The sequence below is a fragment of the Oncorhynchus mykiss genome, chromosome 5 (genome assembly GCF_013265735.2).
Source record: "Oncorhynchus mykiss isolate Arlee chromosome 5, USDA_OmykA_1.1, whole genome shotgun sequence".
NCBI lineage: Eukaryota > Metazoa > Chordata > Actinopteri > Salmoniformes > Salmonidae > Oncorhynchus > Oncorhynchus mykiss.
The window spans coordinates 47,751,095-47,820,455 of record NC_048569.1 but is presented as its reverse complement, the minus strand read 5'-3'; the positions used below and the strand labels follow the sequence as shown (position 1 = coordinate 47,820,455).

General features: G+C 41.9%; 1 protein-coding gene and 1 long non-coding RNA gene across 3 annotated transcripts in view; both read right to left on the bottom strand.

Moving 5' to 3' along the window:
* LOC118964526 overlaps positions 1-11,967 on the bottom strand; it is a 12,468-nt gene extending 501 nt beyond the window's left edge. The window contains exons 1-2 of the long non-coding RNA XR_005051582.1: positions 11,900-11,967; positions 3,643-3,711 (exon numbers count right to left, since the gene is read on the bottom strand). This is a non-coding gene — a long non-coding RNA (uncharacterized LOC118964526). The remainder of the gene's footprint in view (positions 1-3,642; positions 3,712-11,899) is intronic.
* A 9,828-nt stretch (positions 11,968-21,795) lies between these two features.
* LOC110523974 (zinc finger and BTB domain-containing protein 7C) lies at positions 21,796-48,039 on the bottom strand. 2 transcript variants are annotated; one of them, XM_021603178.2, is made up of 3 exons: positions 47,848-48,039; positions 25,264-26,647; positions 21,796-23,621 (listed from the first exon to the last, which is right to left on the bottom strand). In XM_021603178.2, exons 2-3 carry the CDS (start codon positions 26,625-26,627, stop codon positions 22,940-22,942), a joined length of 2,046 nt encoding a protein of 681 aa, XP_021458853.1. In that variant the 5' UTR covers positions 26,628-26,647; positions 47,848-48,039; the 3' UTR covers positions 21,796-22,939. The 2 variants fall into 2 exon arrangements, with proteins under 2 accessions (XP_021458853.1, XP_021458852.1); XM_021603177.2 differs by lacking the exon at positions 47,848-48,039 and adding an exon at positions 31,980-32,609.
* Between the last annotated feature and the right edge of the window lie 21,322 nt (positions 48,040-69,361).

Genomic DNA, 69,361 nt, shown 5'->3' with positions numbered 1-69,361 from the left:
CTCCTCCCTGTAGGCTAAGGGCTCTGGGAGTGTGGTGCCAGGAAAATGACCTCTCACTCAATGTCAACAAAACAAAGGAGATGATTGTGGACTTCAGGAAACAGCAGAGGGAGCACCCCCCTATCCACATTGAAGGGACAGCAGTGGAGAAGGTGGAAAGCTTCAAGTTGGTCCACACACACAGTCCACCCGCAACAGTGCCTCTTCAACCATAAGAGGCTGAAGAAATGTGGCTTGGCACCTAAAACCCTCAAACTTTTACAGATCCACAATTGGGAGCATCCTGTCGGGCTGTATCACCGCCTGGTACAACTGCAGCCTCCGCAACTGCAGGGCTTTCCAGAGGGTGGTGCGGTCTGCCCAACGCTTCACAGGGGGCAAACTACCTTCCCTCCAGGACACCTACAGCACCTGATGTCATAGGAAAGCCAAAAATGTAATCAAGGACAACAACCACCAAAGCCACTGCCTGTTCACCCCGCTATCATCCAGAAGGCGAGGTCAGTAGAGGTGTATCAAAGCTGGGGCCGAGCGACTGAAAAACATTAAGGCCATCAGACTGTTAAATAGTCATCACGAGCACATTAGAGGCTGCTGCCTATATACATAGACTGCCACTTTAATAAATGGATCACTAGTCACTTTAATAATGTTTACATATCTTGCATTACTCATCTCACATGTACATATATGCTGTATTCCATACTATTCTACTGTATCTTAGTCCATGCCCCTCTGACATTGCTCGTCCATATATTTATATATTCTTAATTCCATTCCATTACTTAGATTTCTGTGTATTCTGTATATGTTGTGAAATTGTTAGAAATTACTTGTTAGATATTACTGCGCTGTCGGAGCTAGACACACAAGCATTTCGCTACACCCGCAATAAAATCTGCTAAACACGTGTTTGTGACCAATAAGATTTGACTTAAAGACGAGATTAAGAATTGAGAAACGTCTGATGGGTGAACATATGATCACTTGATGAGAGAACAGTGTGTGCAACCTGAGACAAGGAACAGAGCGCAAGCTTTATTTGCAACTTTCCAAAATCATCAATAGCCGATAGATGCATCATGCAGCCCATATATCTTTTGATTTCTAAGGCATTCTATAGTTTGTATCATTCATGGCTAAAGTTGCGAAATAACTCTAAATCTAGCATATAGGACCTGTTTCAAATACTCAGTATAGCCAATTCATATGCGTACTCTTGCTCCGGAATGGGAAAAATATCCTCTCTATTTTATTCAGTTAAGTTCAGTTATATTCTTCTTACTTTAAAATCATATAATATAAAATGGCACGGGACTTAAGCATATCGTATTTGCTAAATGAATAAGTCTATGGCATGGCGCATAGCCAGATAACATGCAGTAGGCCAACTCATATTCTGTTCTTCTGAAATATTTTTTTTTCTTTAGACCTGCCTAAAATAAATAATGGTTTTATGGTGATGGTGTTTATTCAATTGATTTATTCAACTTTTTTTTAAAGTAGATGTTCCAAAGGCGTGCATCAGTGGCTTGTATGCTTGGAGGCCTAGAGAACGTGGTTATGTTAATTAACGGTCAATTCCTGTGAGACCAGAAGGCTTTTGCATGACAATAACAGGCTGACAAAATGGCATACCGCCACAGCCTTTTCAACCTTTGTTATCCTTAATAGAACCAACCTAGGAGTGTTGGGAGTGTTTAGCCCATTAACATGTGGCCAAGCGAGGAGTGATAGGGCTCTATTCAATCTGTATTGCTGAAGCGTTACAGATTGTGCAATAGAAATGTAAAGGTAATTTCTGACTGAGACTGCATATGCAACACTTAGTACCTTGAATGCGGTCTCCGCTAATGGGGCCTTTAAATTTCAATCGCGCTGCAAAGCTGAACTTCAGTACCAGTCAAAAGTTTGGACACCTTCTCATTCAAGGCTTTTTCTTACTTTTACTATTTTCTACATTGTAGAATAATAGTGAAGACATCTAAACTATGAAATAACACATATCCTGTAGTAACCAAAAAGGTGTTAAACAAATCTAAATATATTTTAGATTTGAGATTGTTCAAAGTAGCCACCCTTTCCCTTAATGACAGCTTTGCACACACTTGGCATTCTCTCAACCAAAGTTGAAGCACAAGCACTCTGCTACACCCGAAATAACATCTGCTAAACACGTGTATGTAACAAATAACATTTGATTTGATTTAGAAAGTGTGTCCCCTCAGGCCTGGAGCGAAGCAAAAGTCATTCCTCTACTTAAGAATAGTAAAGCTGTCATGCTGGTATAAAGGATTTTGGAGACAGGTGCAGGAATACACCCAAAACAAACATGTATACAAAAACACTGGGCTGTACCCAAACAAAAGAGCGAGGGTAAATCTTGTTGACCGACACGGGACGATACCCATAATACACAGTATATAAAGCACGTAGCATAACAGCTGCACCAACGCATAGGTACTCACACCACCAACAGACATGGAAACAATAATCGACCCCACCATGGTGAACAAAGGTCACATTTTTACAAATACAATCAGTGGGAATAGGGGCAAGGTGTGTGCAATGAAAGTTTCAGGGGGATCTGTGACAAAAGACCCCTTTACTGGCTCAAATATCTGACCAAGCAGCCTGTTATCAACCCTTAGTAAACTTTTTACTTTCAGCATGCCTATAGGGAAGGACATTTAACAAGCACAGCACATAGCACAAATGACCAATGGTTGACTGAGAGAAATTGATGATAAAAAGAATGTGTGTGTGTTCTGTGTTATTATGACTTAGAAGTGTCAACCTGATCAAATCCTTCTAGTAGGACATTCAGTGATTGGCTTTGGAAAAAATTACTATCAACAGTGTACAGTGTAAAGGATATCAAATACTCAGATCTGGATTGAAAAATAGGCTAAATCATGAGAAGTTACAAATCTAGGCTTTGTCTACACTCAAGTTAAATAAAGGATGCAGGACATGAGCTCTAGGACCATGCCTCAGGACTACCTGGCCTGACGACTCCTGGCTGTCCCTGTCCCCAGTCTACCCGGTCTTGCTGCTGATCCAGTCTCTGCTGTTTCTGTCTGCAGCTATTGGAACCCTGACCTGCTCAGGGCTCACCGGAGGTGCCACCTTGTCCCAGACCTGCTGTTTGATCCTGTCTCCTTCTACCGGACCTACACGTCTCAACCTCTAAATGCTCAGCTATGAAGAGCCAACTGGCATTTACTCCTAAGGTGCTGAACTATTGCACCCTCTATAACCACTGATTATTATTTAACACTGCTGGTCATCTATGAAAGTTCTTCACATCTTGAAGAACGATCTACCCTAAATGGCTGTACTCTTTGATAATCTCCATCAGCACAGCCAGAAGAGGATTGGACACCTCTCAGAGACTGGTTCCTCTAAGTTTCTTCCTAGGTTCCTGCCTTTCTTAGGGAGTTTTTCCTAGCCACTTTACTCCTACACATGCATTGCTTGCTCGTTGGGGTTTTAGGTTGGGTATCGGTAAAAGCACTTTGTGACAACTGCTGATGTAAAAGGGGCTTTATAAATACATTTGATAGAGTTCTTGTATATGCTTCTATTCATGTCAGTAACTCTAAATATGATATCTTACATTTCCTCAATAGGAAGTTGTACCTTAAGCCAACACTTTTTCCTGGTCTTTCCTGCTGGGGACAGGGGGCTTCAGGTTTGGCAATGGAGGGCCTAGAGAATTGGAATATTAACAATAATTAGTGCCCACATTTATGAATGAACAAAATTCAATTTGGGTTGGTGTGTATCTCATCTGATTGAGAATTGCTGATGATATACTGTATGTCTATTTTTAAAAAAAATGATATGCCACCGAACCACACAATTCTATCTAGTGACAGTGCACACAACCGTTCACTTATTTTACCAGGTCAAAAATAACATCAATAACATCAGACCTGGAAAAGAGGTCAGAGCTCTCAAGTAAAAGGCATATCCATTGCAGCAGCTATGGTATGGATAAATACAATGGGACACCACCACAGCTGCATGAATGTGTGATCTTTCTATAATATTAGCTAATTTAACAATTTCCAGACCCAACAAATAACAGAAGAGTAGGAAGGCTATTGTTGCTGTATTTTAGCCTACTGTACCCCACCCCATCAACCAACTACTAGCTAGTGACAAGGCTATGTTGTTATCATTTAATAATAATGTTGTACTGTAGCCTACTGCATCCCATATCAACCAACTTACCAACTAGTAGTGACAAGGCTATATAGTTGTCATTCAGTAATACTGTAATGATAATGTTCCTTACTGTACACCACATTAACCATCTAGCTAGCTAGTGATACAGGCTTTTTAACAAAATATATATCTAGCTAGCTAGCATGATTGCATATAAAACAACTTTACAGATGATTACAAAGTACAAAAGCTCTGTTGCTCTTGGGAACTAGATGGAGGCATCCAAATAGTAAGGGAACACCCCCCTGAAATGGACAAAAGTGAATGGGAAGTCATTGGCACTGGACAAACCATATACACGGTGTGCAATACCACTCAATTCGGCGTCGTTTCGTTCAAAGTTGATTGCAAATGCCATATGGCAAATGCCAGGTGTAACACTTTTAAAAAAACAGGTGGCGAGCGTGCTCCACCGTGGTTTTTCATATTGCAAATGCAACACAAGTCAACATACAAAAGCAAAATTTTGAAAAAGTGAAAAAAAAATTCAAAAACCTAGCAACACCTTAAAAAGGTGCTTTCTGGACCGTTTTTCGAAATACTTTCGATTTTTTTGTCAATTACATATGTGTAAGAACTGTATGAATATACTTTGTCCAATTTTATTGTCATATTTTTTTATTTTTTTACTTGTGCACAAGGCATATGTTTTGTCCATTTGCAATATGATTTCATAGGAAGTCAAAAGTCAAAAATAGCAGAAATTTTGGAAAAACTTCACACACCCTTAAAAAAGTGCTTTCTGGACCGTTTTTCAAAATTCTTTAGATTTTGTGTCAATTACACATGTATAAGAACTGTATCAACATACTTCTGTCTTCTTCTTTTTTTTTTACTTGTGCATAAGGCATATGTTTTCTCCATTTGCAATATGATTTCATAGGAAGTCAAAAGTCGAAAATGTAAGCTTTTTTTCAAAAACGTATCACCCCCTTAAAAAAGTGCTTTCTGGACCGTTTTTCGAAATTCTTTCAGTTTTTGTCAATTAATCATGTGTAAGAATTGTAGAATATACTTTTGTCAACTTTTATTATCATAATTTATTATTATTTTTTACTTGTGCATAAGGCACATGTTTTGTCCATTTGCAATAAGATTTCATAGGATGTCAAAAGTCAAAGTCAAAAGTCACTTTTTTGGGGCCAAATGCCATAAGAAATATCCAAATGCAATATGAAAGATTTGAAAATGCCAAATCAGGATGTTATGTCCATTTGCCATGTACCATCACGAATTTGACATGCTCAAAAATCCTGCAGAAATGCAAAATTGACTGGCCCGATGAACTCGGGATGGCTGGGCAGTGATTCTGGTTCCTCTCCATCGCTCGTTAGGGTTGATTTCAGAATGTCACTTTGGTGATGGTACCTCACTGTTTAAACATATTGCAAATGGACAATAGTCACCAGCAAGTCATCGTCCATCAGTCAATTAGATATCATTCTGACACCAAACTGATACAAACTGACACCAAACCCACTTTTTCCAACTCGTTTAGTAGCCAACTATCACATACTTCAGAGCTGGCCCAAAATTCACAACGCCTTTGTTCAAACCATAATAAAAACGTAAAACACGTACAGTGCCTTGCGAAAGTATTCGGCCCCCTTGAACTTTGTGACCTTTTGCCACATTTCAGGCTTCAAACATAAAGATATAAAACTGTATTTTTTTGTGAAGAATCAACAACAAGTGGGACACAATCATGAAGTGGAATGACATTTATTGGATATTTCAAACTTTTTTAACAAATCAAAAACTGAAAAATTGGGCGTGCAAAATTATTCAGCCCCTTTACTTTTAGTGCAGCAAACTCTCTCCAGAAGTTCAGTGAGGATCTCTGAATGATCCAATGTTGACCTAAATGACTAATGATGATAAATACAATCCACCTGTGTGTAATCAAGTCTCTGTATAAATGCACCTGCACTGTGATAGTCTCAGAGGTCCGTTAAAAGCGCAGAGAGCATCATGAAGAACAAGGAACACACCAGGCAGGTCCGAGATACTGTTGTGAAGAAGTTTAAAGCCGGATTTAAACATCCCAAGGAGCACTGTGCAAGCGATAATATTGAAATGGAAGGAGTATCAGGCCACTGCAAATCTACCAAGACCTGGCCGTCCCTCTAAACTTTCAGCTCATACAAGGAGAAGACTGATCAGAGATGCAGCCAAGAGGCCCATGATCACTCTGGATGAACTGCAGGGATCTACAGCTGAGGTGGGAAACTCTGTCCATAGGACAACAATCAGTTGTATATTGCACAAATCTGGCCTTTATGGAAGAGTGGCAAGAAGAAAGCCATTTCTTAAAGATATCCATAAAAAGTGTTGTTTAAAGTTTGCCACAAGCCACCTGGGAGACACACCAAACATGTGGAAGAAGGTTCTCTGGTCAGATGAAACCAAAATTGAACTGTTTGGCAACAATGCAAAACGTTATGTTTGGCGTAAAAGCAACACAGCTCATCACCCTGAACACACCATCCCCACTGTCAAACATGGTGGTGGCAGCATCATGGTTTGGGCCTGCTTTTCTTCAGCAGGGACAGGGAAGATGGTTAAAATTGATGGGAAGATGGATGGAGCCAAATACAGGACCATTCTGGAAGAAAACCTGATGGAGTCTGCAAAAGACCTGAGACTGGGATGGAGATTTGTCTTCCAACAAGACAATGATCCAAAACATAAAGCAAAATCTACAATGGAATGGTTCAAAAATAAACATATCCAGGTGTTAGAATGGCCAAGTCAAAGTCCAGACCAAGTCAAAATCCAATCGAGAATCTGTGGAAAGAACTGAAAACTGCTGTTCACAAATGCTCTCCATCCAACCTCACTGAGCTCGAGCTGTTTTGCAAGGAGGAATGGGAAAAAATGTCAGTCTCTCGATGTGCAAAACTGATAGAGACATACCCCAAGCGACTTACAGCTGTAATCGCAGCAAAAGGTGGCGCTACAAAGTATTAACTTAAGGGGGCTGAATAATTTTGCACGCCCAATTTTTCAGTTTTTGATTTGTTAAAAAAGTTTGAAATATCCAATAAATGTCGTTCCACTTCATGATTGTGTCCCACTTGTTGTTGATTCTTCACAAAAAAATACAGTTTTATATCTTTATGTTTGAAGCCTGAAATGTGGCAAAAGGTCGCAAAGTTCAAGGGGGCCGAATACTTTCGCAAGGCACTGTAGTTACGTTCTAGCTGCGGGTCCAGTCCTGACACTATGTGTAGGTCTATGTGAGGCGACCCCGAATCCCAAGTTTCGGCTCGATAGGTCATTTGGTGCCCGAGCAAGACCCTAATTGGTGCTGAAAACCACTTTTTTCCATGCCTTGCTACGGGGTCCTTGAATGAGCAATCGGACAGAAACGTTGGGGTCCGTCTATATGGGCCAAGGCGGTCGTAATGCACCTAGTCTTGCGACTCTGGGACATTTCTAAATGTCGTCATTTTCGTGATGCAAAAATGAATTTAAGTTATTGCAAATGTACGAGGCTGTTTCTCGGTCCGAGAACCTTCTAGAGCCACGTAACTCACCACACACTATCGACCTGAGGTCTAGAACAAGTTTCTAAAGTTTCGGATCTCTAGGTCTGACGGTTCTTTAAAAGTTCCAACAAGGTTAACTAATGCAGGCAGTGTATGTCTCTACGCACCCCAATGTGTCCCTCCTTCGAAGTTGTGTGTGTGTGTGATTTAGTTTTTCTTTGAAATTTTATGGGAAAAATGACTGATTTACAGTTCATGGGGGTTGCCTAATCACACATATGAAGTTTTGGACAGATCTGACTTTTTTAACCCTTCGAAACAGCCCCTGTGACACCAATTATGGCACTTCCGGTTGGCACAGGAAGCTATAATTAAACACATATCCTCATTGGGGTATGCTTCTTTACGTTAAGAACTGACTGATTTACACCTGACTATTTCTATCAAACTGCAGGTAGGGTATGGATATACACTTTTAGGGTGATTTTAACCACTTCCGATTGGTCCAGGAAGCGACACAGGTAGACCTCATAGTGGCCTGATGGACTGTCATCGAAGACAGGTTCATACGGCATTCATAACCCACATAGGCTTCAGGTTGACTTTAGAGGAGCAGGCAATATATTCCTATGGGGAGAGATGTCATTGTAATCTGTGAGATAAAAAAAAACTGATTTATTGTTAACCTGTTAGATCTCTAGGGGCGCTATTTCATTTTTGGATAAAAAACGTTCCCGTTTTAAGCGCGATATTTTGTCACGAAAAGATGCTCGACTATGCATAGTTTTGGAAAGAAAACACTCTGAAGTTTCAGAATCTTCAAAGATTTTGTCTGTAAGTGCCCCAGAACTCATTCTACAGGCGAAACCAAGATGATGCATCAACCAGGAATTAGCAGAATTTCTGAAGCTCTGTTTTCCATTGTCTCCTTATATGGCTGTGATTGCGCAAGGAATGAGCCTACACTTTCTGTCGTTCGCCCAAGGTCTTAGCAGCATTGTGACGTATTTGTAGGCATATCATTGGAAGATTGACCATAAGAGACTACATTTTCCAAGTGTCCGCCTGGTGTCCTGCGTGGAATTCGGTGCGCAATTGCCAGCTGCTTGTACTTTACCATTTGATTCAGGGGAGAAACCATGTGTCCAAGAACGATGTATCAATGAAGAGATATGTGAAAAACACCTTGATGATTGATTCTAAACAACGTTTGCCATGTTTTCAGTCGATATTATGGAGTTAATTTGGAAAAAAGTTCGCTTTTTGAGGACTGAATTTTCAGGTTTTTTTTGGTAGCCAAATGTGATGTATAAAACGGAGCTATTTCTAATACACAAAGAATCTTTTTGGAAAAACTGAGCATCTGCTATCTAACTGAGAGTATCCTCATTGAAAACATCAGAAGTTCTTCAAAGGTAAATGATTTTATTTGAAGGCTTTTATGTTTTTGTTGAAATGTTGCGTGCTGGATGCTAACGCTAATGCTAACGCTAAATGCTTTGCTAGCTAGCTACTTTTACACAAATTATTGTTTTCCTATGGTTGAGAAGCATATTTTGAAAATCTGAGATGACAGTGTTGTTTACAAAAGGCTAAGCTTGCGAGATGGCATATTTATTTCATTTCATTTGCGATTTTCATGAATAGTTAACGTTGCGTTATGGTAATGAGCTTGAGGCTGTAGTCACGATACCGGATCCGGGTTTGGGAGATCAGAGAGGTTAAGGGTTAATGCCACATGGTCAAGGTTAGGCTTGCACGGATCGGGAGGACCTCATGAACGTACCTGAGGTCGAATTGTGCTTCTCACCCTAACGGTTCTCTCACTGTCACTCAAAAGCAAATGACGTTGGGGGGGCAGGCTTCATTTTGGGCCTACTTTTCTCATGGTCGCTGCGCTTAGACCGAGCGAGCTACGGTCAAGCGGGATATCTCGTTGAACTCGGCACGGCCTAGAGATTATGGTAACGCCATTGCCTGCTCTCTGTGTCTTTAATCACCGCACTTTGTCACTCCATCCTTGCTGTGTGTGTGTGAGAGCTTTTCTTTGACATCTGTTGGGAGAAATTACTGATTTACAGTTCAGGAGGGTTACCTAGTGTTGGGAAATAATCAGAATTAGTTTGTAACATATGTAAGATGTTTTATATTCATCATATGTTTGTAAGTTACTTCTCTTCAGAATGTTATTTTTGTATAATACTGTGGCGGGGTTGCAGTATCTGTTCTATGTCAAGACTAAGTTGCTTGGGCCGGAGAGAGGGGAGAGGTCAAGCGTGTATCTCTTGGCTCCACAATGTCTGTGTGCCAGTCAGTGTGTCTCTGTGATCTTGTCAAGATAGGATGTATTTGATATATGGCTGTTGATATGGAGGATTTGTTTATGGTTCTGAGTTTGAGAAAATAACATAGTTTAGGAGACAAAGCTGAACGATAAATTATGCCTATGCTATCTCACTATGTGTGTCTTTGCTATAAAGGATCTCAGTTGAAATGTGTGAGGGACTTTCAGAGAATTCATTGATAGACACTGAATTGATCTGAGAGTCAGAGGGTTGTGATAGAGCTCATATAATTAAAGATGGACTTTGTGATAACTAACTCTGACTTGTGTGTGGTTTGCTCACATGATTTGGTAAATAGAGGAAATTCCCACGACACTAGTCACACATATGAAGTTTTGGAAAGATGTGACTTTTTTTAACCCTTCAAAACAGACAGTGTGACCCAATTAAAGGCACTTCCAGTTGACACAGGAAGCTATAAGTAAACACATATTTTTCTTAGGGTATGCTCTTACAGAATCCTGAGTTTAAAGTCTTTATGTTAAGAATTGACTGATCTACACAGGTTAAATACAGTGATTTTCATAATGACAGGTTATGTGTTTCAAAACACTTTTAGGGTGAATTTAATCACTTCCGGTTGTTCCAGGAAGCTTAGAATCGACACAGGTAGACCTCATAGTATCCTGATGGACTGTCATCGAAGACAGGTTCATAAGGCATTCATAACCCACATAGGCTTCAGGTTGACTTTAGAGGAGCAGGCAATGTATTCCTATGGGGAGAGATGTCATTGTAATCTGTGAGATCAAAAAACCCTGTTTTACTGTTAAGGGTTAATGCCACACGGTCAAGGTTAGGCTTGCACAGATCGGGAGGACCTCAGGATCGTACCTGAGGTCGAATTGTGCTTCTCACCCTAATGGTTCTCTCACTGTCACCCAAAAGCAAATTACATTTAGGGCCAGGCTTAATTTTGGGCCTACTTTTTTTCACGGTCGCTGCACTCACAGCGAGCTACGGTCAAGCGGGGCATCTCGTTGAACTCGGCACGGCCTAGAGAATATGGAAATGCCATTGCAGGCTCTGTGTGTCTTTAAGCACCGCACTTTGTCACTCCATCCTTGCTGTGTGTGTGTGTTTGAGAGCTTTTCTTTGACATCTGTTGGGAGAAATGACTGACTTACAGTTCATGAGGGTTGACTAATCACACATATGAAATTTTGAAAAGATTTGACCTTTTTAACCCTTCGAAACAGCACCTATGACACCATTTCAAGGCACTTACAGGTTGGAGTCTGTTTGATTGAGTGTGTGGACAGGTGTCTTTTATACAAGTAACGAGTTCAAACAGGTGCAGTTAATACAGGTAATGGAGGGCTTCTTAAAGAAAAACTAACAGGTCTGTGAGAGCCGGAATTCTTACTGGATGGTAAGTGATCAAATACTTATGTCATGCAATAAAATGCAAATTAATTACTTAAAAATCATAGAATGTGATTTTCTGGATTTTTGTTTTAGATTCCGTCTCTCACAGTTGAAGTGCACCTTTGATAAAAAGTACAGACCTCTACAAGCTTTGTAAGTAGGAAAAGCTGCAAAATCGGCAGTGTATCAAATACTTGTTCTCCCCACTGTAGCTTTGACCTACCACAGTAGCTATGTTGGTATTGCATTTCAAACTATGTGTAGGCAGGTTGCTTAGGATTCAAACATTCTTAAACAGCCTAATTCATACTCTTAGAGGATGTATCCACAGTAATGTGATTTGTATTGCATACAAGGTAAAGTATTGGATTCTTCACAAACCATAGTAAGACATTAACCCATTATGCTACCTTTTTCATGCTTTTTTTAGTAAATGAGTGTGAGCTTTGCTTTTATACTTACAAGACCATCAGGCTTGATTGAGCTGTGTTGTAGTAATGTGGTGCATGCCTGTATTTCCTTAAACCTTTATTTTAGAAAAACGTCATTAAAAACATAACAATCATAATAACATCCTTTCTTCGTAAGTACAGTACTTTCGGAAAGTATTCAGACCCCTTGACTTTTTCAGCATTTTGTTAGGTTGTTCTACGAAGCATGGTCGACTACATTTAGTTTACATTCGGTTACTGTTTACATATTCTGTATCACATGCAATGCGTCAAGAGATTGAAAATACAAGTGACATAACCTACCTCTCCTGTGGATACCCTATCTCCGTCTCCTATCGCCAAAAGGACCAACAGTATGGCAAAGTAAGTGTAAATATAATTCTATTCAACATTGTGGCTTGTAGAGGCTATTGCATATTTTCTGGGGTGACTTCGGTCAGGCAGAAAATGCATGGAGCAACCATGGTAACAGTCTGATATTTAGGCCTTGTCACGACTCCGACCGAAGGTGGCTCCCCTTCCCGTTCGGGTGGCGCTCTGCGTTCGTCGTCGCCGGCCTACTAGCTGCCACTGATTATTTTCTCCCCCTCCTTATGTGTTTATTGAGTACACCTGTTTTGAGTTGGTTATAATTAGTGAGGCTTTATTAGTCAGCCGGCCCGCCTGGTTCTTTGTGCGGGATTGATTATTGTAACCCTGGTGTTTGCATTAGATGTACATGTTAGTGTATTTAGTGCTAGACTGTTTTCGTTTCCCTGTGTCTGGGGCATTTGGTTTGAGCACCCGTAAGTGGGGGGACCGTAGTTCACCGTGTGTGCATTAAAAAAGCACTTTATTGAACTCTGCTTTCCTGCGCCTGATTTCACCCTCACGACACCCAGGACCTTACAGGCCTATAAGGGTTTTAAAATCACATTGATGAGTGACGTGACTGTGTTTTTGTATGTGATTGCCTCTACATGCACTAATGAGAGAGAAATTCACTGTGCTTGGAAAGGAAACATTCAATGTGCCAGTGCATGAGAGGGCATGTGAGACATCCCACTGGGTACAAACTGGTTGCATCAACATTGTTTAAATGTACTGTGACATGAAATCTACGAGGAGAATTACATTGGATTTGAAAATAATCCATCAACATAAACTGTTGTTTTGAGGGTTTAATTTCAACCACATGATTAGGTCATCGTTGTAATGAATTTTCAACATAGACAAACCTTGTATAAAACATATTGAATTTGTACCTTTGAAACAACATCTGATCTTCAACGTTATATCCAACATCAGAAAAAAAACAATAGGCTGGGCAACACCTCCTACTGGATAGTTGATCTATCTACAGAGTTTTAAGCAAGCCTAGCTCTGATATTTATCACTGACTACTACCAATGTGGTATCGTGAGAGATCTCTTACTAACTAAATATTTTCACTGTTGCTATTGAAATAATTCCAAAGGCTAGGTTTAGCAGAGCAAATTAAATGGAACCATATTTTCTAAGTCATATATCATCAATGATACTATTTAAGCCTAAATAGCATTTGCAAAGTCATCAACAGCTATTGTTTTAATTCAACCCAGGGTTCAACTAAAAATAGACAATACACATGGGCCTAGAGTTTCAAGCTTTGGTTGATTTCGAATTTAATCTTCAAGTTAACTATTAATATGTTGGATTCACATCTCCAGGAATAGGACTAAATCAAATCAAACGTTATGTAATCCTATTTTTTTACTTCGATTTTTTTTAGAGATGGAGACGTGAATCCAACATCCAACACTAACTTCAAATAGAAATCAACCAAAGCTTGAAACCCTACACCTATATGTATTGTCTATTTTTAGCTAAATTTAAAACAATAGCTGTTGATGACTTCACAAATGCTATATAGGCCTTAATAATATCATTGATGATTTATGACAAACCTACCCTTTGGAATGACTTCGATAGCAACGTTGAATATATTTAGTTATTAAGAGATCTATCAATAATCATTCTCATGATAGCACATTTGTGGTAGTCAGTGACAAATATCAAAGCTGGGCATGGTTAAAACTAGGGAAAGGAGAATGAGAAATGGATAGCTGTAGATATATTAACTCTCCAGTAGGAGGTGCTGCCCAACCTATGGTATTTTCTCTTGAAGTGGATATAATGTTGAAGATCTCACATTGTTTCAAAGGTACAAATTGACATTTCACCCTCAAAACAAAAGTTGAAGACTTTTCCACATAGATTCCAAGTCACAATACGTTGAAAAATTACTTTGAAACAACGTTGATTCAACCAGTTTGTGCCCAGTCAGTATTCACAATTTCAATCTCAAGCTATCCAACAAACTCACCAACTCACCAAGCTTCTAAATCACACATGCATAGTACTAGGATAATTCTCTGATCCTTTGATTGGCTGGACGACATATCAGTTCATACTGTAAAAGCTTTGATTGGTTGGAAGACGTCCTCCGGAAGTCGTCATAATTATGGAAGCGAGTGAGGAGCACAAGCCTTCTAGGTTTTGTATTGAAGTCAATGTAGCCAGAGTAGGACAGAAAATAGCTGTGTTCTGGCTACACCATGATGCTACCCTAGAGGATTGCAAAACACTGTGCTTTAATCAGGTATTTGATTACTTGAAAATATTTAGCATAGTTTTCTCTAAAAAGTATAACTTTTTAATTTTTCTGATTCACTGTGTAGGATAGCCCACCCCTGTCACAGCTACACAGAACAAAAAATATAAATGCATATATAAGGAAATTCATTAGACCCTAATCTATCGATTTCACATGACTGGGAATAGACAGATATGCATATGTTGGTCCCAGATACCTTACAAAAAGTAGGGGCATGGATTAGAAAACCAGTCAATATCTGGTGTGGATATTGGCAGGAACTGGAACAACGCTGCCGTACACGTCGATCCAGAGCATTCCAAACATGCTCAATGGGTGACATCTGAGTATGCAGGCCATGGAAAAACTGAGGCATTTTCAGCTTCCAGAAATTGTGTACAAATCCTTTTGACATGGGGCAGTGCATTATCATGCTGAAACATGAGCGATGGTGACGGAAGAATGGCACGACAATGGGCTTCAGGATCTCGTCACGGTATCTCTGTGCATTCAAATTGCCATCGATAAAATGCAGATGTGTTTATTGTCTGTAGTTTAAGCCTTCCCATACCACAACCCCGCTGCCACAATGAGGCACTCTGTTCACAATGTTGACATCAGCAAACCGCTTGCACACACAACGCCATACACACTGTCTGCCATCTGCCTGGTACAGTTGAAACCGGGATTCATCCATAAAGAGCGCACTTCTCAAGCATGCCAGTGGCCATCGAAGGTGAGCATTTTCCCACTGAATTTGGTTATGATGCCGAACTGCAGTCAGGTCAAGATCCTGGTGACGACGATGAGCACGCAGATGAGCTTCCCTGAGACCGTTTCTGACAGTTTGTGCCGAAATTATTTGGTTGTGCAAACCCACAGATTCATCAAATGTCTGGGTGGCTAGTCTCAGACGATCTCAGACGAGGTGAAGAAGCCAGATGTGGAGGTCCTGGGCTGGTGTGGTTACACGTGGTCTGCGGTTGTGAAACCGGCTGGATGTACTGCCAAATTCTCTAAAACAACTTTGGAGGCAGCTTAAGTTAGAAAAATCGACATTCAATTCTATGGCAACAGCTCTGGTCAACATTCCTCCAGTCAGCATGCCAATTGCACGCTCCCTCAACTTGAGACATCTGTGGCATTGAGGTGTGTGACAAAACTGCACATTTTAGAATGGCCTTTTATTGTCCCCAGCACAAGGTGCAGCTGTGTAATGATGATAATAATCCTGCTGTTTAATCAGCTTCTTGATATGCCTCACCTATCAGATGGATGGATTATCTTGGAAAAGGAGAAATGCTCACTAACAGTGACAAATTTGAGAGAAATTAGCTTTTTGTTTGTATGGACATTTTTGGGGATCTTTTTATTTCTGCTCATGAAACATGGGACCAACACTTGACATGTTGCGTTTACATTTTGTTCAGTATACTTTAGGATCTTTATTCTCTCATTGTAAATAATAATAAGGAAATAGGTGCCATGATCATGACTGGGAACCGGCCTCAAGGCTAACACAGACTCTCTCTGCTCAAAACAACAATCTACTGCACATATGTTTTTTGTGCTCTAGGTTCAGACAGCCTCACAGCAACATGTACCGTACTGGCATTCCTATGGTACCTGTTTAGTTTCATAGTGAAAATACAGAAGTCTCCTTTGGGACCACGTTTCTGCAACGGCAACTTAAATATAAGACACTGACATACATGTGGTTCCCCATACAATGTTTTAAAGATGGGACTGTCAATATAAAGACCCATGTCTTCATGGGTCTTTAGTGGGACAACAGAAAATGAACTTCAAGTTCTGATATTGCTTATTCATACATTATTGTTAGTCAATTGACAACTTTTTTCATTTTACTTTTTCTTTGCATCACTTATTCAGGGCTTTACAGTGTGTTTCCTATGCCCTGTGACCCTCAAACTCAACTCTGGACCTTGAAGCCAGTTCCACTGAATTTGTTCATTGTTCAACTCTAATCAGGGAGTGATAGTATAACGCCCTCTAAAGGGGCAAAACTGCATCACAGTGGAGAGGTTATGTGCGACAAACCTGTGCATTGAAACTGTAGTATAGTCAATCACCCAGTAGACGGCAGTGGAGAGATACAGATGAATAAAGTCAAGACAGTGAGAGGAAAATGTCTGTGTCTGTAAAAATATTGCTAGCCTCCCAACTTCATGCTTGTCCACCAGGAAGACAAAACCAGACAGTGGACTGTAACTGATTGCCAAAAGCAGTTTTATTTCATAAATTTTCACCTGAACCAAAATTGTTTTTTAATTAAAAAACTTAGCTCTTCCTGCTCTTTTTCAATGTGGCTATTTCGATTCCACACACCCTATCTCTTTGTCCAAGATCCCTCGCTCTGACCTTCTTCTCCAATACGTTTTGAGGAGGCGAGGAGAGAGACTGTGAGGAATTGAGGAAAGATAAATTATGACCCACTGCTTCATGACAGGGAAGTATGCAGAACCTCCGGCTCCAAGGCCATTCTTTATTTTATATATTTTTTCTCATACTGGGAGTGGGTGTTCAAACAGACGACTTTGGGATGAACATATTTTTGTTACCCTGCAGCTTATTTGGAAAGATCTTTCTGATTTCTATGCGTTAGCCTACCTATTGTATTATGTGCACATCTTTGTCTCATTATTCACACACTCAGAATTTGCTTCTTCAGCCTACCTCTCCTCTTCCAACTGGGTTTGCGAGATCACGTGCGCTATGTTTGCCTATATGTGTGGTCTCAATGAAATAGCCTATGCATGGGCAGAGAATCACTTGGCAGTTATCTTTACAAGGAAATGTTATTAAATATGATTAGACCAGTGGTGTAGTGGAGGGTATACGCAGGCATACAACCTAGGCCTATAGCCTACCCACTTATTTTTTTCTGGGCATTGCGTATACTCACTTCTTAATCCCCACTGATCATACCAAAGTAGTTTAGTGGAGGTACAGGATTGTGGCTATAGACTAGTTTCAAGTAAAGTAAGACTTGCCTCCATAATATGAAGTAAAACATCCAGGTTTCAAACAATTAAGGAATAGAACAAATTTAGCAATACTAATGATAGGCCTAACCTTCTTCTGGTAGATGGAAAGGCTTTCCTAAAAACCTTCTCTATTAAAGGTTAACTACAATAGCTATAAAGTAGCCTATGCCTACCTGTCAGAATGATAACATGATTATTTGCATCACTACAGTTGCTATTTCATGTTCATACACCAACGCATGTGCTACAGAGGGTCTGAATGCTTATGTAAATAAAGTATTTATGTTTTTTATGTATAATCTTTTGGGAAAAAAATGTAAAAGCCTGTTTTCGCTTTGTCATTATGGGGTATTGTGTGTAGATTAATCTATTTAATCAATTGTAGAATAAGTCTGTAACGTAACAAAATGTGGAAAAGGTGAAGGGGTCTGAATACTTTCTGAATGCACTGTAGCCCTGGACAACCACACCTCATTCAGTTCATTGAAGGCTAGTTGATTAGTTGACAAGTTGACTCAGGTGTGATTGTCCAGGGTTACAATAAAAATGTGTACTGTTGGGGGCACTCGAGGATCAAGATTGGGAAACACTGATTTAGAACATCAAATTTTGAAAAAAAAGTGTGACTTTGAAAGTGAAAAAAATTTGAAAATATTTTCACATGTATCTGTTTCAATGGTAGGCCTACTATTAGTCTACTTGCACAGTATAGCTCGGGTTGGCCTGATGTGAAAGACCAATATGGGATTTAAAATGTTAGGTAATTCAGAGTGTTTGTCACTGTTTCTCACACGGCACATTTCCTTAGCCGGAAGTTTGGAAATATTTAAGATTTTTTTTTAGTATTCCCACTTCTCCAGGCAGCAATACACCACTGGATTGTACTATAGTTTACTACAGTGGCTGTAAATGAATATTGACAATGGAAAGAAAAGGAGGGCGCTGAACCAACGTGATTCGAGGTGCAAAAAAATAAGAAAAACGTTGCAAAGTAAAAGGCCCTTTTCATTTTCATTCAATATTGGTTACCTATTTATTTGTCTCTGCCTGCAAATCATCCTCCTAAAAGGTAGGCTATATCCTATGAGCAAAATGTAGCTCAAAAGAAAGTGCAAGTGTCCTCTCTCATCATTCTTCTTGCTTCAAGTTCAGTAGCCCACCAATTCACCCTGACCAACCACCCTACTTTCGTTTTTGCCTTAAGTAACCATCTGTCATATGCAACCATGCCAAACATAACATATCATATTAATTTGAGTGTCCCGAATGTACCTGCACTATGTGGCCATACTGTGAGATCAGGTCTTAATTAAATAGAGTCTATAGCCTATGAAGATAACAGGGCAGTTATCTTTCCAACACATTTTTCTTCATAAATATTATTAGGCGTTTAGTTTACTACATTGCCTATGAATAACTATTGATCACCCATATTTGTCTCCGTATGAAAATCAGCCCACTCCTAAAAGGTAGCTAAAGAGAAAATGCAAGTCTACAACTCAGCTCTCTTCAAACTGTGTCTATAATGGGACACGTGAGAATCTATGGTAATGTAACCTGTTTCTTAGGTTATTTTTGCGCATTTTAATATTGCCTATAGGCCGCGACAATGGCTGCCAAGTGAGCTGTGTCACATATGCCTAAAATAACATTGCGGAACTGTGGTTGGGTTCTGGACCAGTCCTTGCGGTAGCAGTTAGGAGTCGGACAGAAAGCCAGTGGGTGTGGGCCTGCTGCGTTGTGGGCGGAGCGATGAATTAAGTCAATCTGAAGTGGCCATACAGCATTTACTGCAAAGCAGCCTCCACATACATCAGGATTTTCATACTTCTTGACCTTAGATGAGCAGAACAGCTATTGAGAAGGAAGTTGTCAAGGAAGTGATGTGTTTGTAGAGGAGGTACAGTCCCAACCTACTTTCAAACCAATAATGGAGCTATTGTTAAAGCCAATGTATGCTTGATCCGCAAATGTGGTCGGTGGCTCCATATGGAGGCATAAAGAGGCCAAATTGAGCTCTGTACTGCATTGCGGTGCACTTCTGTAATGAGTGCGCTGAGAGTCTGGAAGCAAGTTCAGGGAGTGACTGTTTTAATAAAGAAAAGAAACAATGAACACGAAACACAAACAACGCGCCGACTTGAAAACAGAGTCAATAACACCTGAGGAAAGAACCAAGGGGAGTGACACATACAGGGAGGATCATGAGGCGCAGGTGCACGAGATGATGGTGCCAGGTGTGCGGGATAATCAGCAGCCTGATGACAGAGAGGCCGAAGAGGGAGTATAAGTGACAGCCTCCCAAATTTTGTAACAATGCGTAGGGCTCCGTATACCCCCACATTGACATGTAGGTGGGGGCGGGAGGTCCTGTATAAACACAAACTCACTTCCTTCACAACAGCTCAGATCAACAGCTCTGCGCTGCTCTGCAAAGCGCAAGAAGTATGAATGCCATAACTTCTGCAGAGCCCGTATCACCGTAAATGCTGCACTGCCAATGCAGATGTTGGATTGACCATGCAGCTCCTCTAATAAAGTTTGAGAGGCGCACAGGGCTGCAGTATGGAGGTTGATTTGGTTTCTGCATGCCGGCGGAGGCTCCACAATTGCATCACACCCTCCATACAAAGCCTCTGGCCACATTTTTGGATCAATCATAAATTGGCTTTTAATCAGTCCTGCACAGACCTCTATAGGGAGTCACAGGCAAGTTACATGCATATCCAGTGAGATCACTCCAGATCCAAGTCGAAATGTGATGTTTTTGAAGGTCCTCAAGACATAAGGAAACTCCCTGCAAAACCTTCCACTAGGGGCAAAAAGCTGGGATGGAACCCAGGTCTATAAAACAGGACTCTGCTGCTTAAGGGTTAAGGGTTGGGCAACAGAAACAACTCTAGGGTTAACTTCAGGCATTCATTCTGAGTGATTAACAACCCGGGCATTGATTCTGTTTGGTTAAATTAAGGATTAAGTATTGGGATAGGATTAATTAACTTCAGGCATTAATTCCAATAGGTTAAGAATTCAGGCATTAATTCTAATTGGTTAACAAGTCAGGCATCCATTCCGATTGGTTAAATTAAGGATAAGATGGGATAGGATTAAAACATATAAACTCCAAGGTTCACTTTAGGCATTTATTAAGACTTGCCTTTCCAACTCAATGGTGAGCACTATTACCATCAAGTAGGCTTGGGTTTTTCTAGGACAGGCAGTGCGGTGTCAACAAACACATCAAAATTTAAAGAAACATGGACAAACATATAATTTTGCGGTGAGACAGTGAGAGCTTGATGGTATTTTTATTTATTTATTATTTATTTTTTATTCTGTGCTATTGACTTGTTTATTGTTTACTCCATGTGTAACTCTGTGTTGTTGTCTGTTCACACTGCTTTGCTTTATCTTGGCCAGGTCGCAGTTGTAAATGAGAACTTGTTCTCAACTAGCCTACCTGGTTAAATAACGGTGAAATAAAAAATAAATAAATATAAGGGATGAACTTCTATTTGCACAGTCAAATAAATTCAGATGAAGAAGACCAGCTGTAAAGAACATTAACTAAAGTGTTCAACATAATACTGTTTTACAGCATTATAAACGTTTAATGCAAGTATATTTTTATCCAACAATCAAATAACATTCTTTATATGTCAAAATTCCATAGCCCTAATTTATTTGGAAAAGTATACATTTATGTAAAATCTTTACAATGTCAAGGCATCCAATTTATTTGATGTTTCATGGTGATATTATCATCAGCAGTTTATTTTGATAGCCATGTCGAGGTGTTGTGTATGCTTTTATGAAGACAGTGATTATAATATTGATGTTTGAATACAAGCTATAGCTCAATAGATGATTGAGGATGTTGTGTCGTTCTCTAAAATGGCATCCAAACCATAATTCCAGTTATGAAAGATTTGCACCAAAAGCGCGCTCTCTCACGCTCACTGGGCACACACACACACACACACACACACACACACACACACACACACACACACACACACACACACACACACACACACACACACACACACACACACACACACACACACACACACACACACACACACACACACACACACACACACACACACACACACACAACCAGAATTTAAACTCCCAGACCCACGGGAGTACAACATTTAGTGTCTTTATAAATCAACATATTTGCAAAATATAGCCAAGGCTAATTTAAATATGCATAAATACCAAGAAAATAGTTTCCCATTTCAATTCAAATAATTGTGAATAACAACATTTACACACAGATCAGAAAACAAACTGTATATGAAAATAGGGTAGAAACCCTTTTTAAATGTCTTACTGCAGCAATCAAATCACCAGCAGGTGACATAGCTAAAGCAATAATCCATCTGTTTCACAAATTATTTACACAACATGGTCTTTAGAAGAAACACAGAACATACTGTATGCAATGTAACACAAGGCTTATTCAAGTTTGTGCAATATCAAACTCCACATCTTTGGAGGGGTTATCAACTATAAAAAAACAACAACAAATATAATACAACAATAATCAACATAACTATGGTCAAATTCTTTAAAACATTTGTATATATTTACAATAGTGCAGACTAAATCTGAGAACAATGCATTACAAGGGTAAAAACAAGTTTTCGATGTAGATTTTTTTTGTCAAGTGAATAATTTCTCATGGTTTTGAATGTTCTTCGGTGGCTTAGACTACCCTGTTTATTAGCACTGTACCCAAAGTCTGAAACTTTGGGTACATTTGGAATCCGTAGTTTGTAGCTTATCAGTTTATTCATTTATAGACTGGGAATTTAGGAAACAACGTATTGCCATATGTTAGGGTAGGGTAGCCTAGTGGTTAGAGCATTGGACTAGTAACCAGAAGGTTTTAAGTTCAAACCCCCAAGGTACAAATCTGTCTTTCTGCCCCTGAACAGGCAGTTAACCCACTGCTCCTAGGCTGTCATTGAAAATAAGAATTTGTTTTTAACTGACTTGCCTAGTTAAAAAAATATTTAATTAATTACACTATGAATGACACGTTTACATGAATAATCCAAAAATAAACAGTTATGTCATGTCCTGAGAGTATAATGTTTTTCAATTTAGTACTTTTGGAACATATAAAATGTATTCGTCCAGTTTTACTTCTCCAAATTAAAAGTTTTTCTCAAAATCCTAGCGATTGTAAAGATGGCAGCTCAAAAGATTTTGATCTGAGATGTTTAACATCAACTGTTTTCCAAGTATTTACCCTGTTTGCAATATACCTATGTTCCCAGACATCACTCCCCTTAAATCTCTAAACAGCAGGTGGGAAATCTACCAGACAGAGAACTCTCTCTTTTCTGTGCGATTCTTAGAATTCTGAAATGAAGTTTCAGTTAGCTATCATTTGGAAGTGTCAGTTGGAAGAATTTTAGTTTGCCGGCTCAGGGATATTAGGGGTGTGGTTCTCCAGTCTCATGGTCCAGGGGTCAGGGATGTAAAATGGAGGGTGGGTAAGGACTTCCTCCCCAGGCCCTGCCAGGGCAAAGGTGAACACGCCCCTCTGTCTCTCCATCTCCACCTCGTCCACCACTTGCTTCCTGTCTGACCGGTGCCGAGCCTCCCGACTCTCCCTGCTCTCTCTGCTCTCTCTGCTGTCACTGTCCAAGTCCTTATAACTCAGGTTCTTACCACCCAGACCCAGGTCCCGTCTTTCTCTCTCCCCAAGGCTCAGACTTTGACCTCTAACTCCCCCATGGGAGGGCAGAAGCCGGCATCCGCCCGACCTCTCAGTCAGCGTCTTGCCGCCCTCGTGGTGATTGGCCGAGCACGGAGGGCCCTGCAGGAAGTTGTTGACTGAGCGCCAAGTGGCCGGCTTGCGGCCCCGTCGAGGGCGAGAGATGCGGCAGCTCTGCCTCTTGATGTGGCGGTGCAGGTGGTCTGAACGTGTGAAGCTCTTGTAGCAGTGCTCACACTGGTAGGGCCGCACCCCTGTGTGGATACGCAGGTGGTTCTTTAGGTCATAGTTATGGACAAACTTGGAGTTACAGTGAAGACAGATATAGGGGCGCTCGCCTGTGTGCTTTCGCATGTGGATCTTCAGTTTGTCTTGCCTGGAAAGACAAAAAATGAGTTATGTTCTGTTTTGAAAAATGGAAGAGAGATGAAAGCATAGGTATACTTTGGGGTACTGGATGGAAGGTGAAACAATCGTGCCATAACAGTGGCAGGAAATGAGAAACCATTAAAGGGGGTTTCCAGTTTCCACCTTTTAGGTCTCGATTCTCAAGTGGTATTCAGATGAGAGGATGAAAATAATTACCCTGAACCACAAAAACACATTGTTCCCTTACCCTAATAACATTGCCCTTAAAAGATCTCAAATGCCGGTGTCAACATGATTGCTACACTCTTATAAAAAAGGTGCTATCTAAAACAAAAAGGGTCCTTTGGCTGAAGAACTATTTTTGGTTCCAGGTAGAACCCTTTTGGTTCAAGGTAGAACTTTTTGGGGTTCTTTATAGAACCCTTTCCATATAGTGTTCCACGTAGAATCCACAAGGGTTCTACCTGGACCCAAAAAGGGTGCTCCTATGGGGACACCCGAAGAACACTTTTGAAAGCCTTTTATCTAAGGGTTGATTGATTAAAAGATGATTGGGAAGCACTTTGTTTTACACATCCATATTCTGTATAGTCTATAGGACTAATAAGACCTATTACTGTGCGAGGAAAGTGCAGTGTCCGAAATCTGTCTTGCCTACAACCTACTGAAATAATACTATGTATTAATCGCACTTCATACTTAAGCAGTAAGCAACAAGTATCAACATACTAGACTCATACTGAGAATGCATCATCTGATGCGGAATTTCCCACCATTCGTTCATTTTGATACAGCCCGTCCTCTTATCTCATTATCAGCTGCAGTCAAACACGTGGGTCTGAAAGACTATTCTCTTCCTCAATCACATGCAGTGAATTCTACTAGATGAAAATCCGAAATGAGTATGAAATCCTGGCATTTAAAGCATATTGAATTTTCAAAGATTCACATACAGTGCCTTCTGAAAATACTGTTTAACATGATTGTTTTATGACTGCCTCATCTCTGTATCCCTCAGTCAAGCAGTACATTTCAAACACAGATTCAACCACAAAGTCCAGGGAGTGTTTTCCAATGCCGCTATTGGTAGATGGGTAAAGATAATGATAACAACAGACATTGAATATCCCTTTGAGCATGGTGAAGTTTTTAAGATACACTTGTCCTTCCTAACTCAGTTGCCAGAGAGGAAGGAAACCACGCAAGGATTTCACTATGAGGCCAATGGTGAAGTTAATGGCTGTGATAGGAGAAAACTGAGGATGGATCAACAATGTTGTAGTTACTCCACAATACTAATCTAATTGACAGCGTGAAAAGAAGGAATTCTCTACAGCAAAAACAATATTCAAAAAAATTACTCAGGGGTGTGAATACTTATGTAAATTATATATTTCTGTATTTCATTATCAATAAATGCAACAATTTCTAAAAACATGGTTTCACTGTCATTATTGTGTAGATAGATGAAATAAATGTAATCAATGTTGAGTTTGTAAGAACAAAATGTGGAATAAGTCAAGGGGTATGGATACTTTCTGAAGTCACTGTATGTATACTATACATCGTTTTATTTTCTTAACCCAGAAAGCTACAATTTCAAACACAAGTATGGATATTTAGACACAGTGTCTATGAATTTGTCATACCTGGTGAATCGCACCTCACAGATGGTGCACATGTATGGTTTCTCTCCTGTGTGGGTCCTCATGTGTCTGGGTAGTTTCCCTGCCCCCTGGATCACCTTGTTACATATAGGACACTGCTGGGAGGCTTTAGGCTTCATCTTCCGCTCTTCCTCCAGCTGCCAGGGAGGGAACAGCGCCCCCAGGTGGCTTGACGTGCTCAGGAAGCCCATGTAGGAGCGGAAGTCTGCCTCGTCCTTTATCTGGCCCAGATGGAAGGGAGACCCCTCGGACCGTACCACCCCCATCTCAACTCCCATCCCTGATAGGCCGGAATTCAGGAAGTTTTTCAGGAAGTCCCCATGCAGCATGCTGGGCGGGACTTCCTCCTTTAGCTCCTCCTTGATGATCTCTCTTTTCACAACTAGGTCTAGGGGTCTGTTGTCCAGCTGGGGGGGGTAGGAGGGGCGGGGAGTCTGGGCATTGTGGTTGGGGTCTAGAACCTTTTGGGGGAAACCTGGGAAATCTGCGGCCCACATGGGAGGGTAGAAGCCGGGGAGCAGAGGGGAAAAGTTAGCCCTCCTGTCCAGGACTGATGGCATTTTAGGGTATAGCCCTTCCTGTAGCAGGGATTCAATGGAAAAGTCTTTGAGGGCTCGGCTCTCCATGCTCTCATGCTCCTGCCGGAGTTTCTCACACTGAGAGTCTGTGTCCCGACACTTCCTCTCATTCTGCTGCAGCTCGTACTGCTGCTGGTACTGGGAGGTATTGGGTGGACTGGGAGCTGCTCCTCTCTCTGACCCGACCTGGTCCTGACTCTCTGACGACCTCATTGACCTCTCACTGGCATTATCCTCCTCGTTATCCTCCTGCTCGTCCTTCCTTGACTCATCATCCTCCTCCATGTCTTTATCCTCCTCTTCATCATCTTCCTCCTCTTCTTCTACATCATCCTCCTCTTCCTCCTCTCCTCCTCCACCTCCTTCTCCTCCCTCACCAGAGTCCATAATCTCCAGACACACGTTGATGATGCAGGGAATTTCCAGCATCTGAGCCGCTCCAAGGATCTCCTTTACGTTGGACGCCGTCACCGTCAGCGTGGATGTGTAAGCAAACTCCAAGATTGCAGTCAGCGACTCGGGGGCCACAAAGTCTATCTCAAACACCCCATGCTGGTCCCTTCCGTCAGAGGCCACGGTGAAGAGCTTCTTGAAGTACTGGCTGCAGGCGGCAAGGACCGAGCGGTGGGTACGGTACTCATGGTCTTGTACAACGAGGACTACATCACAGAGTAACCCGGAGCGGCGCTGCTCGTTGAGGCAGCACAGAACGTCACTGCTGTGGTTGGGGAACGGAATCCCGATCAGGTCATCCTCTGTGTGGGCCATCCTCTCCTCTCCTTCTCTTACTTATTTACAACACATGGAGAGAAACACAATATCATTTATTTTCAATCAAATGTATTGCTTAAGCCCTTTTAACATCAACAGTTGTCACAAACTGCTTTACCCAGCCTAGATCCCAAAATAATCAGAAGCACACTGCCAAGCAAGTGTTATTTCTATGGAGGTAGACATTTAATTTTATTAAACCATTCCTTCACCAGGCAAGTTAATTTATAGATTAGTGATACAACAAAATCGCTTTGCAGAGCTGCACAGACCATAGTTGATGAAAGATGAATATTCTTTAGATTAGAGTGAAGTGTTGAATGCTATCCTATGGAGGATCTTGTGAAAACGTGTTAATTCTCTAAGATGTTTACGGTGAGTGATAAAAATGTTTTTGGCCGTTTTCTCGCCCATTCATGTCCTGTCTATGAATAGAGTTTAAACTTGTAGCTGTCCGCTCCTCAGCGGTTACTGCAGGCATGTGGATAGATACTTTCAGATGGCTTCTTACCACAACCGCATTGTTGACTGGATCCAAATCGTCCACAGCTTCTGTTACGTTACAGTATAAAGCCAGAGTAAATAAGCTATGAGTTAATAATATCCATCTGCAGTCTAAGTCCTGTCTAAGCCGGGGGGAAGATCTTTTTTTTATTATGCTAATTGTGCTGATCAGTTACCAATTAAACATGTAATATTCTCAATCTTGTTGCTAGGGAACAGTTTCTATGATTATCATACAGAAACAGTATCTATACACAGTGGAAGATACCTATAGAAGGAGACCTAGGTTAGAGACCCCCTCTTTTTACGCTGCTGCTCCTCTCTGTTTATCATATATGCATAGTCACTTTAACTATACATTCATGTACATGCTACCTCAATTGGCCTGACCAACCAGTGCTCCCGCACATTGGCTTACCGGGCTATCTGCATTGTGTCACGCCACCCACCACCCGCCAACCCCTCTTTTACGCTACTGCTACTCTCTGTTCATCATATATGCATAGTCACTTTAACCATATCTACATGCACATACTACCTCAATCTCTGTATGATCTTGAGTAAAAATTACTTGAAGAAGTAGAAAAATTACAGAAATTCTCCAAATGCCTTTTCTACTTTAAGTGGAATCACATTTCCGGAGCGTTTTGTACATATAAAAATGTTTTTTTTTTGTCAGTTTTACTTTTCAGAAATAATTCAAATAAATACCTGATGAGAGAGAGCGAGAGAGAGAGAGGGGGGGGGGGGGGTGAAGACAGAGAAGGAGAGGGCAAGAGATATAGAGAGCCCAAAAGTTCCCTAACAGGTTGCACAAACATTAACGCTGTGAAGGACTAGGAGCCCATCCCTGGAAAACCCAGCCAAGTCAAACAATTGGTGCGGAGCTTAGAACAAGAGAGTGGCCAGGGAGGGCCAGGAGGGAGTCCATGGTTGGTCTCCAGAAGTATCATAAATGGCACCCTATTCCCTATATAGTGCACTGCTTTTGACCAGAGCCCTATGGGCCCAGGTCAAAAGTAGTGCTAAGGAATAGGATGCCATTTGGGATGTAGCTATCTCCCCCACCCTGGGATCATGTGCTGCAGGCTAGGCAGCAGCCAGCGCCTCTCTCTCTCTCTCTCTCTCTCTCTCTCTCTCTCTCTCTCTCTCTCTCTCTCTCTCTCTCTCTCTCTCTCTCTCTCTCTCTCTCTCTCTCTCTCTCTCTCTCTCTCTCTCTCTCTCTCTCTCTCTCTCTCTCTCTCTCTCTCTCTCTCTCTCTCTCTCTCTCTCTCTCTCTCTCTCTCTCTCTCTCTCTCTCTCTCTCTCTCTCTCTCTCTCTCTCTCTCTCTCTCTCTCTCTCTCTCTCTCTCTCTCTCTCTCTCTCTCTCTCTCTCTCTCTCTCTCTCTCTCTCTCTCTCTCTCTCTCTCTCTCTCTCTCGCTCACACCAGGGCTAATTACCATGTACTGGAGAGGATCTGAGGAGGATGTGCCACATGGACAGAGAGGGGAGGAGGGCACTGCTTATCCAGGGCAAGGTCCTGGATGGATCACTGTTTCATCACCCGTTCCCTCTCTCCCTCCCCTCAAAACAGTCAGGGTGGGGACTCCACTTGTAAACCTTTGTCAAAGGGCCTGATAACCCCTTATTTTTTGTGATTTGCTCTGGCAGTCTCTCCCTGTTCTGTCTGTCAGCCCATGGAAAGACACCTTTGATCCTGTGTTAATACTAAATAGACCCCATAGACCACATCAAAGCTGTTCCACTTTGCTTTGTTAAAGAGTCCCAGAAAATGCACATATTAGAAACAATTATGTACAAAAGACTGTCACTATTGTTTTGGATTAAAACATGTATTTTTACTTGATTAAATCCTAATAGTACGGTATATCTTTGATAGTGAGCAGAAAGAACAAGCCTTAAAACTTCTCTAGGGTAGGTGGCACTATTTTCACCTCCGGATGAAAAGCGTGCCCAAAGTAAACTGCCTGCTACTCAGGCCCAAAAGCTAGGATATGCATAATTGGTAGATGTGGAAAGAAAACACTCTAATGTTTCCAAAACTGTTAAAATAATGTCTGTGAGTATAACAGAACTGATTTGGCAGGCGAAAACCTAAGAAAAGTCCAGTATTCTATTCAATGCCATTAAAGTATCCATTGACTTAGGACTCAAATTACAGTTCCTATGCCTTCCACTTGTTTCAGGCTTGTATTCTGAAAAATGAGGGAGTAAGAGCAGTCCCTAAAGTGTCACAGAGCTTTTTCATGCGCAATCCCGAGAGCGCGCCTTTCTTGTTTACCTTTTATATTGACAACGTTATTGTCCGGTTGAAATGTTATTGATTATTTAGGCTAAAAACAACCTGAGGATTGAATAATAACATCGTTTGACATGTTTCTTTGAACTTTACGGATACAATTTGGATTTTTTGTCTGCCTGTTGTGACTGCATTTGAGCCTGTGGATTACTGAAGATAACGGGCAAACAAAACGGAGATTTTTGGATATAAAGAGAGACTTTATAGAATAAAATGAACATTTATTGAGTAAATGAATGTCTTCTGAGTGTAACCATATGAAGATCAGCAAAGGTAAGTAATTCATTTTATTTCTGACTTGTGTAACTCTTCTGCTTGGCTGGTTATTGTTTGTAATGATTTGTCTGCTGGGCGATGTTCTCAAATAATCACATGGTATGCTTTCGCCGTAAAGCCTTTTTGAAATCTAACACCGTGGTTGGATTCACAAGAAGTTCATCTTTAAACCCATGTGTAACACTTGTATGTTTTCTGAATTTTTATAATCAGTATTTCTGTTTTTGAATTTGGAGCTCTGCAATTTCACTGGATGTTGGTCAGGTGTGATGTTACCGTCCTACGTACCCTAGAGGTTAATACACTGCAGAAGGATAAATGGCACAATGAGAGAGCAGGTTGGCCTGTCCACAGCTCCTCTTCTCCGACCCCTCACAGTGAGTGACTATTGCCCACTACCACTTGCCCACCCCAACTCTGTGTCACCACAACCAACACTGTGTCCTTGCTTGCCTCCAGTCCTGTGGTAGGCAGTGTCATCATTAGAGGCTGCCAGGGGCCAGACAGTGGCTAACTAGGGGGCTAACAGTAACACAGCTCTCTCTCTCTCTGTCTCCAACCCCCACACCACCACTTCTGATTAGTGAACCCAGGCCCACCAAGGGCCACTGTCTGGGGAAATACTGATCTGGACTATAAGCTACACTATACAATTGGCATTCAGAGCCAAATGTACAGCCTGTTATTTAAAATGAGTCGTTATGGATAGAAATAGCTCCACTGTCTGGGGGGGAACACTAGTTTAGAAAAAACTACACTGACTATAAAATCGGCTATTATTCTACAGCCTGTTGTTTAGAATTAGATGTTTGTCATAACACCCATAGTGTGGCTCTAAAGACCTACACTGTGATATGTACAGATCTTTTCATCATTAAATTAATGATACAGTATACCCATCAATTCTTAAAGAAAATGATGACTGCCATTACTTTGCCACATGTTAAAGAAAATGGCCCTGGTATCTTTATACAAGCTTAAATTGTGATCACATGCCATTTCAATCTGTTACACAGAATGTAGAGGGAAATCATTTCTAACTACTGTCTTGTTCATTATAATAGGAGGAAAGTACATCTGTAACAGTGAGTGATTACATTTAATAGACCAAGATTTAAAAGTAGTGAATTATTGTGGGAGACAAATTATTACCTATAAGCCAATCGTACAGCAGTTTATTATCGGGCCATCACTCAGTCTCCAGGGGAGCCTGAAGGTTCACACCATTATCTAGCTTAGTACAGGTATTGTTTTTGTGGTTTATTAGGTCTCAGAGGTCAACCTTTGGTTTATTGATTCCATTTCGGAACATTCCATTATTGATTCCATTCCAATAACACTTTACAATAAGGTTATCTTTATAAAGGGTTCATAATTAGTTAATTGGCTGGCTATTATTAATTTAGATATATATCTATAATAAACAGACATGAATTTATATTCTTATGATTACGGGCTGTTCTGTTTTAATTCATGAGTTTAATTTAGACCACTGATGTTTTGAATTAAATTGTTGATGATCCCCAGCAGACTTTATAGTTTGGGAGAATTGTTGGTGTCTTCTTGACAACCACTTTTATCAAGCTCACCACCTCTCCTCATCTCATAGTTTTAGATATTTATGACAAATGAATAATAATAATAATAATAATTATCAGTAAACGTCAACCAGATAGCAGATGAGGCGGATACAGAAATTTTTCTTACAAAATATATTTTCATTTTCATATTTGCTACTCTGTAAAACAAATCTATACAGCTAATTTTACTTGCACGTCTATTAGTACCCCCAAAATGTTTTAACTAGACAACAAGCAACCATTGTGAAACAAAAAAGGCTAATCCTTATATTTTGTAAGCAGATGAGGCAAGAGTTTCATGAGATAATAAACAACAAGTGTGTCACAAACAATAGTCTTCTATACCACAGGTTCTCAATCTGTCAACACTCCAACTTTAACTTGTTTTTTGTTTTCATGAATTACTGCGGAATCAGTAATAAGAGCACAGCATTTTCTTGAGACTGCGTCTCATAGTGCTTTCCAAATAATTCCGAGTCATCAAATTACCATATCCACACACAGAGCTAAGTCTCTGTCAGAGTACACAGACACATACACACTGAACAGGTGTACTGTGCACAAGTACTGTAGCACAGTTATACTGATACACTGCAAGCACTAAGCAGACACACTCACATAAAATGACACATATAAAGATGAAGAATTTTCAGAATTCCGAACTATAATCCTCATAATCATGGCCTACCTTCTTAATTACTTCCTTTCCTTTTTTGTTTATTATTCCAAGTCTACCAGTGATGTCCAGTGACCTGCCACATTGCTTCTTCAGAGTAGAGTACCCAGAGATGACAGTCAGTCCGTCCTTCAGTCAGTCAGTCTGTCGGTCGGTCAGTCAGTACATTCACAGTCACAACTACCTCGCATCGGATGCCCATTCACAAAAACAGGGAATATCCACGCTTCCAACACCAATACAAAGATAAGGAACTGCTAGTAGAGTGGAACGGTAGAACATCGGAGCGGAGAGAAGTGTGGGTGTCCCTGTCAGGCTTAAACAGGCTGGTGAGCAAAGCAATAGTGGAGTTGAGCGAGAGAAGGCAGGCTTGTCAGATTCACAGTAGGGAGGGAGAGCAGAGCAGCACTACTGCAATGTGGAGATGTCGGGTTTTATAGCAGGGTGGGTAGCTAAAAGATAATAATACCCCAGCCCTCCTCCACAACACAAGTTAAGCACACTATGTAATAAGCTCATGGCTCAGACACCCTCTGATTTAGGTCAGACAAAATGACATTTTTGTTTTGTTACAGTACATTTCAGTATGGAGGGATGGAGGGAGTGGAGTGAAGCTGCTAGGGCTTGTTTAGGGAGGGAGAGGATAAAAAAGAAAGAAGAAAAAACTAAAATATGTATTTTTTTTTTAAAGACTTCAAACTAGCCACTTAAGAATTCAACCGAGGAGAGATCAGAGATGAAGCGACAACGTTGCTGTTGATGAACAACTTTAAGATTTAAGATTAAAACCAAAAAATGAATGTTTTATTTGGTCAAATTGGACATGATACAGTACAGTATTGTAGCCCTTCAATGGCCTACATTTCAACTCGGACAAATGTCTGCCATTCGATTCTTTCACACACTTAAAGGATATTGCTTACTTGTAGCTCCGTTTTTACCACAAACTCAGCCTGAGGTCAGTGTGGGCTGGGAGACAGACTGCTAATCTGAGTTTATAATCTGGAGCAGCTCTCCATTCTATTCTTTAACAACCTGTCTGTTTCCTGTTGATTCATGTCTAGTCAAATGTTGCTGCATCCTTCACCTGAATGTCTTGGATGGTTTTTACAATTTGTAATAATATTCTATTTTATTTTTATAAAAATAGAGATACATTTGTACAAGACTAAATCCCAAATAAAAACAAACCATTTTAATTTAGATATCGACAGTATATCTAATCAATTATTTGACCTCTTGTGTGACTTCCTGTGTATGATTCAAACTGAAGTTAGAAGGTTTGAAGGATCAGAGAGGAGAGGTGACAGATTCTTCTGTTTGAGTCAGTGATCACAGCAGTGGGAGTATATTATACAGCTCCCTCTGTCTGTAGAGTTCGAAGATAGCCTCTTTAGACCAGGGTGTTTACATAGAACAGAAAGGAGAAACAGAGAAAAGATGTGGTCGCCCTCCTCTTCAATTTAGAAAAGGAAATGATCAGTCTGGCATGTGGACTTTGATAGGCGGGTGAGTGAGTGAGTGAGTGAGTGAGTGAGTGAGTGAGTGAGTGAGTGAGTGAGTGAGAGAGAGAGAGAGAGAGAGAGAGAGAGAGAGAGAGAGAGAGAGAGAGAGAGAGAGAGAGAGAGAGAGAGAGAGAGAGAGAGAGAGAGAGAGAGAGAGAGAGAGAGAGAGAGAGAGAGAGAGAGAGAGAGAGAGAGAGAGAGAGAGAGAGAGAGAGAGAGAGAGAGAGAGAGAGAGAGAGAGAGAGAGAGAGAGAGAGAGAGAGAGAGAGAGAGAGAGAGAGAGAGAGAGAGAGAGAGAGAGAGAGAGAGAGAGAGAGAGAGAAAACCAACCATTCACTCAGAGGTGTGGGCTCTCCTATGAACTTTAAGCTTTAAGACAATGAAAGCAGTTTTTTCTAGGTCTTATAACAACGAACTCAGTGTCTATGGCGTCACAGCCAGTACTAACAGAACAATGTAAATCTCTCATCCTCTCCCAATGTTTCCCGACTCACATGACAGGACACTTTCACAGGATAGCTTCTGTTACTGACAGTCTGGCCCATTGGGACACTACGGATTTCCTACATGACATCAACACTATTGCTTATTTTGTAATGCTCAGCATAATAGCAGTTTGCACTGGGTCAGTTCTTAGAAGTCACAGAAAATGTTCAAATGTGGCATTTGGCATAGCAGAGTAAATCTTATTAAACAAGCATGTATTGGTTAAATCAAATAAACTTCTATAAAATGCTCTTGCCAAAACCTAGATGGTTCTGACATGTTTAAAGTGAATGGTTGTGTTATTGTAGGAGTAAGCATGTGTTATGTTAGTATTTGGCTGCTCACAAGTTTCTTCACATTCTGTAGTATGATAGACTTGTACTCATGCTTATAGGCCAACATCCCCTAGGGAGTATGTAGCGAGACCACAGCCTTATTCTTGGTGGTTGCAGTGTTTCGTAGTTGGCGAGAATTTAAGTATACTGAGATGGAGGTTGGTATATATAAACAGGGAAGCCACTAAATGTTAGCAGACCAGCCAGCCGGCTAGACAAGCAACAATCACAACCTATTCAGGCAGGTCCGTAGCTACATATGATGACACAGGTCCGGACCTCTGTATTTTTTGCATGTATTTCTACTCAGCCAGGGTGTCAACTTATTGTTGAGAGTTAGAATAGTAGAATACACAAGGTGTAATTTCGAAACTTGGTCGTGCATCAGCAACATACTCTTGTTATATGTCACTCGCTGACATTCACTCAATTAGCCCATGTAGGCTAAACATTTTTAGATTGGTAAATTAGTGTAGTTAGTCTAGCCAGCTATCGAAACTTGTAGTAACCTAATCATGGCAGAATTACCGACCCGGCACGCAGACCCAGCACCACAAACTCTTCGACCCGGCAGCCATCACTCACTCCCTGACCTTACCGACCTGGCACACCTTGACCTCCAGAGTGCCCCCATTTGATTTTGTTAATCACTCTCACTCAGATACATAATAACATGGCATAAGTCATGGCAAAATGTGTAGAAGTTCTGTAAAGGAAACTTATTTGTTTACCTTTTGTTATGAAGAAAATCCACTCAATTCCAATATGTTTTGCATGTTAACAGTAAAGTTTTTAAGATATTGGACTTTCAAGAAGCAAAGTGTCACCGGCCACATCACCATGATAACGCAAAATGGGAATAATCCCTAAAACTCAGACACTGGCTACAATCCTTATCTAAATGCTTTGTCTGCTGTTGTCATAGAAACTCTATGCAGGTTTCACTGTAATATACTGTAAATGTATAGGTATATAGGCACAATGTATAAGTGCAATAATCATGCTGTATGTACAGGTGAAGTCGGAAGTTTACATACACCCTAGCCAAATACATTTAAACTCAGTTTTTCACAATTCCTGACATTTAATCTTAGTAACAATTCCCTGTCTTAGGTCAGTTAGGATCACCACTTTATTTAAAGAATGTGAAATGTAAGCATAGTAGTAGAGAGAATGGTTTATTTAAGCTTTTATTTCTTTCATCACATTCCCAGTGGGTCAGAAGTTTACATACACTCAATTAGTATTTGGTACCATTGCCTTTAAATTGTTTAACTTGGGTCAAACATTTTGGGTAGCCTTCCACAAGCTTCCCACAATAAGTTGGGTGTATTTTGGCCCATTCCTCCTGACAGAGCTGGTGTAACTGAGTCAGGTTTGTAGGCATCCTTGCTCGCACATACTTTTTCAGTTCTGCCCACACAATTTCTATAGGATTGAGGTCAGGGCTTTGTGATGACCACTCCAATACCTTGACTTTGTTGTCCTTAAACCATTTTGCCACAACTTTGGACGTATGCTTGGGGTCATTGCCCATTTGAAAGACCCATTTGCAACCAATCTTTAACTTCCTGACAGATGTCTTGAGATGTTGCTTCAATATATCCACATCATTTTCCTTTCTCATGAAGCCATTTATTTTGTGAAGTGCACCAGTCCCTCCTGCAGCAAAGCACCCCCACATCATGATGCTGCCACCCCATGCTTCATGGTTGGGATCGTGTTCTTCGGCTTGCAAGCCTCCCCCTTTTTCAAAATTCATCAGCCCAAAGAACATTTCTCCAAAAAGTATGATCTTTGTCCCCTTGTGCAGTTGCGAACCGTAGTCTGGCTTTATTATGGCGGTTTTGGAGCAGTGGCTTCTTCCTTGCTGAGCGGCTTTTCAGGTTATGTCAATATAGGACCCAAAAGGCTCAGACTTTTCTGATTCCATCAACGCAGGCCGGCCCCTGTGTCGTAACCCTTTCTTGCAGTCAATGACCAAAGCGCCCTATTTGGCATCATGGTTGGAATGTTAATAATATTTTTCATAATTTCAATATTATTATTTTTTTTATTTAACGATGAAAATACGGTGTTTCTATGTCAGACAGTATTGTTTCAGTGTTCTGTGATGTGTAGAAAGTGTAATATTTGGATGCAATAGATTTCAACTCTATGCCTGAAATGGTACAGGTGTCTCCTTCTTTTTAAGCCCATAACCATGTGTGAGGTGTATACTTTTGTTTCAAAGCAGTTTTGTTTAAAACTACCAAGAATCACTTGATGGTTTAATTTCAGTTTGCAACAAATAATGCAAACCATTGGTATACACTACAGTTCAAAGTTTAGTGTCACTTGAAAGAAAAGCACATTTTTTGTCCATTAAAATAACATCAAATTGATCAGAAATACAGTGTAGACATTGTTAATGTTGTAAATGACTATTGTAGAGGGAAATGGCAGATTTTGAATGGAAAATCTACATAGGCGTACAGAGGCCCATTATCCGCAACCATCACTCCTGTGTTCCAATGGCACGTTGTGTTTGCTAATCCAAGTTTAGCATTTTAAAATGCTAATTGATCATTAGAAAACCCTTTTCTAATAAAACTGGCCTTCTTTAGACTAGTTGAGTATCTGGAGCATCAACATTTGTGGGTTCGATTACAGGCCAGAATGTCCAGAAACAAAGTAGTTTCTTCTGAAACTTGTCAGTCTATTCTTGTTCTGAGAAATGAAGGCTATTCCATGCGAGAAATTGCCAAGAAAGTGAAGATCGCGTACAACGCTGCGTACTACTCCCTTCACAGAACAGCACAAACTGGCTTGAACCAGAATAGAAAGAGGAATGGGAGGCCCCGGTGCACAACTGAGGGAGGGGACAAGTACATTAGAGTGTCTAGTTTGAGAAACAGATGCCTCACAAGTCGTCAACTGGCAGCTTCATTAAATAGTACCCGCAAAACACCAGTCTCAATGTCAACAGTGAATAGGCAACTCCGGGATGCTGGCCTTCCAGACAGAGTTCCTCTGTGCGGTGTCTGTGTTCTTTTTCTTAATCTTTTGTTTTTATTGGCCAGTCTGAGATATGTATTTTTCTTTGCAACTCTCCCTAGAAGGCCAGCAGAGGGGCTAATGACCTTGGAGACGGGGAAAGGGCCGATGAATCGAAGGGACAGTTTACGAGACTACTCCCGGAGGAGCAGATCCCGGGTGGACAGCCTTACCTTCTGCCCGAGACGATACCGGGAAGCAGGGGTCCGATGGCGATCTGCTTGTCATCAATACCTGGAGGTGGTCTTGAGGAGAGCTGATGACCCAATGAGGGTCTATGGGCAGTCCATGAATCCGGAAGACCTTGAGGTGGGCCGTCTCCTTGGCAGAGGGTAGTTTGGGGGGAGGAATGAAGTGGGCAGCTTTGGAGAACCAATCCACCATGGTCAAGATGGCAGTGTTGCCATCAGATGGGGGAAGGCCCGTGACAAAGTCCAGGGAGATGTGGGACCAGGTATGGTGGGGGACAGGCAGAGGTTGGAGAAGACCAGCCGGAGCTTGCTGAGGAGTCTTGTTCTGTGCACAAACTGAGCAAGCGGCGTCGAATGACTACACATCCGGGACTATGGTAGGCCACCAAAAGCGTTGTCGAACAAAGGCCAGGGTCTGACGGGTGCCCTGGTGGCAGACCAGCCTGGAGGAGTGGGCCCACTCCAGGACGTCAGAGCGGTCGGTGTCAGGAATGAACATGCGGTTATCAATGCTGCACCTCATGGACCTGCTTCCCTATCCCCCAGCTGAGTGCTGTCGCAAGGCATGAGGTGTGAAGGATGGTCTTGGGTTCAGGGGTAGTAGACGTGGGGCTATAACAATGGGACAGGATTCCGGCCGGTACAAGAGGGTGAAGTTGAACCATGTGAACAGGGCCCATCTGGCTTACCTTGAGTTGAGGCGCTTGGCAGTGCAGAAATACTCCAGTTTCTTGTGGTCAGTCCACACGATGAACGGATGTTCTGCCCTCTCCAGCCAGTGCCTCCATTCCTTCAACGCTTTCTTCACCGCGAGAAGCTCCCGATTCCCCATGTCGTAGTTCCTTTCCATGGCATGGCATGGAGGCGAAGTCCCAGGGTTGTAGCTTGAGGTCAAGGGCAGAATGCTGGGACAGGACAGCCCCCACTCCGAAGTCCGACGCATCGGCCTCCACCACGAACTGATGAGATGGGTCTGGATGAACCAGGATGGGAGTTGTGGTGAAACAATGTTTGAGATCCTGGAATCGCCAGTCAGCAACTGGGGACTACGTGAATGGAACCTTGGGTGAGGTGAGTGCTGACAGGGGCACAATAACCCCGGATAAGCGGAGTAAAGTGGGATTCGCCAGTTTCACCCTGCTGCACCCTGGACGTAGGCTGAGGCTAATCCATCACAGCTCTCACCTTCCCGGGATCCATCTGGACACTCCCATCAGAGATGATGTAACCCAGAAAGAGGATGGTGGAGCGATAGAACTCACACTTCTCCGCCTTCACAAACAGCTGACGAACCGGTTCAACATGTCACAGAGAACATCCTTCACCAGAGCTTTTAACATAGCAGGGGCATGGTGAGGCCAAAGGGCATGACCAGATACTCGTAGTGGCCACTGGCTGTGTTGAAGGCAGTCTTCCACTCGTCCCCCTCTCGTATCCGCACCAGGTGGTAGGCATTCCGTAGATCCAGTTTGGGAAACACAGTGGCCCCCTGGAGCAGCTCGAAGGCGGACGAGATGAGTTGTAGCGGGTAACGGTTCTTAACCGTAATTTCGCTGAGTCTCGGGTAGTCAATGCACGGGCGCAGGGTCTTGTCCTTTTTCTCCATGAAGAAGAAGCCGGCGGGAGAGGAAGAGGGATGGATAAATCCAGCAGCTAGGGAGTCCCCAATGTAGGTTTCCATAGCCTTGGTCTCCAGTCCTGATAGAGAGTACAGACGTACCCGGGGCGGCGTGGAGCTAAGGAGAATGTAAATCCCACAGTCATAGGGTCGGTGTAGTGGAAGCGACATGGCCTGGGCCTTGCTGAACAATTACTAAATACTATAACAAGTTAGTTCAATATTGTGAGTTAGGAATGAGAAGTCTGAGTGAATCATTAATCCAAGATGGGATTTAGGGAACAAAACAAAAATTGCGGGAATGGCGGAGCAGGGTGGCATCCAAAACACTCTCGTCAGGACCAGATTCAATGCGAAACCGGAGAGATTTGGACTGGTCTCTCCACAGCAGAATGGCATGAAAAGGGGTCCCGCAATACAGACAACTCTTCATGACGATCCTGTATTGCCATTCCACTGGCGACAGCCCAGCTCTGCCTAGTGGCATAGGCTCAGGAAGCGGTGTCTCGGCAGTCTTCGGCAGCCCTCGGGGGAGGTCTGGAAGCCTCAGATCCTCTCGGCAATGAGACCGTAAGGAGCTTCTGCGTTGACTCGGAGGCAAGATGGGATCCCTGGGTGTGTGAGCGAAATCCAATTTCCTCTCCCTCCGTCATTCCCGTAATCGTCCATCGATACGGATGGCCAAAGCAATGAGGGAATCGAGCTACGTAGGTAACTCCCGGACTGCAAGTTGGTCCTTGACCTCCTCTTAGGCGCTGTGCAGGACCATATCGAACAGCGCCTCTTGATTCCAAGCACTCTCCGCTGTCAACTTGCGAAAATCCACCACCACAGCTACACTGAGGGAGTCCTGCCGATGCTGGATTAGCTTCCGGGCGGCCTCACGCCCGGAGAACGGGGCTTCAAAGACCTTCCTCACTTCTCCCACAAACCCCTCCAGACTAGCGCATATGGCCGGCTGTTGTTCCCACACGGCGGTGGCCGAGGTGAGAGCCCTCCCAGACATCAGCGTGATGAGGTAGGCTATCTTGGAGTGATCCAAGGGGAAGGAGGAGGGCTGAAGATGGCTAGAGGGCAAGAAAAAGAGAGGCTGGGAAAAACCAGGAGCTGACAGGACAAACACCGGTAAGCTTGACAAACAAGACGAACTGGCAACAGACAAACAGAGAACACAAGTATATATACACAGGGGATTGTGGAGAAGATGGGCGACACCTGGAGGGGGATGGAGACAATCACAAAGACAGATGAAACAGATCAGGTTGTGACAGGAGTGATGGTTGCTGATAATGTACGCCTATGTAAATATTCCATAGAATATCAGCTGTTTCCAGCTACAATAGTCATTTACAACATGTCTACACTGTATTTCTGATAAATTTTATGTTATTTTAATGGACAAAAAATTTGCTTTTCTTTCAAAAACAAGGACATTTCTAAGTCACCCCAGACGTTTGAACTGTAGTGTATGTCCGCCTCACTCTCAGATAAAAAAGTAGCACTGCAAGATTTTACACAGACAAATGTGACAAATAATACATTTTATAATAAAGAACTATTCAAAGGAATCATCTGTGACATCAATATACAGTACAAGTCAAAGGTTTAGACACACCTACTCATTCAAGGGTTTTTCTTCATTTTTTATTATTTTCGACATTGTAGAATAATAGTGAAGACATCAATACTATGAAATAACACATATGGAATCATGTAGTAACCAAAAAAGCATTAAACAAATCAAAATATATTTGAGATTTTTCAAAGTAGCCACCCTTTGCTTTGCACACATAGTCAGAGTGAATTTGCGATATGTTAACTGGATAGCAGATGTTCAAGTTCTCGCTAGCTAACCAAATGACACCTGCATCTCTAGCAGTGCATAGCCACCGATAATCTATATGAGGGGGAAAAGTAATTCACTCACCAACTCCTCCAATGACATGACATGATTCCTCCTAGCAGCTAAATAACTATTGTTAGGCTACATGTTTTAAGCTTGCTAAATAAATAGATATGCTAGCATATTAGCCACATTATGACTGACTTGTGATCATTGCCGTTGCAAATTTGATTGCATTTACATTCCTAGCCTTAGTTACATTCATCTGTTTTTCTCCAAAATATTGAGTCACGGAAACTGAAACAGTGCATCCCGAATGGAGTCAGCAAACAACACGGCTGTGATTTACAACCTGATAGCAATATTTTTGGGACTACTGAGAAATGTATTGGTGAATTATATTAATCATGCATTGAACTGCCTCCATCTATTCTGCCATCAATTCCTTAGTGTACGTCATGGAATGAGTCAATTGGAACCTATTTTTAAAACCTATTATAAAGTAGGTTTTGTAGCATAAACTGAGAATTTGATAATTTTGACTGATATTATGATTGTCTGTTCATTTCATATCTGCAAAGTAGTTAAAACGCTGTAATTTCCACGTTAAGAACACCTTTCTACGCTTTGAGGCCCTCAGAACTGCCTCAATTCATTGGGGCATGGACTCTTCCCACAGTTATGTTAAGTTGGCTGGATGTCCTTTGAGTGATGGACCATTCTTGATGCACATGGGAAACTGTTGAGCGTGAAAAACCCAGCAGCATTGCAGTTCTTGACACCAACTGGTGAGCCTGGTACCTACTACCATAGCCCGTTCAAAGGCATTTAAATATTTGTATTGTCCATTCACACTCTGAATGGCAGACATGCTGTACATAATCCATGTCTCAATAGTCTCAAGGCTTAAAAAATCCTTCTTTAACCTTCATCTACACTGATTGAAGTGGATTTAACAAGTGACATCAATAAGGGATCATAGCTTTCACTTGGATTCACCTGGTCAGTCATGGAAAGAGCAAGTATACTTAATGTTTTGTACACTCAGTGTATAGTGTTTTGTGGCAAACCCCATTTTAATACACGTCTAAAATCTATTAATTAAAAATCGGAGAACTTGAATTTTTTACAGATGTGTAAAAAATTGCAAAAATGCACTGAAGGGGGAAAAAGGTTGTGTATATGTGACTTGATTGAACCATATTATTGGGTAAATGTGCAGTGATTGGTTGAAATTGTGAGTCCTCTTTTTGTACTGCGGTGATGGATCATTATAATATAATATTGCGATGATTTGACTGTTTATGCAGAAATAGTGCAGTGATTGGTGAAATTTGCAAGCCCTCGCATAATATGAGGGGAATTGTCAATTTCGCAAAAGACAATTTGCAATCAAAGAATTGCGGAATCCTGGAAAGACTGAACATTGTACCATCAGAAGTGTTGGATTTCCATATTACATACATAATGTTATCAAATGTCAACTTCTCTGCAATTCTATCACTAGACAGTTCCCATGCTGTAAGGGGTTATTAACTACTGGTCTATCTCAGTTTGACTTGTCTTACAGGGTTCGTTGTGCAGTCTGTTCTCACTCAGCTCAGGAGCAGGAGGCAGGAGACTGGGTCTGAGTAAGTGTTGGGCACTGGTGTACCTGTTTGCTGCCACCCGCTGAGTTCACAGCATGACAGCTCAGCCAGAGAACTCATCACTCATCGCTCCATATCTCTTACCCATGAGGAGGGGCTGGCAGAAAGGCACAGTCTAAAGTTAGTTAGGCAAACAGGGCTTTCTCGATCTCGATCATCAACAACATTAACTGATTTCAAGGGAGATAAGGCCTTTAGACCAATAAGGTAATTCAAAAACGGTATGTTTCTGCTGACTTGTAGGGGTCTGTGCTGTTTTGTGGGTAAGAGTAGACTAACTCAGAGTCTAGTCATTTTACCATTCCCCATCCAATCCACCCACCTGCCACAACCCCCACTCTTCACCCTATGCCTCTTGTTGTCTGAAGGACAAGGTTGCTGTGGGAAAGAAGCTGCAGGCAGCTGCCGAGGCAGTGGAGGTACCCCCACATTTCAGCTCTGCCAGCTATTATGCCCATTGTAGATAGACCCACTCTCATCTTCCAACAGCTAGGCAGACCTCCTTAAAAAACATCTCCAAGGACAGCACACAGACAAACTTGCACACAGACACACACACACACTTCAACAAGGTCAATATACAGCTCACCTCCGAGCAGCCCACTATTCAGGGTGAGTTGAGGTTCAGAGCTTTTTCTGCTGACATAATGTATCTATTTCTGCTCTGAATTCCTCTTGTTTTGTCTGTTTCTGAACATCCTAATCTGGACGGGAGGCTTCTGCCAGAGGGGAGGCACTGGCGCGTACATACAGACTGTACATGCTCTTGAGAGACATTCTGTAAGACAGCATCTATTCACAACCATGATAAAGCATAGCCAGCCAGAAAGAGGTGGCACTACCTTGGCTGGATTATTTCACAGGTGGTCGCAGTTGCATAAAAGCGTTTATGTACAAGTGTGTGTGTGTGTGTTTACACTGTGTGTGTCTGTGAGCTTGGGTGCGTGTATGCGTGTGTGTATGTGTTGTGAGGACATCTCCCGGCGCTGTTAGTGATAACGTGGGGGAGGCAATGCTGAGGCATGGAGGGAGGGGAGAGGAGAGGAGAGGAGAGGAGAGGAGAGGAGAGGAGAGGAGAGGAGAGGAGAGGAGAGGAGAGGAGAGGAGAGGAGAGGAGGGACAGGAGAGTAGGGAGAACCTCTGTCTGCCCTGGGGCTCTCTGGCACCTCCTAATTAAAAGCAGCCAGGCTGCAGGGCAAGGGAGACAGATGGCTGTCACACCAAGGCACACACACAACTATGGAACATACACACAGAGACAGGTACACACATACAGAAAGAAAGACATAGACAGACGGACAAAAGAATATGAATACACAGCTGCACAGATTCACACACACACATACACACAGACATCCATGCATGTACAAGCATGAACACCCCCTCCCCCCGCACACACACACACTCTAAAACAAGCATTCACACATACAGTATGCCTTGAGTTGCTTTTGGTCTAACAGTTACTGTACATGTTGGGTGTGAGTCTACTGGATCGTCTTGTACATTACTGTATCTATCTTCAGACTGTGACCATGTCCTCTCTGAGCATGGGAATGTACAGTAATGTGCTTTCATGAACCACACAAGCTGCTGTGCGTCTGGGTTGGGTGGGTGGATCAATGCAGCCATCCGAAGTACAGCACGCTACAGAGTAATGCTAACCCACACACTCATGTATTCTTTAAACTGCCATCCCCTACCCGCATCACACAGGTGGGTGGACCCACTTCTTCAACCCAGATCTTTGAAAGACATTACGAAATGAATGTGGTCTAATTTTCTGTTTCTGTTCTGTCCCTGGACAAAAAGATAAATAAATAAATGTCTCTAATCTTAACATTCTACATCTGTTGTCTTGTTAATTCACTTTGAGTTAATTTTGCTTGATCGTCTGAGTCGTGCCTGTGAAGGTATTTGTGTAATTTAGTGGAGGGAGGAAAGCTAGGAGAGGTGGAAAGTGAGCTCTGCTCAAGGGGTTGCCAGTGGTTACAAGGACTATTTTTGATGAGCTCGGTTGGCCTCACAGGAAACACCTACATAACTAACTCTCAAGGACGTACAGTATCACTATCACGTTAGATACAGAATGCTTTGTGTTTCAAGACAATAAAGGAGACATTTAAGAAGATCTTTAGATGTCATGTCATATATATTTGGAGTTTGAAATTCTACTGCAGTAAAAATTATTATAAGTAGTTTACTGTACATGTCAATACCGATCTAAAGCCAATACGATTATTTTTGCAGTTGTCTATTACCAAGTACAATCTTAGATGCATTTATCATTGGGGAAAAGACAGGGTTAGTTGAGGACGAGAGAGAGAGAGAGAGAGAGAGAGAGAGAGAAATAGAAAGAAGGAGAGAGAGAGAATAGAAAGAAAGAAGGAGAGAGAGAGAGGGAAATGAAAGAGAAAGAAAGAAGGAGGGGGAAGGGAAAGAGAAAGCAAGAAGGAGAGACCTGAAGACCTGAGTGCATACCTGAAGGTTTAAGAAAGGCGTTTGTTCGTGAGTAACACAAAGTACACAAATCCCCCAAACTTGCTTTTTTGGCACGGATCAGGCCTCCCACCCACGATACCCTCTTACAAGCCTCCTCCCACCCTCTATTCAGCTGCTCTGCTCTGTGATGGCTGTTCACACACACACACACACACACACACACACACACACACACACACACACACACACACACAACCTGTGTCCACGCTATGGTGGAGGAGGAGGATGGTATTCACACATACGCTCACGATCACACACTCACACAGTGCAGAGATGGGACAGTGGTAGGCCTACGGGAGCCCGTCTCTCTTCCCATTCTGCATTACTCTTATTCTACCATGCAACTATTATGTGCCATTTACAGTACAGGGCTTGACACAAACTGTTTCAGCCACTTGTCATTTAGACAAGTAGGACAGATTGTTTACTTGTCTGAAAGCTAAAGTCACTTGTCCAAAAATGAATAAAAAGGTGACTGAAAATTGTGTTGTAAGATGCAAGGACAACTTCACAAAATAACCTTAACCTAACCCATTATTATCACTGGTATTGACTATGGAAGGCTGCTGGTCCCATGTATTGTATCTCCTGACATTCTGACCTTGAGCAAGGCACTTAACCTCCTATAAAGTAAAATACTGCACTGATAGGCTACTGTAAAAAAACAGTGTGCTCTGTCAAACCTTAATCTGGAGAGCTACTGGGTGTGCAGGCTTCTTATACTGCTCAAACACAGCAGAGTCAGCTTTTCAAGGTCCTGTTGTGCAGCTGATTTTTTTTACAATGTGGTGTGTTCGAGCAGGTCTGGAGCAAAAGCCTGCACACCCAGTAGCTCTCCTGGAATCTCCTGGATGAGTGTTGGTTGCTCTGCAACATTATAATTACAACCAAATACTTTTTTATTGTCTTTCTGAAATAATTCCCTCATTCAATGAACCAGGGAACAAATGGCTAAGGTGGACGAAGTAGCTAACTAATATGTTTATCTATTTGTAAGGTTATGACAGCATAAGTGTTACTTGTTAGGCTACTTTAAGAATATTTGTTTAACTCTGTAACTATTGAATAGATGAGTGTCCTAGCCAATTTTGAGTGCTTGAAAGACGGTTTCACAACTGGAGTATGCAGCATTTGTTTCATCAACTGTCCACCTGTATCAACTGAGTGTTGGCCATTTGTGGTTATACATGAGTGCATTACTTTTCCATGATTTTCATTGCTGACCAAACATTTTATATAACTGGGCAAACAACGTCCTAGAAATTGCTATCAACAAATGTGCAAATGCGGCTCGCTTTGATCCAATAACGCATCTTGCGACTGCATGATTGAAAGATCCCTTGTGCCTGTCAATGCAGGCCTACAATAATTATACTCTGATGTGCTGTGCAGAGATTGGGAGGATAGTGACAAAAACATTGCATCCGGAGGACACTTTGATCCAATTCTGATCGGAGAAGCCTAATTGTGTGATACTGTGATTTTCTGCGTGATAGTTTTTTACTTGCCCCGGGCAAGAGGACAAGGATTAATGTCGAGTCCTGCAGTAACACTAACCGACTGAACATGAAGAGACTTGACAAATGATAGTAAAAATATTGTCATTTTGAGTCACAGCACCAGGGGAGAATGAGAGAAAGAGGCAGTGCCGTTACCATGTGTGATGTTGGCACCACACTCACTCTAGAGTCTAGATACTGAATGCCTGGGCATTGTGTTGTACTGCCTGTTGCATTCCCACACACCACACTATAGCTGTGCAAATAGAGGGAGGGAGGCTATTCCCAAAATGTTTGTGAACAAGCCAGTGTAAAAGTATCCAGTATGCCATAACAAAAGACTGCACGCAAGCACCCACCCACCCACTCACTGCTTTTGGGATAGTGTGATGGTCCACTTTTGATTCACACCTTATATAACCATATATAGATATTTCTGGCCTTGACAATTGTGAGCAGGTTGGATTCTATCTGTTTCTGGGCAATGAGAGTTTTCTTTTATAGAAAATCTGTTCATTTTATGTCATGGACACAAAACTCCAACTGTATAGAATGTTTTCCTGAAATAACATTTCGAATAAATAATTCCAAATTGGTATCCTGTCATTGTCTTAACGCAGTGTGTTACATATTCTTAAAACCATTCAAGTATTACATTGCTGATGCTCTTGGGGAAGTGTAACGACAATAAGGAAATGTCATGCCGGGTTATCATGTTACACAAAAAGACATTCATGTGCATGATTAAATTGTGTAATTATTAAGTCATTACATAAATAACACACACAGTGCCAGATTTAGTGCATAGCAATCTATTCAAAAAGTCCTCATCATTTGAATGGCTTCCTAAATACAGTGAGACTTTTTTAGCAAAGTTGTCCAAGTCTCACCTAGCCTCTCCTTTTACTAGAAAGTCACACTTTGGAAACATTTGAAAGCATGTTGAACTGATTGAAATGCACTCACTCTGTCAGTGTGTAGGAAAGGATTAGTGACTTGATACTGAGGCAAAGCACATAGTAGATGAGTCTGTATGCACTGCAGACCCTATAATGTACAGTATGTAACTAACCCTGAGGGTATACCATGCATGATATATGAATATTGAATAGCCCTACAGTCTCTCTACTAGAAATCTTTACTAATGAGTCTGTGAGAACTAATTTTAAAAAAACACAAGACTGAAATGAGAAAAAAAAACAGAAAAAGAGTTACTGACCTTTTAACACAGACAGGTGTTTTGTATTTCAGTTTCTTCTTCTCACTCTACTCTCGGTCCCTGTCTGTCAGGAAGCAGAGTCCTGTCCTCTGTGGCAGGCATGCAAAAGTGAGAGAGAGATATATAGAGAGAGAGAGTGAGTAAGAGACAACAGAAGAGCTCAAATTTGCACTGAAGGTGTGTCAGCTTCGGCAGGGAGAGGAAAATTAACCTTACCACCAAACTGTTACATAAAAAGACAAAACAAAAGTGCACACCCACCCAACAACCAACACCCCTCCCTCCCTCTAAACCAAAAGTATTTGGCAGCATACCCCACATGTCCACCTGTGCTGTGCTGAGGGGAGTGACACACTCACAGGCAAAACTTGGTAACTAACCTGCTCCTTGGCTAGGGCTCACACATTACCTGCATGGGGCTTGGGCTGGGGCTGGGGCTATAACTTGTTTTTGGTTTGGGATTTGGGCTATGGAACTGGGACTGTGACTTGGGCTAATACAGTATCATCTTGGACTGGGTCTAGAACTGGGACTGAGCTTGGGTTTGGCTGTTGGAATGTATGCTGGGGCTGGGGCATTAACCTCTTAACAGAGATGGCAAGGCCTCAAGACAATACCTTTGCCACCAGGTAATAAGCTATATAATTACAAAAGTAAAGAACAGAGAATGAGATAAGTGGGCTATCTACCTCAGTGTGTTGGGTCAAGGTGTGTGCTGTGGTGTGTGTGTGTGTGTGTGTGTGTGTGTGTGTGTGTGTGTGTGTGTGTGTGTGTGTGTGTGTGTGTGTGTGTGTGTGTGTGTGTGTGTGTGTGTGTGTGTGTGTGTGTTGGGTGTGGGGGGGGTGTTGGGTGTGGGTTGGTACCTGCCTGGTAGCACGTAAGAACCCACACGTCATTGTGAAGGCTCTATAGAAACATAATGAGAACATAATAATGTGTGATCAGTGATGTCAATGCCAACTATAAACCTATTGTATACATACAGGTAACTGCCAAAATAAAGGAAACACTTGAGTAAATGAGGGATAGAAAGTATATTGAAAGCAGGTGATTCCACACAGGTGTAGTTCCTGAGTTAATTAAGGGTCTCAAAAGTGTATAGGGGGTTTAAAGGGTGTGTGTGTGTGTATGTTTCAGTCAGCAGATCTCAACCGAATTAATCACTCATGGAGATAGTAATATTATTTCTATATATATATATATTTTTTTTTACCTCTTTTTCTGATATCCAATTGGTAGTTACAGTCATGTCCTATCGCTGCAACTCTTGTACGGACTCAGGAGAGGTAAAGGTCCTCTGAAACACAACCCCGCCAAGCCTCACTGCTTCTTGACACACTGCTGGAAGCCAGACACACCAATGTGTCGGAGGAAACAGTACAGCCGGTGATCGAAGTGCATGCACCCAGACCCCAGAGTGTGATTGGACAAGGACATCCTAGCCCGCCAAACCCTCCCCTAACCAGGACGACGCTGGGCCAATTGTACGCCGCCTCATGGTGACACAGCACGGGATCGAACCCGGATCTGTAGTACCGCCTCTAGCACTGCTATGCAGTGCCTTAGACTGCTGCACCACTCGGGAGGCCACTCATGGGAGATTCTGGAGCAGCGCCTGAAACATAGTTTTCCACCACCATCAACAAAACACGAAATTATGGAATTTCTCGTGGAAGTCTGGTGTCGCTTCCCTCAATAGAGTTCCAGACATTTGTAGAATCTATGCAAGGTGTATTGAAGCTGTTCTGGCGATTCGTGGTGACCAACGCCCTGTTAAAAGGTCCAATGCAGCCGTTTTTATCTCAATATCAAATAATTTCTGAGTATCAATTAAGACCTTACTGTGACTGTTTTTATTTAAAATTGTAAAAAAAAGATACAAGCTTCTTAGCAAAGAGAAATTTCTCAAGCAAGAATGTGTCTGAGCCTGGCCTTAGTGGGGAGGAGAAAACTGAAAACTAACTTATTGGCGGAGTGGTTTGGCCTCGACCGGGAGTCGCATTGGGCGGTGCACAATTGGCCCAGAATCATCCGGGTTAGGAGAGGTTTTGACCAGGGGGGCTTTACTTGGCTCATTCCGCTCTAGCGACTCCTTGTGGCGGGCCGGGTGCCTGCAGGTTTTATTTATTTATTTTATTTTATTTATCCGTTATTTTACCAGGTAAGTTGACTGAGACCACGTTCTCATTTGCAGCAACGACCTGGGGAATCGTTACAGGGGAGAGGAGGGGGATGAATGAGCCAATTGTAAACTGGGGATTATTAGGTGACCGTGATAGTTTGAGGGCCAGATTGGGAATTTAGCCAGGACACTGGGGTTTCCACCCCTACTCTTACGATAAGTGCCATGGGATCTTTAATGACCTCAGAGAGTCAGCACACCCGTTTAACGTCCCATCCGAAAGACGGCACCCTACACAGGGCAGTGTCCCCAATCACTGCCCTGGGGCATTGGGATATTTTTTTAGACCAGAGGAAAGAGTGCCTCCTACTGGCCCTCCAACACCACCAGGTTGACTTCCGTCGTGAGTTCAACAGTGTTTCCTCCGACACATTGGTGCAGCTGGCTTCCGGTTTAAGCCTGCAGGTGTTAAGAAGCACGGCTTGGCGGGTCATGTTTGAGAGGACGCATAACTCGACTGTTGCCGCTCCCGTGTTCCAGCGATGAGGCAAGATTGCAATTGGATATTACAAAATTGGGGAGAAAAAGGGCATTATCAGTATTCTCACATTTTCACAGTATTAGTCCAACCTTATTGTGTGGAAATACTGTACACTCTTTATAAAACACAAGAAAATCATGTTTTTGACTGCACTGGGACTTTAAGACGCGTTATGTTGGTGTTATCTTTATTTTGGCAGTTATTCCTTGGGTCAACTGAGGACGGCCTTAGACTTTAAGGAATGAAGTGATGTGTTTTAAGATCTCCCAAAATTGCATTTCATTTTACACAGTATACAAGTGAATAAATAATACGTGAGAAATCTTTGCTTAATTTTTTTCAATTTGTAAATTTGCCCAGAAAAGTGTCTTTTGATTAATTTGTGAAATTACGCCTGTAATCACGTTTCCATCCACACTTTTTATGCGAGCCATACCGTATACAACAGGAACAGGAAGTTTCGGTACAATTTTATAAATGCCAACAGATCATTTGTTTGTTGGACATGGTGGGATCTTTTTGTGTATGTAAAATGTATCAGTTTATTAGGCTACCTACAGATAAAATAAATTATGATGAACTGCACAGGGTGGTGAAAGTGCAGGATGATGAGCTTGATGCTCCTTCCAATAAATATCAAGGGCCTTATTCTGGTGACCTGATGGTTGGTGCTTAACTTCCGTATGACAAACAGAAATAATCTTGCTCTTATCCATAATAGACTAGCCTACCCGCACTGTATCTACAAGCTGTTGGCTAGAGCACATGTGCCAAGACCAGAGAAGGCACATTTACTATTTAACACAGAGTCGGTAGAGTTGAAAATGTGATGGAAACACATTGAACTTTAGATTTTTTTTCGGTACATGAAAACGTAAGCGAAAAAGTACATTTTGTGTGCACTACGTCAAGTCCGTTTGGTGGATGCCCACCACTGGTGGAAATATTTGCATCTTTTCTTTATGAGGAGTTTTGAATTTTCACGTGAAAATATTTTGCCAATTGGAAGGAAACCTAGCGTATGTCTCACAGTCTAGCAATCAATGGCATTCCTGCTAGCATATTTCTTACTGAGATGACTGTTAGAAAACATGTTCTTGAGTTTAAAATAATCAGTACTGAAACAAGATAAGGGTTTAGCTATCTTGGAATTAAGAACATTTTCAATAACTTTATTTTCAAGAATGTCATTTCTTCTTAAATGTTTGCTTAAGCAAAAACATTTAAAAAAAATAGCACATTTCCAATAACCTTTTTGAGGAATCGCGACTTTGGTTAACTTTCTTCTAAAGTCTTTAGTTAAGGAAAAAATGGCAGTTAAGGAAGAGATCAAGGTTTTGTGAATCTGGGCACAGGTTTGCTCTGCATTATAATCTGTTTATTATGCAAATTGTTGCTTGTTGTAACTTCTACGAATACATTTCCAAAATTCAGTCATTTAAGTGTGAAACATAATTGAAAATGTAATGAGTCCCTCTCATCACAGTCATTTAGAACAATGCAATTACCGGTGGTCCTACTCCACTACACTGATTAACATAAAACCCCGAAGCAAGGTCTCAAACTCCTGTCTAATTTCTGTTGGCTTTTCAATTACTGATCACAAACAAAAGACAACAACTGCACAGAGAATGGACTATTAAAATGCTCTCTTTCTCAGTTAGCCCAGTCTTTGAGGGGTAGGGAGTGCATAGGGGTAGGGTGAGTGTAGGGTATAAGGTAAGGGTAGGTAGGTGGGTGAGCGGTAGGGTGATGGTAGGGTATAAAATAAGGGTGGGTGAGGGTAAGGATGTTGTCTTGTTGAGAGACACACCCAAGGCAAACACCTTGCTCCCTGCTTCTCTCCCATATCTGCCAACTGTCCTTTCCCACCGTGACCCTGGCCTCACCTGGCATCATCTGACTCCTGCACTCACCTGAGACTGACAGCATAGTGTATTTAAACAACCTGCCACTTAAGGATGGCATTACATGTGAAGCGCTGCGTCTACGTTCTTATCATAGTCAGACAGCCTGCCACCACTGGGGCAACTTTAATTCACATAAATGTGGTTAATAGTTACAGTATGACAAGTGTTATGTCAAGGAAGAGAGGATTACAGTATGGGTGTGTACATACAGTTCAGGTCAGGTTCACTATTCCATATGGGTGCTATAGACTTAGTATTCTGGAGATCACACAATGTACACTTGTAAAAAGCCAGACTCTTCTGGATGTGTTTTTAGAATGTGGGCTAAGTAGGCTTTGTTTTATTCAGAAATGTATGGAGTTGTCTATCTGAAGTTGACAATATTTTTTTTCTGAAAATGGCTCTTTCCTAAGTTGGCTATGTCATTCCGAAGTTGGCTATGAGTTTCACAGAGTTGTCTATAACCTGTGGCACTAGTTATAGAGTCAAGATGACAAAGGCCACATCCTCTTCCTTAACCAATACACATGTCAAGTGGAACACACCCAACTCCCTCTCCTTGAGAGTTCCGTGACTAGGTGCCCTAACGCTATCCAGGGTTTGTTGCTATTGGAGTAGGGGTGAAAGCAGTACAATTCACATCTATGCCAAGCAACAATATGTACTGGTATGTGCCGTAGACATTGTCCCATGTACCATAGTCTCCATAGAACAGGCAAAACAGGCCCTTATCCACCACCATGAGCAAAGTCTGGCTAGGAAACCAATGTAACACTTTGTAAAAAATGAGAGGTGGAGAGTTTGTGAGAGAGAGAGAGAGAGAGAGAGAGAGAGAGAGAGAGAGAGCGCAAAAGGGGGGGAGTAGCGAGAGGGGGGTAGAGAAAGAGAGGAGAGAGGGAGGGGTAGGATAGAGACGAAACAGTTCTCATTGAGGCAATGCCAAGGCTACACCCCTGGCGTGGTCGGACTGGTTCACACCGGCAGCTCTCTCTCTCTCTCCCTCCCTCCCTCCCTCCCTCTCCCAGCCAGGCCCAAAATCAATGGCATGACAAGACAGGGAGAGGAATGTGATCTCACCACACACACTCTCTCCCCAAGTTATTACCTCACCCCCCTGCATCCACATCCACACCCTCACCTGCCTCACCCCCCACCCGTCCATCCACCAGCACTTGCACTCTCTCTCTCTCTCTCTCTCTCTTCCTGGTTCCCCCCCCCCCCCCCCCTCCATTCCTCCACTCCTCCTCTCTAATGATATTCCTGCCAGGACGGAATGTTTTTCTTAGCCTCTCCTACACACTTTCACAGAGCTCCTCTCTCAACATACATCCTACCCACCCTGTAGCCGGAGGAGGGGTTGGGTGGGCAGCTGCAGGAGGGAGGGAGAGACAGAGGCAGGATAAGGATGGGAGGGAGGGAGCACTTGTATCAACTTAACCCTGTCATTGCATAGGGTTGAGAGAATACATATATACCAGGCTGGAGTTATTTGAATCTATGGACATGAGTTAATGTACAGTATTTAGATATACAATGTGACAAACATGGTATTTTCATAAGTATGCCCTATTACTGAACCACAGGCAATGGGGACCAAGGAGCATGCCCCTCCCATAATCTTGTGATTGACAGACCAAGATAACTCCCCTCTCCAGACAAGGGGAGTATGTTGTCTGTATCTTATGAATGAGGTCAACTGCTTCTTTTAAACTGTATGTGACTTCAACACTTTGACGATCATGAAACATTTCTTTTTTTACTTTATTTAGTATTCCCTACATTGTTATGATAATACCCATCCACTCTTTCAACTCTCATGAGGTATTTTCTTAGTTCTCTGTAAGATAATGATCTTATGTGATTGGGGAGACAGGATGTGAGTCTGGGTTAATATAGAGATCTCTAAAGGTTATAGTGTTTGTTATCAGGTCTCACTGTACCATCACCTTGTTGTTGTGGTTAAGAAACAGGCCAAGGAGGAGAGGTGAGCTTTTTCAGAGCATCTCTATCTCATCAAATCTTCTCAGAGCTGCACAAATCAACAAGACACACTTTTCAGAAAAGAGGAAAGTGTCTGATAGCCACAACTTTTTTTTCATAATTCTGATTAAAAGATGCGGGGGTTAACAGAATTCGAAGAGGGGTTGTACACTTTTTCTTTACTGTCTTGTGCCGTTAATGTCCTCAGCCATGATATTGAACATATACAGACATTCTAAGATGGATCCACAGAATCATTTTCATTCTGAGCATGAAGGGGTTATTGTGGGTATTGTGGAATGCAGTTAAGTAAATTAAGCTTAAAAATAAAGAATAAACCAGTAATCTACACCAGGGCAGTTGTAGGTCAGTGAGCCGGGACTTCACCTCTACCTCGGTCATTATCAAAACAAACTTGTACAGTAGTTACCCATGATTACTTGCTTACTGTTTTCCAGATTGAGTGGCTACATGTGGGGACAATATAATATATATTCAGTACATAATCATCAGTGTTGACTATCAATATCCTACATAATGATTATGGTTGAGGAGAGGGCTGGACTGGTCAGTGAATATGATTGTGGGTTAGCTGTGGAGAGCTGTTAAAATAGCCAGGCGAGGAGAGCGAGGAGTGGCTACTTCCCTAACAACAAAAAATGAAACATGAAAAAAATCACATAAAAACGCGCAAGAAAAAATAGTAGAAACAAACATTTATGGACAAATCACGTTTAAAAAAAATCACAAGTCAGACGTGGTTTTCTGACACGTATGAAATTCACATGAGCCAGACACATGCGAAGGTTTACATAGATTTTTCACATGAGGTTTCCAAACATTTCATGTGATATTCTAAATTTCACATGTTTTTAAAACCAGCCAGAGTAGAACCCAGGTCTCCCAGGGGAGAAGCCAGTGTCTTGACCATTAGACCAGGGAGGCCAACACTGAGTTTCTCAATGTATATTTACTATTAATTTCTCTCAATCTCAGATGAATGACTGTCCAATTCAAAATATGTCTGTCAAACATTTAAAATGTATTTCAGATAATCGCAGGATTTGCTGCGATTAATCACAAATTCTGAATTTGATCAAATTGAGCTGTAATTTAAGGCTTTTTACATAAAAAGCATTCCAATAATGATGATTAATAATTGATAATTAATTAATAATAATAATAATAATTAATCATTGATAATTTATAATATTTGATCATTGATAATACAATAATTGACGTCTTGTTTTTGTCCAAAGTAACGGTTAGCAAAATCAAGAAAAATGTATAAATCACACTTTCTTTAACCTCAAATGTCAACTTGTTTTAACATCACATTCTTGTTTTTAGCTATATAGATTATGTATTTTGGATGTTTTCAGTGTATTTTGAAATGCTTACAGACAATGAGACTAATCACAATAAAATAAATATTACAAAAAGTTAACTAATTAACTCTGACAGCCCTAATTCAATATCATCTCTGTGTAGAAAAGTATCTGTATCAATGCACAAGGCGAGACCCAAATGCAGACACAGGAGGCAGATGATTTGAGTCTTACAATGTTTATTAATCTAATGGGGTAGGCAAGAGAATGGTCATGGACAGGCAACAAGGTCAAAACCAGATCAGAGTCCAGGAGGTACAGAGTGGCAGACAGGCTCGTGGTCAAGGCGGGCAGAATGGTCAAGCAAGCGGGTACAAAGTCCAGAAACAAGCAAGGGTCAAAACTGGGAGGACTAGAAAAGGAGAATGCAAAAAGCAGGAGAACGGGAAAAACGCTGGTTGACTTGACGAACTGGCACAGAGAGACAGGAAACACAGGGATTAATGCACTGGGGAAAAGAAGAGACACCTGGAGGCGGTGGAGACAATAATGAGGACAGGTGAAACTGATTAGGGTGTGACAGTGTGTTTACATTCATCCCAAAAGCAAACACATTCACACGTTTTCAAACAAAAACCAATGAACAGCTAAAGATAATAGAAGCTAAAAATTAAATTATATCGCCTATCACTAAGCTAGCTAGTGGTTGACAATTAGCATGCGTCCATTAGATTCAAATTTTATCAAAAGTAGCCTTCTAAAGTACATATCATTAGCGTAGTTCATCTGTACATATTTAAATACACTTCATGAGCCCTCGCTTGTAAACATAAAATAATTTAAGAGCCAAAACATACATAATGGGGAAAGAAATCTGCCAAAGCTACATCTTGTTCGCATTGACTTACATACAAAAGTGTGCTAGCTAGCTAACGTAAACTCACCCCATTCCGTACAAATGTGCACAACCGCAACATTCAAACGAGGCTACAAAGAAAACTAATGGGACTCTAGCAACTGTGTTGACTTCAAAATCGGGGGTGTGAACTACGTTTCTATTCAAGCGTTGATCAACATGGCAATGGCTCTATAGTATTGGAGAAAAATTGAAAGAAACGGACCCTGCGTTACATCGTGACGTGTCATGCGGTGTGTACAGCATGCATAAAGCAACTATTTCTGTCTTACAATCTCTCTCCACCAGGTGTAGCACTTCTCTCATCCTTTAAAAACAAGAAATGGACAGTGACGGGGGGGATACCTAGTCATTTTTTTCGTCATCATTGCATGCGATCATCATTCTCAAAGCTGCTGTTTACTTCTAAGATCACTTTAGCACCGCCTTAAAAACCCACACCCGCCATTTTTAAAAAGACCCGACAGGGCTCATTGCCTTCTTGAATCATGCAGAAACAGGCAGCGTGGGGGTCATGTAATTGATTATGTTGGAAAGCGGAGAAATTGTGCTTTACAATGGTATTGACATTACAGTTGATCTGGAAGTATTATGTTTTGGGGGCGCTAAAATAAGGTCAATTGTACAGACCAAGGCGATGTTCAAAAGCGAGTGAGTTTACGTTTCACACCCACAGTTGCAATGAACATTTCATAGCCCATAGACTCGATTTCATTGGTAAACAGGATGAGGGCGGTGATTGGACAGGTTCAGAGACCCTCAACCAGGCGCGTGCCATCAAAAGACCGCAGAAGTCCCAAGTTATTTATGAGATGTTTTAGTTAAACATTTTGAGCATGATAGTTGGATAAAGTACAACAATTAATGCATCGCACCTGTTCATTACTGGCTTGCACACCCGTTATACAATGAATAACCTAGGGGCAGCAAATGTAAGCCAATGTCGTCAGTAACTAAAACAAGATAAGAAAGAAAAGCAAGAATATTTTTTCTAACTAATGACAGACAGCAACATAACACTCGCGTTTGCCTGTTGGCTGTTAATATGTGTGTTAATTAATGAAATTAGTTTATCGCCAGCATCATTGTTATTTTGTTTAACTCCATTCCTCATAGCCGGCCTCGCTGTCGGTTCTGCTCAGGTCATTATACCGCTGGGTGAAAGCGGAGGAAATAGAGTGTTAACTCTGCCCACCCAGGAAAGATTCTAGCACCTTGCTTGCAAAAAACGTGCAAACTCAATATTTGTCCTCCAGACAAGTGCAGTACATCACCTGTAATGAGATGTAAGAGGGGGTTAATTGTAACCAGTAGTGGAGCAACCTATGTGCTGGGATAGAGTTTTTTGCTCTATAACCAGTTAGTTCATATTACTTGACACTGTGATATACTGTATAGGCCCAAGGCCAAGACAATAAGAAGACACAGTGGCAGAATAAAATCAACCAAAACCGGAGAGCAACAGGGGTCTGGGGAAGTCCACAAAACATATTGCATGTAACAAACAATTACATGACCTACAGCAAGGTCAAGCAAGTTAATGTTTCCAAAATGTTCAGACTGCTAAACATCTATTGATTTAGAACCACAGAGAGTTGCCGCAAGTCACAAAGTAAACAGGTGCTTCCTCCACTATTCTAGTACCATTTCAACTTAAACATTTCAACATCATCTAATCACCTATGCTTAGTCTAATATAGTAAAAACTAAAAGATGCCAAAAACTACATAGTCAAATCAATGTAAGCTAAATATTATGTGGCTGTCCATTGTACTGATTTATTTGTGTTTGTGTGTGTGTGTGTGTGCACATGCGCGTGCAAGTAGAAAAAATATGTTGACTCACCCAGGACTGTTATGGTGACTGTATTACCGCCACACTGGCAGTCACGAGTCATGAAGGCAGTCAAATTCCATGTGACCGTTTAGTCACAGTAATTAGGCTTCTCCAAGCTCTGATGCTGCTTATGGTCATTAGTATCCTACCAAACTTGCTAACTGCCTGGTTCTCAGCTCTCTATTGTCCCTCTAATAACTCCGACATCAATGGAAATCTAATCGAAAATCTAATCAAACACTCATGAGCTTATGTTGCGCAACATTTCTATAGGCTATGCAATTGCCTGAGTGATGGCCTTTGTTAAAAATAGCTTTCCTAATATTAAGCACGCTGCTTCTCTTTACAGCAGAAGTATAGTTTACTTGGCTGGCATGAAAGTTAACCACGGGAAAAGCGTCCTCCATTCGCTATTTAAGTGCGTAGATGACATGTATTTTTTCCCCTGCCCCTGTTTCAAAACAGTCCATTCTAAATCAAAACAAATTTCTCACATATATTATTTAGTATATGTAAAGATTAAATGGATAATAGTCTGATGGTTGACAATATTAGCCTATCACTTGTGAATTATATATGATCACTTGATGATGCCAGGGTAAGGCAAGAAACTATGCCTTTTTTTTGCGACTTTTCGAATCATAGTGGCACACCTCATGTATCCTAGCCCATGGGCCTATATGTTTTGATAAGGTTTGTATCACAACTAAAGTGGCCAAATAACTTATTAAAATGAAGCACATTAATCCGCTTTACAAGGGGTTTAGAGCCTGACTGGCATACATAAGCATCGCGCGCGTTTCAAGTTTGGGGAAGATAATTTTCATCATAAAAATGAACCTTTATAATAAAGGCATTACATGCGTAATCACATTTGTGGTCACTTTTGATAATGGTGTTTTTGCACTAATGGAACATTTGTGTTTATAGCATTGCTGCGCTTATAATGTGAAGAAATAGCCAAATAGTTTATCAACATTTTAAGCTAAACGTTCTGATCTGTTGCGTCAGCCTATTTTTTTTATGTTAGTTGATGTATTAATTTGGGATCTATTACATCCGACAACTGTCCCAGACTATGTTGGGAATATTTATTTCTCGCACAGAATAGAATAGGACAACTCTTGTATTATTGTCACACCCTGGTCGAAGTATTTTGTGTTTATCTTTATTTATTTGGTCAGGCCAGGGTGTGGCATGGGTTTTTGTAGGTGGTGTGTATGTATGGGGATTGTAGCTAGTGGGGTGTTCTAGCTAAGTCTATGGCTGTCTGAAGTGGTTCTCAATCAGAGGCAGGTGTTTATCGTTGTCTCTGATTGGGAACCATATTTAGGCAGCCATATTCTTTGAGTTTGTCGTGGGTGATTGTCCTTAGTGTCCTGATGTCATTGGTCTGTGTTAGGTTACACAAGTATAGGCTGTTTCGGTTTTCGTTAAGTTTATTGTTTTGGTAGTGTTTGTGTTTAGTGTGTTACTTCATTAAACATGGATTGCAATAGACACGCCGCATTTTGGTCCGACTCTCCTTCTCATCAAGAAAACCGTTACAGAATCACCCACCACAAAGGGACCAAGCAGCGTGTCAACAGGCAGGAACAGCCCAAAGTGGAGTACAGTATGGACTATACTTCTTGGGAGGAGATAGACAGGTGGGCGGTCGACCCAGGGAGAGTGCCGGAGCCCGCCTGGGATTCGATGGAGCAGTGCGCGGAAGGATATAGGAGAATGGAGTTTGCGAAGCAAGCAAGGCGGCGCGGACGGAGGCCCCAGAGTCAGCCCCAAAAATTTCTTGGGGGGGGGCTCAGGGAGAGTGTGGCAGAGTCAGGAGCCAGACCTGAGCCAACTCTCCCTGTTTATCGTGAGGAGCCAAGGAGGAGACCAGAACCAGAGCCGGTGTTGGAGGTGAGCGAAACAGAGACTGTGAAGGAGTTAATGGGGAAATTGGAGGAGAGAGAAATGAGGGAGTTGCTGTGTTGGTGTTTTAAACATGGAATTCGCCCGACGGAGCGTGTCGGGGATTTGATGGCACCTGGGTCAGCGCTCCATACTCGTCCTGAGGTGCGTGTTAGTCGGCTGGTGAAGATGGTGCCAGTCTCACGTACCAGGCCTCCTGTGCACCTCCCTAGCCTTGCACGTCCTGTGCCAGCACCGCTCTCAAGATCTCCAGTACGCCTTCACGGTCTAACCCATCCTGTGCCACCTCCACACCCCAGCCCTCCGGTAGCAGCTCCCCGCACCAGGCTTCCTGTGTGTGTCCTCGGCCCAGTACCACCAGTGCCAGCACCACGCATCAGGCCTACAGTGCGCCTCGCCTGTCCAGCGCTGTCGGAGCCCTCCTCCTCTCCAGCGCTGTCGGAGTCTCCCGCCTGTTTAGCGCTGTTAGAGCCTTCCTTCTCTACAGCGCTGCCGGAGTCTCCCGCCTGTTCAGAACTGCCAGTTAGCATAGAGCTGCCAGTTAGCATAGAGCTGCCAGTTAGCATAGAGCTGCCAGTTAGCATAGAGCTGCCAGTCTGCATAGAGCTGCCAGTCTGCATAGAGCTGCCAGTCTGCATAGAGCTGCCAGTCTGCATAGAGCTGCCAGTCTGCATAGAGCTGCCAGTCTGCAAGGAGCCGCCAGAGCTGCCAGTCTGCAAGGAGCCGCCAGAGCTGCCTGTCTGCAGGATGCCGCCAAAGCTGCCAGTCTGCAAGGAGCCGCCAGAGCTGCCAGTTAGCATGGAGCCGCCAGAGCTGCCAGTTAGCATGGAGCAGCCAGGGCCGCCAGTCAGCATGGAGCAGCCAGGGCCGCCAGTCAGCATGGAGCAGCCGGTCAGCATGGAGCAGCCAGAGCAGCCAGTCAGCATGGAGCAGCCAGAGCTGCCAGTCAGCATGGAGCAGCCAGTCAGCATGGAGCAGCCAGAGCTGCCAGTCAGCATGGAGCAGCCAGACAGCATGGAGCAGCCAGAGCTGCCAGTCATCATGGAGCAGCCAGTCAGCATGGAGCTGCCAGTCGACCAGACTCTCCCGGATCTGCCAGTCGACCAGACTCTCCCGGATCTGCCAGTCGACCAGACTCTCCCGGATCTGCCAGTCGACCAGACTCTCCCGGATCTGCCAGTCGACCAGACTCTTCCGGATCTGCCAGTCGACCAGACTCTTCCGGATCTGCCAGTCGACCAGACTCTTCCGGATCTGCCAGTCGACCAGACTCTTCCGGATCTGCCAGTCGACCAGACTCTTCCGGATCTGCCAGTCGACCAGACTCTTCCGGATCTGCCAGCCGACCAGACTCTTCCGGATCTGCCAGCCGACCAGACTCTTCCGGATCTGCCAGCCAGCCAGGATCTGGTAGATTCATCAACCTGCCTGAGCTTCCTCTCACTCCTGAGCTTCCTCTCACTCCTGAGCTTCCCCTCAGTCCCGAGCTGCCTCAGTCCCGAGCTGCCCCTCAGTCCAGTGGGGTTCTGGGTGAGGACTACTAGGCCATGGTCGGCGGCGAGGGTGGACTATCCAGGGACGCGAGGAGAGGGGACTAAGACATTGATTGAGTGGAGTCCACGTCCCGCGCCGGAGCCGCCACCATGGACAGACGCCCACCCGGACCCTCCCTATTGTTTTGAGGTGCGTTCGGGAGTCCGCACCTTAGGGGGGGGGGGGGGGGGGGGTTCTGTCACACCCTGGTCGAAGTATTTTGTGTTTATCTTTATTTATTTGGTCAGGCCAGGGTGTGGCATGGGTTTTTGTAGGTGGTGTGTATGTATGGGGATTGTAGCTAGTGGGGTGTTCTAGCTAAGTCTATGGCTGTCTGAAGTGGTTCTCAATCAGAGGCAGGTGTTTATCGTTGTCTCTGATTGGGAACCATATTTAGGCAGCCATATTCTTTGAGTTTGTCGTGGGTGATTGTCCTTAGTGTCCTGATGTCATTGTTCTGTGTTAGGTTACACAAGTATAGGCTGTTTCGGTTTTCGTTAAGTTTATTGTTTTGGTAGTGTTTGTGTTTAGTGTGTTACTTCATTAAACATGGATTGCAATAGACACGCCGCATTTTGGTCCGACTCTCCTTCTCATCAAGAAAACCGTTACAACTATGGGGGATAGTAGATTGTCAATGACTTTTGCTTTTCTTAGTCCTACTCATGTTGTTGTCTGACGAAAAGTAAATGTTAACAGTTCTTCCAATATCTTCAATATGCACCTCGGATAAGGACGCACACAGTTGCGCCCCCGATGTGTCTATCTTCACTTGTAGCCTGTGAGAAAGGCCCAATCACGTGATGGAGAGCCATGTGAGTGAGAGGTGCTTCAGAGCAGCAGCACTCAGGGAGAAGGGAATTATCATTATTATATTTAGCGCAAGGGCACAACGGCCACAGGCTGCAAAAGGCATGGATGTTTCTATGGGTATTACGACCACAATAAGGGGATGCCGCCGGGAAATTTGAGGCATTATCAGGTGCTTATCATATTGTGAATGAGAGACGGATGAGGAGTGTACAGCCTACGCAAAAAAACAAAGCAGAGCTCATGCCTTTCAAGCAACTTTTTTCAAATCCTCATTAGAGTCACATCATGTAGCCTTACAATGTATTAAAAATCTAAACATGTAGCCTAACGTTTGTAGAACAACTAAAATTATATTAATAACTCTAAATTAAGCATATATATTTCTTTGTTAACTGCTCAACACAGAATTGCTGCATGTGCACACTCCCTCAAATCGTTTGGAGAAAATATATTTTCTATTTTATTCAGCCTTGTTCAATTGTTTCTTCATACTATAAAATAATATAAAGTAATGCCACGGAATTCTAAGCAAATCTTGTCTGCTAAAATAACTAGTATAGCCGACAGCCATATGGCATAGCCAGATCAGGACCTAACATAAGGACAACTCATGCTATTCCGTTCTTCTGAAATAGACTACATTTTCTTCATATCATGTTTCTTTAGACCTGTCTAAAATAAATCATGGATTTATTGTGAAGGTGTAGGCTATATTACATGGGTTTATTATACTTTTTAAAATGTAGATGTTCCTAAGGTCTGCATCAGTGGCTTGTAGACTATTTGTGGAAGCCAGAAAATGCTAAATGTGTTTATGTTAACTAACATTCAATTACCGTGAGACCGGCAGTTTGCGTGACAATCACAGGCTGACAAAATTTCGTGACCGCCACAGGCCCTAGACTCACCCTACTTGTAGAGAAATGCTAATGCCGTTCTCCTCTTTCATGTTGCCTAAACGGTCTATGACTATGTCATGATTTAGCACAAGCTTTTAGTGTTTGTTGTCCTAGGCTACCTGGTTAAAATTTCAGGCCAGCTAGTTAGCTATTACCCTACTACATATAGCTACATATTGAACTTCCATCCCCTCAGGCCAGGGACACCATGTAAGTTTCTGGTTGGATCAGAATTTCCATTATAATCATTGGCCAGTACGGAGGATTAACCTCCGGAAGACAACAACACAACGAGATGCAACAATTCAAGTTTTTTAAATATGAATTACATTTGGCTTTTGAGGTTATGTTGTTGGTCTGAAGCCAAATCCAAACTGGCTTCCCTTTACACTTTTTTTAAGATCATCAGGACCATTCACAGTTGAACTCACTCAGATTAGCTAAACACTGATTGGCTACATATATTATTTTTTTAATCAAAGGAGGTCAAATGCTTGCTGGCTTTCCATGTATTCAGTGCTACGGGCGGCAACAATATCATATTATTTTTACCAGACAGAATCAGATAGATGGGCTTCACATACAGAGACAGAGGGGCATTTTTTTGCTCGCTCGGATGCTATCTACACTCTTGCGAATTGAAGGAAAATTATGAAGGACAGAGAAATGAAAGATAAATTATTGTATATGGGGGTTTTTTTCTTGGAAAATATTTTGGGGAAGCCTGGCTTTGCTTGGCACCCATGAATACATGACACTGATTGTAACAAATGTAAAATCTTAGTTTAATCCAAGAAAATACAACAATAAATATTGTAATCAACTATACCAATCAAAAGATGGAGAATGTTCCGCAGGTTAATAATCGAGAGAGGCAGCAAGAATATTTAGAATTCGGCCTAAAATAAAAACATATTTAGTCAATGACATTTTTTTTTTTTTTTATCGATTTAAGCAAAACTTCCTAGGTATGTACAGTTGAAGTCGGAAGTTTACATACACCCTAGCCAAATACTTTTAAACTCAGTTTTTCACAATTCCTGACATTTAATCCTAGTAAAAATTCCCTGTTTTAGGTCAGTTAGGATCACCACTTTATTTTAAGAATGTGAAATGTCAGAAAAATAGAGAGAATTCTTTATTTCAGGGATTTTGTCTTTCATCACATTCCCAGTGGGTCAGATGTTTACATGCACTCAATTAGTATTTGATAGCATTGCCTTCAAATGGATTAACTTGGGTCAAACGTTTTGGGTAGCCTTCCACAAGCTTCCCACAATAAGTTGGGTGAATTTTGGCCCATTCCTCCTGACAGAGCTGATGTAAGTCAGGTTTCTAGGCCTCCTTGCTCGCACATGCTTTTTCAGTTCTGCCCACACATTTTCTACAGGATTGAGGTCAGGGCTTTGTGATGGCCACTCCGATGCCTTGACTTTGTTGTCCTTAAGCCATTTTGCCACAACTTTGGAAGCATGCTTGGTGTCATTGTCGATTTGGAGGCACCATTTCCGACCATATGTCCACATAATTTCCCTCCTCATGAGGCCATCTATTTTGTGAAGTGCAGCAGTCCTTCCTGCAGCAAAGCAGCCCCACAACATGATGCTGCCACCCCTGTGCTTCACGGTTGGGATGGTGTTCTTCGGTTTGCAAGCCTCCCCCTTTTTCCTCCAAACATAGCGATGGTCATTATGGCCCAACAATTCTATTTTTGCTTCATCAGACAAGAGACATTTCTCCAAAAAGTACGATCTTTGTCCCCATGTGCAGTTGCAAACCATAGTCTGGCTTTTTTATGGCGGTTTTGGAGCAGTGGCTTCTTCCTTGCTGAGTGGACTTTCAGGTTTTATATAAATATGTATATATATATATATGTATATATATATATATATATATATATATATATATATATATATATATATATATATATATATATACACACACACATACATATTGGAATCGTTTTACTTTGGATATAGATACTTTTGTACCTGTTTCCTTCAGCATCTTCACATGGTCTTTTGCTGTTGTTCTGGAATTGATTTGCACTTTCGCACCAAAGTACGTTCATGTCTAGGAGACAGAACGCATCTCCTTCCTGAGCAGTATGATGGCTGTGTGGTCCTATGGTGTTTATTCTTGCGTACTATTGTTTGTACAGATGAACATGGTACCTTCAGGCGTCTGAAAATTGCTCCCAAGGATGAACTTGCAGAGGTCTACAATTTTGTTCTGAGGTCTTGGCTGATTTCTTCTGATTGTCCCATGATGTCAAGCAAAGAGGCACTGAGTTTGAAGATAGGCCTTGAAATGCATCCACAGGTACATTTCCAATTGACTCAAATGATGTCAATTAGCCTATCGGAAGCTTCTAAAGCCATGACATCATTTTCTGGAATTTTCCAAGCTGTTTAAAGGTACAGTCAATTTAGTCTATGTAAACTTCTGACCCACTGGAATTGTGATACAGTGATTTATAAGTGAAATAATCTGTATGTAAACAGTTGCAAGGAAAATTACTTGTGTCCTGCACAAAGTAGATGTCCTAAACGACTTGCCAAAACTATAGTTTGGTAACAAGAAATTTGTGGAGTGGTTGAAAAATGAGTTTTAAAACCTGTTGCATCTCTAGGGGCGCTATTTCATTTTTGGATAAAAAAACGTTCCCGTTTTAAGCGCGATATTTTGTCACGAAAAGATGCTCGACTATGCATATTCTTGACAGTTTTGGAAAGAAAACACTCTGAAGTTTCAGAATCTGCAAAGATTTTGTCTGTAAGTGCCCCAGAACTCATTCTACAGGTGAAACCAAGATGATACTTCAACCAGGAAATGAGCAGAATTTCTGAAGCTCTGTTTTCTAATGTCTCCTTATATGGCTGTGAATGCGACAGGAATAAGCTTAGACCTTCTGCCATTTCCCCAAGATGTCGGCAGCATTGTGACGTATTTGTAGGCATATCATTGGAAGATTGACCATAAGAGACTACATTTTCCAAGTGTCCTCCTGGTGTCCTGCGTCGAAACTGGTGCGCAAAGCCAGGTGCAAGTATTCGATATATCATTGAAGAGATATGTGAAAAACACCTTGAGGATTGATTCTAAACAACGTTTGCCATGTTTTCAGTCGATATTATGGAGTTAATTTACATGCGTAATCACATTTGTGGTCACTTTTGATAATGGTGTTTTTGCACTAATGGAACATTTGTGTTTATAGCATTGCTGCGCTTATAATGTGAAGAAATAGCCAAATAGTTTATCAACATTTTAAGCTAAACGTTCTGATCTGTTGCGTCAGCCTATTTTTTTTATGTTAGTTGATGTATTAATTTGGGATCTATTACATCCGACAACTGTCCCAGACTATGTTGGGAATATTTATTTCTCGCACAGAATAGAATAGGACAACTCTTGTACTATTGTCACACCCTGGTCGAAGTATTTTGTGTTTATCTTTATTTATTTGGTCAGGCCAGGGTGTGGCATGGGTTTTTGTAGGTGGTGTGTATGTATGGGGATTGTAGCTAGTGGGGTGTTCTAGCTAAGTCTATGGCTGTCTGAAGTGGTTCTCAATCAGAGGCAGGTGTTTATCGTTGTCTCTGATTGGGAACCATATTTAGGCAGCCATATTCTTTGAGTTTGTCGTGGGTGATTGTCCTTAGTGTCCTGATGTCATTGTTCTGTGTTAGGTTACACAAGTATAGGCTGTTTCGGTTTTCGTTAAGTTTATTGTTTTGGTAGTGTTTGTGTTTAGTGTGTTACTTCATTAAACATGGATTGCAATAGACACGCCGCATTTTGGTCCGACTCTCCTTCTCATCAAGAAAACCGTTACAACTATGGGGGATAGTAGATTGTCAATGACTTTTGCTTTTCTTAGTCCTACTCATGTTGTTGTCTGACGAAAAGTAAATGTTAACAGTTCTTCCAATATCTTCAATATGCACCTCGGATAAGGACGCACACAGTTGCGCCCCCGATGTGTCTATCTTCACTTGTAGCCTGTGAGAAAGGCCCAATCACGTGATGGAGAGCCATGTGAGTGAGAGGTGCTTCAGAGCAGCAGCACTCAGGGAGAAGGGAATTATCATTATTATATTTAGCGCAAGGGCACAACGGCCACAGGCTGCAAAAGGCATGGATGTTTCTATGGGTATTACGACCACAATAAGGGGATGCCGCCGGGAAATTTGAGGCATTATCAGGTGCTTATCATATTGTGAATGAGAGACGGATGAGGAGTGTACAGCCTACGCAAAAAAACAAAGCAGAGCTCATGCCTTTCAAGCAACTTTTTTCAAATCCTCATTAGAGTCACATCATGTAGCCTTACAATGTATTAAAAATCTAAACATGTAGCCTAACGTTTGTAGAACAACTAAAATTATATTAATAACTCTAAATTAAGCATATATATTTCTTTGTTAACTGCTCAACACAGAATTGCTGCATGTGCACACTCCCTCAAATCGTTTGGAGAAAATATATTTTCTATTTTATTCAGCCTTGTTCAATTGTTTCTTCATACTATAAAATAATATAAAGTAATGCCACGGAATTCTAAGCAAATCTTGTCTGCTAAAATAACTAGTATAGCCGACAGCCATATGGCATAGCCAGATCAGGACCTAACATAAGGACAACTCATGCTATTCCGTTCTTCTGAAATAGACTACATTTTCTTCATATCATGTTTCTTTAGACCTGTCTAAAATAAATCATGGATTTATTGTGAAGGTGTAGGCTATATTACATGGGTTTATTATACTTTTTAAAATGTAGATGTTCCTAAGGTCTGCATCAGTGGCTTGTAGACTATTTGTGGAAGCCAGAAAATGCTAAATGTGTTTATGTTAACTAACATTCAATTACCGTGAGACCGGCAGTTTGCGTGACAATCACAGGCTGACAAAATTTCGTGACCGCCACAGGCCCTAGACTCACCCTACTTGTAGAGAAATGCTAATGCCGTTCTCCTCTTTCATGTTGCCTAAACGGTCTATGACTATGTCATGATTTAGCACAAGCTTTTAGTGTTTGTTGTCCTAGGCTACCTGGTTAAAATTTCAGGCCAGCTAGTTAGCTATTACCCTACTACATATAGCTACATATTGAACTTCCATCCCCTCAGGCCAGGGACACCATGTAAGTTTCTGGTTGGATCAGAATTTCCATTATAATCATTGGCCAGTACGGAGGATTAACCTCCGGAAGACAACAACACAACGAGATGCAACAATTCAAGTTTTTTAAATATGAATTACATTTGGCTTTTGAGGTTATGTTGTTGGTCTGAAGCCAAATCCAAACTGGCTTCCCTTTACACTTTTTTTAAGATCATCAGGACCATTCACAGTTGAACTCACTCAGATTAGCTAAACACTGATTGGCTACATATATTATTTTTTTAATCAAAGGAGGTCAAATGCTTGCTGTCTTTCCATGTATTCAGTGCTACGGGCGGCAACAATATCATATTATTTTTACCAGACAGAATCAGATAGATGGGCTTCACATACAGAGACAGAGGGGCATTTTTTTGCTCGCTCGGATGCTATCTACACTCTTGCGAATTGAAGGAAAATTATGAAGGACAGAGAAATGAAAGATAAATTATTGTATATGGGGGTTTTTTTCTTGGAAAATATTTTGGGGAAGCCTGGCTTTGCTTGGCACCCATGAATACATGACACTGATTGTAACAAATGTAAAATCTTAG

Bases quoted from the DNA above. Each gene is read 5' to 3' on its own strand.
- LOC110523974 (XM_021603178.2), bottom strand. From the start codon at position 26,627: ATGGCCCACACAGAGGATGACCTGATCGGGATTCCGTTCCCCAACCAC. The intron at 23,622-25,263 runs GTATGACAAATT...TTGTCTTTCCAG, and splicing joins TGTGAGGTGCGATTCACCAG to GCAAGACAAACTGAAGATCC.